Source organism: Arachis stenosperma, chromosome 3 (genome assembly GCF_014773155.1).
Source record: "Arachis stenosperma cultivar V10309 chromosome 3, arast.V10309.gnm1.PFL2, whole genome shotgun sequence".
Lineage (NCBI taxonomy): Eukaryota > Viridiplantae > Streptophyta > Magnoliopsida > Fabales > Fabaceae > Arachis > Arachis stenosperma.
Window position 1 is genome coordinate 18,570,332 of NC_080379.1, and position 64,423 is coordinate 18,634,754.

The 64,423-nt window shown below is 37.2% G+C and overlaps 1 non-coding gene and 1 pseudogene across 1 annotated transcript; both read left to right on the top strand.

Moving 5' to 3' along the window:
* Positions 1 to 26,100: 26,100 nt before the first annotated feature.
* LOC130965630 (ubiquitin-conjugating enzyme E2 20-like) lies at positions 26,101 to 43,758 on the top strand (annotated as a pseudogene).
* On the top strand, positions 34,780 to 34,883 carry LOC130971694 (small nucleolar RNA R71). Its single transcript, XR_009082906.1, has one exon. It is a non-coding gene; the product is annotated as a small nucleolar RNA R71 (small nucleolar RNA).
* Positions 43,759 to 64,423: the final 20,665 nt, after the last annotated feature.

Below are 64,423 nucleotides of genomic sequence, written 5' to 3' on the forward strand. Positions count from 1 at the left end.
TAATAAAAACTAACTAAAACATACTAAAAACATACTAAAAATAATGCCAAAAAGCGTATAAATTATCCGCTCATCAATGCTAAAAAACGTATAAAATGTCCGCTCATCACCTACCAGCCTAATTAAAAATTTCACCATCAAAATTTCGATCACTACAAGAATGTAGGTGAAAATAGCTCTATTGTCCGATCACAAAATATATCTTTCACTTCTAAGCTTTCTCAAACTGACCCAAATAATGCTTAGGTTCATTCTAAGAATCAAATTACACTTTAGGTCTTGGCATATTTCCAAATGTATCAACAATGTCTCATCCTTTCACATTAATCCAAACATCGGATATCTCAAACATCGAGGGTCTTAATACTTCACTCATCCCGAGGGTAATTCCTAATTATTATTCACATCAATAAATCCTACATAATCGATCTAGACTTTGCATTTCAATTTCTCAAGGTCAATAAAAATCCTTATTTATCAATTCGCATAAAATCCTCAAGCATAAAACCATAATCTCAACGTAATAAACAACCAAAAAGTTTCACTGATCATATATAGGAGCAATTGCCAATCAACATCAAACCCAGCCAAATCCAAGCTTAAGTGATACTCACCATTCAAACTCACCAATTCAATTCCAAACTATCTCTAATTCATTCATTACTCTAAATTCAATATAAATTCTCCATTATTGTGGACATAGCCATTAATAAGGTAATTCAACGTAATAATTAATCACTCAACGTCAACAATATCTATCTTTAGCAGTCATCATAAAAAAAAACTTTTGTATAGGTCAATCCATTGTAACATAAATCAGATACTCACAATTTCCTATTTTTCGATCCTTTGTCAACCTGTGAAACAGTCTTATATCACAAAAATCCTTCTTCACCTTATAATAGCTGTAAAGCCAATTAAAATTATCCTTCTTCACCTCTGATTATCTGCTGCTAAGGACTTAATTATTCACCTGCTTCCATCAAAACTTCCTTAAATCTCTTTATCTTGCTAACTAAATGTCATTGACCTTTACTTTAGTTGTACAAGTCCTAGTACCTTAGTTGTTTTCACCGCTAGCTCCATTATTGCCTCCATCACTGTTCCTAATTTGTTGTCCCATCCATTCTACCACTTTGTCAGAAGCAGCAACATTAGCATTTGTGGCAGTCACGTTCCCCATAGTAGCAACGAAAATGGTCAAATAATTTAACGGATCAATTCCCTCACAACCTCTCCGTTCTTATCCTCTACATCGGCTACATCGCCAAGAAGCTATTTGGGTCTTGTCCACAACGAACAATTGATATTAAGGAGATTAGTCACAATATCTCAAGTCTAATGTTTCAAATTTCCAAACATATGCTCATAAACAATTATGCTATATTTGTCAAGCAGACACCCTAAATAGCATATAAACACAACTCAAAGTATGCTTAGAAGCATAGTCAATCCGTCCCTCAGGCTCTCTGGGAACGAACTGCTCTGATACCATAATTTAACACCCTACTACACAAAAATTTACACCTAGGTTGCAAATCAAAGTTAATGAGGTATTACGACCTCTAAAAATTAAAATATTTACATAGTATTTGAAGAAATATATGTTGACTAGGAGATCCTGAAAAGAATAATCAAAATAAGTCCGTATCACTCGCGAAGCATTAAGAGTAAAGGCGTGTAACCAATAAAACAAAAGAGATAAGAATATATATATATATATATAGGATTCAAAATAAATATATATAAGTAGTACTAGTCTCGATCTGCGAAGAAAAGGCCTGCTAGACAAATATATATACAAACCAAAAAGTATGACAATAGTAAACATAAATCCTATTTCTCCAAAATTAAACTCTAAGAGGGATGTACAAGTTAATATATAAAAGTGGAAAAAATATATAATTATAATCTAAGTATAGAATATAAATCCCAAAAGAAATCTTCACTTTCCAAAAGCAGATCCTGCATGCTCAGTGAGGTACGTCAGATTCAGTACCTGTAAAGTAGAAATTCCTAAAACGGGTGAGAATGTCATCCTTTACAGAGTCCTCAACAGGGTAAAAATTCTAAATAGAGACGATGTAAAGACTGCACAAACCCACTAGATCCAACACTAGGGTCCTCTCTAAATCCCGACAGGGTAAACAGAAACTAAATCTCAGCTAATCAATAATCTTATATTTTCAATTTCATTTATTCAACATCCTTTCCTCTCAATACAAGTCATTAATCTTACCATTGATCTTAATTTTTAACTCAGAGCAAGTGGGACAAGGTCACGACCTTTGCGTCTACCTAGGCAACTCAATTTTCATTTAAACTCATTTTCAATTGCCCAATCATTCCATCATTATCATCACATCAATAATCAACCCTCAGCGCCACCACCGTCAGTATGAGGGATCTCTCAGTTATACAATCACAAACAAAACAATACAAGAAATACACATATAGAGATAATAGATAAAGCATTTAGGTTAAGTAGCATATAGATATATTTAATCAAGAAGGCATGCCAAGTACAAGATACACACCAAAACAATATATACATATGCAAATGATGCATGTCTCTCTTATGGCCAATGAGCTCATTTGTCGATTATACAGCCAGACCTGACATGTCCGGTAGCTAACCTGGATATCATCTCTCTATACGAAAGATATCCTCAACCTTCCAAGAGGGAATCCTCAATCTCCTAATAAGAGAGAGACTGTAATATAATGATCGGGAATCCTCAACCTAACTCATTTACACCACAGCCAAAAATAGAATAGAATAGAGTCTTCAACCTTCTCTATTTAATTTCCTGATGTAGCGATAAAGGGAATCCTCAACCCTGCTTGCCCACCGTAACAAGAGAGGGAATCCTCAACCTCAACTTGTTTATTGCTGCAAGTGAGAGAATTCTCAATCTCGAATCACCTTTACAAGAGCGAGACAACGCTACTGTCCTCACAACATAAATCACCATACTTTCTCAATTATAAGCACAATAGGAAAGAAGGGTTCCCTCAACCACAACTCGCCTATTCATTCCGGGATATAGTGCCCATCACACTTTTTAATCATAATCTCATCATAATCCCCATTCATGTATATAACATATAACCCAAAGGGATTTGATGAACGAAATTTTGTATGTCGATATAGAATTTAGTAGTGAATACAATCGTGAGTATAGTCTAATCGACACTCAAATCTCGCATCAAACAATTCTACAATCTATAATCAAGAATATTAATCCCGAGTCGTCCTACCTTGGACTTGCATTAGAGTGCTCATTATTGCTTAGGAAGTCAAAGTCTTTTGTGATTTTTGAGAGTTGGTATGAGAGTGCAAGCTAACAAAGAGTAAACAACAAACAAACAATATTAAAGAACTTGGCCAAGGATGAGCATTGGAAGCTCCATCAACATAGCTTCCTTCAATTATGATAACAATTGAGTCTTGCTTCACTTAGTTGACCCCTAATTATAGTGGAGATTCAAGTGAAAGTAACTAGCTTGAGTCACAAGTCCTAGCTTCACCCTAGGTTATGCTAGCTTTAGTGAACTTCAAGTCAATTAGCAATTCTTAATTCTCAATCAACAATTGACATCTACTATTCAAGTATCTCCAATAGTTCAATTCTTAAGCCAAGTGAAAGAATTTTACTCCATGGCTAGTGTTATCATTTTATCAAACATTTGGTGAGCATTCATAAGAGACATTATAAAATTGAGATGAAAAGTTGAATTCAAGAGATCTAAATCACACAATCATCAACAATTGAACAATTCCAAGTAAATAGATATGAAAATACCTCAATTCACTAGTCCAAATCCAAGTAACAAAGTCAAAGCTAGATCCAAAGTGAGAGGATCAAAAGAACACAAATTGAGAATAGGAGAAGATTAGATCTACTAATTGCATCAAAGTAAAAGTGAATTACAATGGATCTCACCAAGAGAATCAAAGGAGAATTGCAATGGAGAATGAAATCCTAGAGAGAAGTTAGAGGTTCTCTCTCTACCCAAAATGTAACCAACTATAGGAAAATATCTAAGAAAAAGTAAAATGAGTGAATCCCCAAACCCTTCAATCCTTGGCCTTCTTAAGCTTTTCCTGCCAAAGATCTACCCCAAAACAGGGTCTCTAACTGCCTCCACGCTCTGGTCACGTGCTTTCTTAAAAAATCATGTGTGGCCATCGGCGTGTATGCGCACAGTACGCGTACGCGCCCCTGGGATAATCGCAATCCGCGTGCAGGGTAACGTGCGCAGGCGCGTCCATGAGGATCATGGCCTAGCCGCTAAACGCGCCAGCTCGTAGCTTGGCTCTTGGCTTTGGCTCCTAGCGGCGCGAATCTGTGCGGACACGCCATGCGCGAGCGCGCGCCGCTGCTGAAATTTTCAAAGCTCAATTTTTCCATGCTCCTTTCCTTTATGCGTGCTTCCATTCTCTCCTCCAAGTCATCCTTGCCCTATAAACTCTGAAACCACTTAACATACGGATCACGGAATCGAATGATACTAAAGGAGGATTAAAAATATATCTAATTTAGTGCAAAGAAAGCATGTTTTCATCCATGAGGAAAAATTGGGAAAGGAACACAAAATCATGCATTTTCATATGAATAAGTGCGTAGGATCATTGATAAAACCCTCAAAATCTATACAAGATAAACCCTACAAATGGGGTTTATCAGGAATCCTCAACTTTCCCAATCTGTCATCAATTTACCAAGCTTAGATTTACTAATCCCCATCCTTCATCAATTATCAGTAACTTAGACTCATCATTCATTTCTCAAGTTAATTCCATATTCAACTAGTTTATTAATCAAAGCTCTCATCATACCTTACTCATAATTAATCATCGTCATCTATTGATATCATAATCACCCTCATCATACCTTAATCACAATCAATCACGATCATCCTTCAATATCATAATTATCCTCATCATATCTCTCATTAACTCGTGAGGGAATAAGACCACCATCCTTACACCACACCATAACCACGAACAAGCGGGATATCACCCAGCCTTGCCATCTCAGCCAACCTGGCTATACTCAGCCATCGTCAATCTCATCATTATTCATTACTTTAATCCACAATCTCCTCCAATTATTAATTTAATCTAATCCATGCATTCACATTCATTCTCAATCCTAAAAATAAGTTATCGGACCTTAATTAGGGGTTACAGAAATTTACAAGCTTGCCAGAAAAAACAAACAATTAAAAATAGGATTTTAGTGTGAAAACAGGGCATCATGTGTATGCATCACCCTTGTACGCACGCACGCACCCGAGTGGTTTCCCAGCATATGCGTACGTATTACCCCTGTGCGTACGCACAACACAAAAATTTTATGCATGCCCCTCGTATGTACGCACGAAATCTTTTACCCGCTCTATTCTGTGCGCATGCAAAATAGTGTGCATGGGCACATATACTAGAAATTATGATTTGCTGCATAGTCAAATAATTCAGATTTTTAGACCATTTTTCTTTTGTTCATAACTTTCTCTACAATATTCTAATTTCTTTCATGTTTAGATGGTCTTAAAGGCCTTTTAACATGCTTTGATTTAAGATATATTACATATAATTCCAAAATCTGGTCGTCGAGTTACGACTCATCAAAGTTGGCTAAAAATAGGTTTTTGCCAATTTTACCCAAATATTCAATTTCACAAATCTTCATTCCCATCCAAACCTAACTCCTTTCAAAAACCATTTCCACACATTTTCAAATATTCGTTCACCATTTCCTAACCATTCAACACTTAACAAAGTGGTTTCCAATCTACCAATCAATCTAGAAACACATTCATGCATTAACTAATATTTTATTATTGCAATTAATAATTCACTCACATTTACCTCATGGGGGACTTCTCACCCCATTCACGGCCTCTGGCCTAAATTTCACCAATCATCAACATAATCAATATATACCATTTACTTCATAATATCACAAGAATTCTCAATCATACATGCTCATATCTAATTTTAATTCAAAGCACACATACATACATTTATTTACTAATCACAACATCAACCAATGTAATCCACATTTATCCTAGGGTTAATTAACCTAGGAATTCATATAACTCTATATAATACCTACTTGATACTCAAACTCGTACCTTAATGACAGCAGTTTTCAAACCATTGATTTTCTTTCCTTTTTGGCAAACCAAACTCATCCAACACCAACCAAGTCTCAATCAATAGCTCCAAGATCGATCGAAGCTCCTGTGTACCAAATTACCCAACAACTTTGATATTACCAATTTCACACATATATCAACCTGGGATTCATAGAATTGGAAAATCAAAAAGGGTAAAAGCTTCCTTACATTAACCCACTAGAAATTGGGATGGAATCCTCTTAGAATTCATGTTAGAGCACCCTTAAAGAACCAAAATCACAATATCTCAACTTACAAACATAATAAGATCACAAATTTAAAGAGAACAGAGATGTAATTTTAGTATGTGTGTGAGTTAAAATATTGTGATTTTGGTTGTTTAGAGGTGTTTTAGCGTGAATTCCAAGTGGGTTCCATCCCAATCTTTAGTGGGTTAAGGTAAAAAAGCTTTATCTCCTTTTGATTTTCTAATTCTATGAACTTTAGGTTGATATATGTGTGAAATTAGCAATATTAGAGTTGTTGGGTGATTTGGTACACTTTGGGAGCTTGGATTGATCTTGGAACTGTTGATTAAGGCTTGGTTGGTGTTGGATGAGTTTGGGTTAGCCAAAAAGGAAAGGAATTTAAGGGTTTGGAAACTACTGTCCTTAAGATAGAAGTTTAAGTTTCAAGTAGACATTATGTAGAGTAATATGAATGTCTAGGTTAATTGACCCTAGGATAAGTGTGAATTTCATTGGTTGATGTTGTAATTAGTAAATGAATGTATGTATATGTGCTTTGAATTAAAATTTGGATATAAGTATATACGATTAAGATTTGTTGTGATATTATAAAGTAAATGATATATATTGATTATGTTGATGATTGGTGAAATTTGGGCTGGAGGCCTGAATGGGGTTAGAAGTCTCCCATGAGGTAAGTGTGTGTGAATTGTTGATTGGAATAATGAAAAATAAGTTAATGCATGAATGTATTTGTGGATTGATTGGTGGATTGAAAATCGCTTTATTAGGTGTTGAATGGTTAGGAAATGGTGAACGAGTGTTTGGAAATGGTAAAAATAGTTTCGAAAGGCGTTAGGCTTGAAGGGGAATGAAGATTTGTGAAATTAACATTTGGATAAAATTGGTAAAAGTAAATTTTTAGCCAATTTCGACAGGCCGTAACTTGGCGCTCAGAGTTCGGAATTAGATGTAATATGTCTTAAATCAAAGCTCGTTAAAAAATAAGACCATCTAAAGATAAAGGAAATTAGAATTTTCTAGAGAAAGTTATGAATAAAAAAAAGGTCTAAAAGTCTTAATTCTATGATTATGCAGCAAACTAGAATTTTTGGTATGTGCGCCCACTCACATTATGGTGTGTGCGAATGTAACAGAGCGGGTAAAAGTGCTCATGTGTATGCACGAGGGGCATTCGTACGCATGCCCAAGAAATTTTAGAGTTGTGCGTATGCACGGGATCATGTGTATGCACAAGTTGAAAAATCTCTCGGGTGCGTGCGTATGCACAAGGGTAATGCGTACGGATGATGCCATGTTTTCACACTAAAACCCTATTTTTTAACTATTTGGGTTTTTCGGTAAGTTTGTAAACTTTCATAACCCCTAATTAAGGTCTGACAACTTATTTTTATGATTGAGAATGAATGTGAAAGCATGGATTATATTAAATTGATAATAGGAGGAGATTGTGGATTAATGGGATGAATAATAATGAAAGCCTATGAGCAATGAGTTTACTGAATACTAGATTGAGATAAGACATGAATGATGAGATTGACGATGACTGAATATAGCCGGGTTGGTTGAGATGGCAAGGTCTGGGTGATATTCCACTTGTTCATAGTTATGGTGTGGTGTGAAGATAGTGGTCTTATCTTGCTCACAAGATAATAAGAGGTATGATAAGGATAATTATGATATTGAGGGATGATGATGATTGATTATGAGTAAGGCATGATGAGAGCTTATGATTAATGAATTGATTAAATACAGAACTGACTTGAGAAATGAATGATGAGTCTAATTTACTGACAATTGATGAAGGATGGGGATTAGTGAACCTAAGCTTGGTGAATTGATGATAGACTGGGGAGGTTGAGGATTCCCTCTGGGTTATACGTTATATACGTGAATGGGGATTATGACAAGATTATGATTGAAAAATGTGATGGTTACTATATCCCATAATGAATAGGCAAGTTAAGGTTGAGGATTTCCTCTCTCTTATTGTGATTATCATTGAGAAATTATGGTAATTTACGTTGTAAGGATGGTGGCGTTGTCCCACTCACATAAAGGTGAGTCGAGATTGAGGATTCTCTCACTTGCTGTGATAAACAAGTTAAGGTTGAGGATTTTCTCTCTTATTACCATGGGCAAGCGGGTTTGAGGATTCCTTCTCTTGCCACATCGGGGAATTGAATAGAGATGGTTGAGGATTCTCTTCGATTTAATTTCTTGCTATGGTGAAAATGAATTAGATTGAGGATTCCCTATCATTACATTATAGTCTCTCTTTGATTGGGAGTTTGAGGATTTCCTCCTGAAAGGTTGAGGATTCCCTTTTTATAGAGAGACGATATTCGGGTTAGCTACCGAACATGTCGGGTCCGGCTGTATAACCGTCAGATGAGCTCATTGGCCATAGAGCAGACATGCACCATTTTCATATGTATGTATTGTTTTGGTGTGTATCTTGTACTTAGCATGCCTTATTGATTAAATATATCTATATGCTACTTGACCTAAATGTTTTATATGTTATCTCTGTTTGTGTGTTTTTTGTATTGTTTTGTTTGTGATTGTATAACTGAAAGATTTCTGATGCTGACGGTGGTGACGTTGAGGGTCGATTATTGTTGCGATGATACTGATGGAATTAAAATTGAGTTGCTTGTGTAGACATAAGGGTCGTGGTCTTGTCCCACTTGCTCCGGGTTAAGAAGGTGAGATCACTGGTAAGATTAATAACTTGTATTAAGAGGAAATGATGTTGAATAAATGAAACTGAACTATTGTGATACTGAGCAAAGTGTTCTCTTGTATTGAGAGAAAATTGGAAAAGTGAGATTATTATTTAGTTGAGATTTAGTTTTTGTTTAACTTGTGGCGATTTAGAAAGGACCCTAGACTTGGATCTTGTCTGCTGGAGTTTTAGGATTTCCTAGTCGGTTCGTGTAGTTTTTACATCGTCTCTATTTAAAATTTTTACCCTGCTGAGAACCCTATAAAGATGATGTTATCACTTGTTTCAGGAATTTCTACTTTACAGATATGGGACATGACGTACCTCGCTGAGCGTGTAGGATCTGCTCTTGGGAAGCAAAGATTTCTTTTGGAATTTATATATTCTCCACTTTTATATATTAACTTGTACATCCTTCTTAGAGGTTGATTTTGGAAAAATAGGATTTATGTTTATTGTTGTCATACTTTTGAGTTTGTATCTATATATATTCTTATCTCTTTTGTTTTCTCGGTTATTCGCCTTTACTCTCAATGCTTTACGAGTGATACGGACTTATTTTGATTATTACTTTTACTGGCTCCTAGTTAACATATATTTCTTCAAATAATATATATATATTTTTAATTCTTAGAGGTCGTAATGCCTCACCACCTTTGACTTACGACATAGGTGCAAAACTCTGTGTGGTAGGGTGTTACACCTTTTTGTTATTTGAGCCAAGTGTTTTGTCCCTTTTTATTAAGAAGGCAAGCTAATCTTTTTCTTCTTAATTTTTAGCATCTAAGATGTCATCATCAGATTCTTCTTTCATTATCAATTCCTTTTTGTGAATGGACGAGGGTAAATAAGCTAGTTCACAAAGTAAAAGGTAAAGGTCGGAGCGACAGAAGGTTGATATTTGGGACATGGAACATAGGCACTCTAACAGAAAAATCCATGGAGGTGCTGGACACCATGACAAGGAGGAAGATTAACATTATATTCCTACAAGAAATAAAATGGGTTGGTACGAAGGCTAGGGAGTTGGATACTTCCAGATTCAAACTTTGGTATACAGGAAAGGTGAAAAATAGGAATGGAGTTGGTATTATTATGGATAAGTAGTGAAAGAAGGACGTAGTAGATGTCAAGAGGGTAGGAGATCAGATCATCTCTATAAAACTTGTAGTGGAGGAAGGTATTTTTCATGTGATTAGCGCTTATACACCGCAAGTGGGTTCAGACGAACAACACAAGATAAGATTTTTGGAGAATCTAGAGAGTTTGGTCCAAGACATACCTTTGGGAGATAAGATTTTCTTAGAAGGAGATTTAAATGGCCATGTTGGAAGAGAAGTGACTGGGTATGAAAGAATTTATGGAGGCCATGGTTTCGGGGTGATCAATGCCGAGGGTAAAACTATTTTGGACTTTTTCTTAACCTTTGACCTTCTCATTACAAATACATGTTTTAAAAAGAGAGACAACCATCTTATAACCTATAAGAGTGGCATGAGGAGCTCTCAAATCGACTTCTTCTTGTTGAGGAGAGTTGACCAGAAATTTTGCACTAATTGTAAAACTATCCTGGGAGAGAGTTTAACAACACAACATAGGATGCTCGTCATGGATTTTTCGCGTTGAGCAAAAGTTGAGGAAAAGACATCATACGAAGAACCCAAGGACGAGGTGGTGGCTGATGAAAGGTGAGGAACTAAGAAGCTTCCTAAGACGGGTAGGAGAAAAGGCAAAGTGGGATGGGAATGGAATCACGGAAGAGATGTGGAGGGAGATGGCAGAAGTTATTAGAAGAATAACAAATGAAAGTTTTGGTAAATCTAAAGGGATAGGACCAAGAGACAAGGAGTCCTGGTGGTGGAATGCGAGTGTACAAGAAAAGATAAAGATAAAAAGGGAGTGCTTTAAAGAGTGGTATTTATGCCACAATGCAGATAATTGGAAAAAATATAAGGCGGCTAAGAAAGAGACAAAAGTGGCTGTAAGTGAAGCAAGAACAAGAGCATATGAGGGTTTCTACCAGTCTTTGGGCACGAAAGAAGGAGAAAAAAGTATATATAGAATCGCAAAAAGCCTGAAAGAAGAACGAGAGATTTGGATCAGGTTAAGTGCATAAAGGATAAGGATGGAGAGGTGTTGGCTCAAGAGGAGAAGATTAATAAAAGGTGGAAGAGCTACTTCTACGAGTTATTTAATGAAGAACATAAGACTCTTCCGAGCCTTGGTTGGTTATGCACAAGGGAAAAAGATCAAAACTTTGACTACTATCAAAGGATTAGAGACTTCGACGTAAAAGAGGCTCTAAAACAGATGAAAAATGGCAGGGCAGTAGGACCTGATAATATCCCGATTGAGGTTTGGAAGGGCCTTGGAGGAAAAGGCATCAATTGGTTAACCAAGCTTTTTAATGAGATTTAAGGTCAAAGAAGATGCCTGATGAGTAAAGAAAGAGCACCTTGATACCTATCTACAAGAATAAGGGGGATATACAAAGTTGCAGAAACTATAGAGGAATCAAACTCATGAGCCATACCATGAAGTTATGGGAAAGAGTGATAGAACGGAGGTTGAGAAAAGAGACACAAGTAACAGAGAACCAATTTAGATTTATGCCAGGAAGATCCACCATCGAAGCGATATACCTGTAAAAAAGGATGATGGAGAGGTATCGTAGTAATGAAAGGGATCTAGATATGGTATTTATTGATTTAGAAAAAATGTACGATAGGGTTCCAAGGGAGGTTGATGAGCGGATATTTTATACGCTTTTTGGGGTAATTTCATGTAGATTTTAGCATGTTTTAATTAGTTTTTAATAGAATTTTATTAGTTTTTAAGAAAAAATCATATTTCTGGATCTTACTATGAGTTTGTGTGTTTTTCTGCGATTTCAGGTATTTTCTGGCTGAAATTGAGGGAGCTGAGCAAAAATCTAATTTAGGCTGAAAAAGGACTGCTGATGCTGTTGGATTCTGACCTTCCTGCACTCGGAATGGAATTTTTGGAGTTACAGGAGTCCAATTGGCGCGCTCTCAATTGGGTTGGAAAGTAGACATCCAGGGCTTTCCAGAAATATATAATAGTCTATACTTTGCGCGAAGATAGACGAAATAAACTGGCGTTCAACGCCAGTTCCATGTTGTAGTATGGCGTTCAGCGCCAGAAACAGGTTACAAGTTGGAGTTCAATGCCAGAAACAGGTTACAACCTGGCGTTCAACTCCAGAAACAGCCCAGGCACGTGAGAAGCTTAAGTCTCAGCCCCAGCACACACCAAGTGGGCCCCAGAAGTGGATTTTCTGCACCAATTATCTTAGTTTACTCATTTTCTGTAAATCTAGGTTACTAGTTTAGTATTTAAACAACTTTTAGAGACTTATTTTGTACCTCATGACATTTTTAGATCTGAAATTTTTACCTTTTGATAGCATGAGTCTCTAAACTCCATTGTTGGGGTGAGGAGCTCTGCAGCGTCTCGATGAATTAATGCAATTATTTCTGTTTTCCATTCAAACACGCTTGTTCCTATCTAAGATGTTCATTCGTGCTTCACTATGAAGAAGGTGATGATCCGTGACACTCATCACTTCCTTAATCCATGAACGTGTGCCTGACAACCACCTCCATTCTACATCAGATTGAATGAGTATCTCTTAGATTTCTTAATCAGAATCTTCGTGGTATAAGCTAGAATTGATGACGGCATTCATGAGAATCCGGAAAGTATAAACCTTGTCTGTGGTATTCCGAGTAGGATTCAAGGATTGAATGACTGTGACGAGCTTCAAACTCGCGATTGTTGGGCGTGATGACAAACGCAAAAGAATCAATAGATTCTATTCCGACATGATCGAGAACCAACAGATGATTAGTCGTGCTGTGACAGAGCATTTGGACCATTTTCACTGAGAGGATGGGAAGTAGCCATTGACAACAGTGACACCCAACATACAGCTTGCCATGGAAGGAGCCTTGCGTGTGGGAAGAGGAGTACAAGAGAAAAGCTGAAATTCAGATGACAAAGCATCTCCAAAACTCCAACATATTCTCCATTATTGCACAATAAGTATTTATTTTATGCCCTTTTTCCTTTTTCCATTGAACTTGAAAAACACTGTTGTTGGCATCCTGACTAAGAATAATAAGATAAACATAGCTTGCTTCAAACCAACAATCTCCGTGGGATTCGACCCTTACTCACGTAAGGTATTACTTGGACGACCCAGTGCACTTGCTGGTTAGTTGTGCGAGGTTGAGAAGAATTGTGATTTTCAATTTCGTGCACCAGAGGTCTTATTGAAGGTTTTAGAAAAGAAGAGAGTAAGGATCGCATATATTCGTGCAATTAAAGACATGTATGATAGCCCTACAACTAGTATGAAGACTCAAGTGGTGTGATAGAGGAATTTTTTATTTGTATATGATTACTCACAGAGCGCATCCAAGAGCTTGTGCCATGGTGCATGCTTTTTGCCGATGATATCATCCTTATGGGAAAGTCAAGAGAATACCAAAATAAGAAGTTAGACTTATGGAGAGAAGCTCTAGAAGTGTATGGTATGTGCATAAGTCGTAGCAAGATGGAATATATGGAATGTAAGTTCGGTCTGAAAAGGAAAAACCCTATTATAGAGGTGAAAATTGGAGAAAACATCCTACAAAAAGTTAAAAGTTTTAAGTATCTTGGGTGTATCATAGAGGATAATAGAAAGATTGAACAAGATGTAAATCATAGGATCCAAGCAGATTGGTCAAAATGGCGAAGTGCATCTGGTTTTATATGTGACAAAAAAGTGCCTTTAAAAACTTAAAGGTAAATTCTATCTCACTGCTATAAAATCAGCTATGATTTATGGTACAAAGTGTTGGGCTGACAAAGGGGAGCACGAACATAAGCTAAGTGTGGCAGAGATAAAGATGTTGAGATTGATGAGTGGTCATACGCGATTGGATAAATAAGGAACGAAGATATAAGGGAGAGAGTTGGAGTAGCACCCATTGTGGAAAAGATGGTAGAATTGCATCTTAGGTGGTTTAGAAATGTGAGAAGAAGACCGACAGAACACTCAGTCAAGAGGGTGGATGAGATGGAAGATAGATGATGAGCGGATATTACACGCTTTTTGGCATCATTTTCATATAGTTTTTAGTATGTTATGTTTAAGTTTTCTTAAGTTTTCATAGGTTTTAGTGAAAAATTCACATTTTTGGATTCTACTTTGAGTTTGTGAGTTTTCATGCAATTTCAGGTATTTTCTGGCTGAAATCGAGCAGCTGGAGCAAAAGTCTGATTCAGAGGCAGAGAAAGCACTGCAGATGTTGTCTGGATCTGACCTCCTTGCACTCGAAAGAGCATTTCTTGTGCTACAGTAGTCCAAATGGAGCGTTCTTAACGGATATGGAAAGCTAACATCCAGAGCTTTCCAGTAATTTATAATAGTCCATACTTTGCTTCAGAATTGAAGGCCCAAAACTGGCGTCTAACGCAAGCCTTCTGCCTTATTCTGGCGTCCAACACCCAAAGGGGAAGAGACTAGCGTCCAACGCCCATAAAGACCCCGTAGCCAGTGTTCAATGCCCTAGAGGCCTCCTAGCATATAGATCTCAATCAAGCTCAGTCGAAACACTCACCAAGTAGGTCCCAGAAGTAGATTTTAGCACTAAAAGACTGTTTTACCCTTCTTATGTAATCCATAGTTATTAGCCTAGTATTTATTTGAGAACTATTGCATTATTCAAGACTTTTTGACATATTACATGTTTTATGATTTTGTTTTATGTCAGTATGAGTTTCTAAACCTCCTAGGTTGAGGGGATGAGCACTGCTAAGTTTTATGGATTAATAAAAGTATTACTGTTCTATTTCAATCCTTGTTTGATTCTCCATTCTAAGATGTATCATTGTTCTTCATCAATATGAATGCATTGAACTGGCATAAAGTTATCACATTCTACATGGGTTCAGAGTGAGTCTTTCATCGAACAATGATGAACCACCAGTTTGATTATACATCTCTTAGACAGCTTATCCACGACTTCGTTGGAGACTTCTCAAAACATCAGTTCAGCCGAAGTATGGGGAGATTAGAGTCTTTGTGGTAGAGGCTAGAACCAAAGGTGCAGCATCCTCTGATCTGGAAGATTCGACCTTGTCTGTGGCATTTTGTATAGGATCTTTAAGGAGAATGGACTACAGGAGCTTCACCCTCAATCAGAATGGACCACACTAACCCTGGGGTTCAAATCTAGAGGAGCATTGGCAACCTCTCAATCGGCGTTGATCACATACAGCCTACCATAGAAGAAATCATTCACAATTGAAGAAGACAGTAAGACCAGAATTAATCTAGAAGAACAAAGGATCTTCAAAGCTTAACCGTCTTCTTATCATTGTAAACATATCAACCTAGTAAAGTTCTCTTTATTCCTTTTATGCATTTAAACAAATCCAACAACTCTTCTATCCACCTGACTAAGATCTGCAAGATAACCATAGCTTGTTTCAAATCACAATCCTCATGGGATCGACTCTGACTTGCTCAGGTATTACTTGGATGACCCAGTGCACTTCCTGGTTCAGTGTACGAAGTGTGGGGATTCGTGTGCACTAAATTTTTGGCGCCGTTGCCAGGGATTATTCAAGTTTGGACAACTGATGGATTATCTTGTTGCCTAGGTTAAGTATTGTCTTTAATTTTGTTAGAGTTTCTTATTTTATTCTTCTTTTTTTCAAAAAAAAATATCAAAACTTTTTCAAAAACCTCTTTTTTTCGTTATTAATCTTTGTTTTTTGTTTTTGTTTTTGTTGAATTTTTGAATTTCTGAGTCTTTTTCTAAAAATTTTCAAAAATAGTGCCTTTTATTTGAATCTTGTGTCAATCTTTATGTTTAGTGTCTTCTTGTGTCTTTTCTTTAAATTTTCGAAAATTGTGTCTTTAGTTTTTAAAATTTTTAAGTTTGGTGTCCTTTGCATGTTCTTGTTTTCTTTGAATTCTTTGAGTTTTGTTTTTGGTGTTCTTCTTTATCTTCAAAGTGTTCTTGTTTTTCTTCTTGTTTTGATCTTAAAATTTTTAAGCTTGGTATCTCTTTGTGTTTTTCCTTTCAATTTTCAAAAATTTAGTATCTTAGATCTAAAAATTTTAAGTTTGGTGTCTTTTTGTTATTTTTCTCTTTCTTCATTAAATTCAAAAATTAAAAAAAATATTTTCTTATCTTTAATTGCAATTTTCAAAAATTACAACCAATTTTTCAATTTTAATTTCAAAATCATTATCTTATCTTATTTTAGTTTTAAATTTCAAAATTCAAATATTTTCAAAATTAAAATTGTTTTAAAATCATATCTTTTTCAAAATCTTATCTTATCTTTCTATCTTCCTTTAAATTTCAAAAATCTTATCTTACCTTATTTCAAAATCAAATTTCAAAATTCAATTTCAAAATTCAAAATTTCAAATTTCAAATTTCAAAATCAAACCTTTTCAAAAATCAAATCTTTTTCAAATCTTTATCTTATCTTGTTTCAAATTCAAAATTCAAAATTTAAATTTTCAAAATTCAAAATTTAAATTTTCAAAATTTAAAATTTAAAATTCAAGTTTCAAAATTCAAAATTCAATTTCAAAATTCCAAATTTAAATTTCAAATTTCAAATTTTAAATTCAAATCTTTTCTAATCTTCTATCTTATCATGTTTTTAAATCTTTCTTAATTAGTTACTTCTTTTCTCTCTCTTCTTTTTCAATACTTCCTAACTAATTCTTCTCTCTCCTATTTTCAAAAATTCTCTTCTATCTCTCTCTTATATTTTCAAAAATTTATTAATTAATTAACCTTTATACTTAAATATATTTAAATAAATAAAAGAAAAATATTTTAATCATAATCTTATTCCTTAATTATTCTTCTTCTCCTACCTTTTTCATCATGAACCCAAATGAGAATGAAGAGTTCAGAAGAACTCTGGGGTCCTATACAAACCCCACTGCTGACTTCTATGGAAGAAATATTAACATACCTCACATCAGAGCAAGTAGCTTTGAACTAAACCCTCAACTCATTACTTTAGTGCAGCAAAACTGCCAGTATTCTGGACATCCACAGGAAGAACCTACTGAGTTCCTGGTAAATTTCTTAAAGATTACTAACACAGTACATAATGAGGGAGTAGACCAGGATGTCTACAGATTATTACTCTTTCCTTTTGTTGTAAAGGACCAAGCAAAGAGGTAGTTAGATAACCAGCACAAAGCTAGCTTGAAAACTTGGAAACAGTTAGTAGACAAGTTTTTAAATCAATACTTTCCTCTAAGAAAGATGACCCAGCTGAGACTGGACATCCAAGGCTTCAAACAAGGAGATAATGAATCTCTTCATGATGCTTGGAAGAGGTATAGAAGGATGCTAAGAAAATGCCCCACTGAAATATTTTCAGAATGCGTACAGTTAGACATCTTCTACTATGGGCATTCAGACATGGCTAAAATGTCTTTGGGCCACTTTGCTAGTGGTTCCATACATATGAGAAAGACCATTGAAGAGGCTCATGAGCTTATTGAGACAGTTGCCACTAATCAGCATCTGTACTCATCTGTTGAAACTTCTATAAGAGGTGAGGTTAAGGCAATATCTACTGAACCTAACCCTCCAGAACAGGATGACCCATTGGCCCATCAACTACACGCCCTTGCCCAGCAACTACCGGAATTGCAAGAGGCTTTGCGAGAAACTCAGGCTTTTAATACGAATGTAGAAGCCCAGCTGAGTCAAATAAGGCAGCAGTTATCTAAGTAGATAATAGAGGAATGCTAAGCTATTCAACTAAGGAGTGGAAAATTCTTAAACACCCAACCTTAGTGCAGTAGGAAATCAATGGAAGAAAGGCTAAAAGAGGAACACCAAACTGATGTCCAAGACATCTCGGAGGGCATTGAATGCCCAAAGAGGAATGTCATTGGCGTTCAACGCCAAGAAGGGGTGTCTATTCCTGGCGTTGAACACCCAATCAGGGACAACAACAAGGGTGTTGAACACCCAAAAGGGAATAGTATCCCTGGCGTTGAATGCCAGGAAGGGGGAAACAACAAGGGCGTTAAACGCCCAAGCAAAGGAGGCCAGTCACATACTGATAACAACGCTCCTAAGCAAGCTAGTAACCCCCCTTCCAATACACACGGCACTCAGCCTTCATCAACCAAGATTGATGAGTATAAATCTAAGATGTCATTTCCTCAGAAACTCTATCAAGAGGAAAAAGATCAACAGTTTGCCCGCTTTGGGGATTGGTGTACGAATCCCCACACTTCGTACAACTGTTCCAGCAAGTGCACTGGATCGTCCAAGTAATACCTGAGCGAGTCAAGGTCGATCCCACGAGGATTGTGGTTTGAAACAAGCTATGGTTATCTTGCAGATCTTAGTCAGGCGAATAGAAGAGTTGTTGGATTTGTGAGATCTGAACTAGGTTGATATGTTTATAATGATAAGAAGATGGTTAAGGCTTGAAGATTCTATGTCCTTCTAGATTAACTCTGGGCTTACTGTCTTCTTCAATTGTGAATGATTCCTTCTATGGCAGGCTGTATGTGATTGTCGCCGGTTGAGAGGTCACCAATGCTCCTCCAGATCTGAACCCCAGGGTTAGTGCGGATCCATTCTGATTGAGGGTGAAGCTCCTGCAGTCCATTCTCCTTAATGATCCTACTCAAAATGCCACAGACAAGGTCGGATTTTCCAGATTAGAGAATGCTGTGCCTTTGGGTTCTAGCTTCTACCACAGAGATCCTAATCTTCCTATACTTCGGCTGAACTGGTGTCTCGAGAAGTCCCCAATGAAGTCATGGATTAGCCGTCTAAGAGATGTATAATCAAGCTGGTGGTTCACCATTGTTCGATGAAAGGCTCGCTCTGAACCCTTGTAGAATGTGATAACCTTATGCCAGTTCAACGCATTCATATTGATGAAGAATGAAGATACATCTTAGAATAGAGAATAAAACACGAATTGAGAAAGAACAGTAGTACTTTTATTAATCCATAGAACTCAACAAGGCTCCTCCCCTCAACTTAGGAGGTTGAGAAATTTATATTGATGGAAAATACAATCATAAAAATGTGTAAAGTTTCAAAAGTTGGAAGAAGATCCTAAACAAGGTTGATCTTCTCCTTTAAATACTAAACTAATGACTAGTAAGGGTAAAACAGTCTTTTAGTGCTAAAATCCACTTCTGGGGCCTACTTGGTGAGTGTTTGGGCTGAGCTTTGATGAGATCCACGTGCTATGATGCCTCTAGGGTGTTGAACGCTGGCTAGGGGTCCTCTTTAGGCATTTGGATGCTAGTCTCCTCCTTGTGGGCGCTGGATGCCTAGACTAGGGTAGGAGGCTGGCATTGGATGCCAGTTTTGGGCCTTCTATTCTGAAGCAAAGTATGGACTATTATATATTTTTGGAAAGCTCTGGAAGTCAGCTTTCCATAGTCATTGAGAACGCTCAATTTAGACTTCTGTAACCTCAGAAAAGCTCTTTCAAGTGCAGGGAAGTCAAATCCGAACAGCATCTGTAGTGCTTTCTCTGTGTCTGAATCCGACTTTTGCTCCAGCTCCTCAATTTCAGCCAGAAAATACCTGAAATTGCAGAAAAACACAAACTCAAAGTAGAATCCAAAAATGGGAATTTTACGCTAAAACCTATGAAAACTTAATAAAAATTAAACAAAACATGCTAAAACCTATATGAAAATGATGCCAAAAAGCGTATAAAATATCCACTCATCACGGATTATCTCAGAACATTAGAGATCAAGATCCCTTTTGTAGAGGCTCTTGAACAGATACCTTCTTATGCTAAGTTCATGAAGTACATCTTAAGTCATAAGAAAGATTGGAGAGAGACAGAAACAGTCTTCCTCACTGAAGAATACAGTGTAGTCATTCAAAACAACTTACCAGAGAAACTTAAGGATCCGGGAAGTTTTATGATACCATGCACTCTAGGAAATGCTTGCACAAGGACAGCTCTATGTGATCTTGGAGCAAGCATGAACCTAATACCTGCTTCATTAATAAAGAAGCTTTGCTTGACTGATGAAGTCAAACCAACCCGCATATGCCTTCAAATTGCTTATGGTTCTATTAAGATACCATCAGGCGTAGTTGAAGACATGATTGTCAGGGTTGGACCCTTTACTTTTTCCACTGACTTTGTGGTGTTGGATATGGAAGGGCATAAGAATGCATCCCTTATCCTAGGGAGACCCTTCCTAGTTACAGAACGGACCTTTATTAATGTTGAAAGAAGGGAAGTAACCCTGAGAGTCAATGAGGAAAAGTTTGTACTGAATGCTGTCAATGCTATGCAGCATCCAGACACCCCAAAGGAATGCATGAGCATTAACCTCATTGATTCCCTAGTGGAAGAAGTAAATATGGCTGATAGGAAAGGCTGAATGACATCCTTATAGATACCCAGCCTGATTTAAAGGAACCTCTCGAAACTCCTAAGGAAAAAGAGAAGCCTCCAAAGCTTGAGCTCAAGCCATTACCACCTTCCCAGAAATATGCATTTCTGGGAGATAGAGATACTTATCCTGTGATCATAAGCTCTGTCCTAGAACCACATGAAGAAAAAGCACTAATCCAAGTGCTCAAAACACACTAGACCGTCCTTGAGTGGACTATAAGTGATCTTAAGGGCATTAGCCCGACCCGATGCATGCACAAAATCCTACTGGAGGACGATGCCAAACCAGTGGTGCAAGCACAAAGGCAACTGAACCTAGCTATGAAGGAAGTAGTGCAGAAGGAAGTCACTAAGCTCTGGGAGGCTGGGATTATTTATTCTATTTCTGATAGCCCCTGGGTGAGCCTTGTCCAATTTGTTCCCAAGAAGGGAGGCATGACAATGGTTCATGGTTCATAATGAAAAGAATGAACTGATCCCTACAAGGATAGTCACAGGGTGGCATATGTGCATTGACTATAGAAGGCTCAATAATGCCACCAGGAAGGATAATTTTCCTGTACCATTTATTGACCAAATGCTAGAGATACTAGCAGGGCATGCATTTTATTGTTTCCTGGATGGATATTCCGGGTACAATCAAATAGCAGTGGATCCACAAGATTAAGAGAAGACAACATTCACATGCCTATATAGCGTGTTTGCCTACAGGCGAATGCCCTTTGGCTTGTGCAATGCACCTGCCACCTTTCAGAGATGTATGCTATCCATCTTATCTGATATGGTAGAGAAGTTCCTTGAAGTGTTCATAGATGAATTCTCTGTCTTTGGAGACTCATTTGACTCTTGCCTTGATCATTTGGCCCTAGTTCTGAAAAGATGTCAAGAAACAAATCTACTTCTAAACTGGGAAAAATGCCACTTCATGGTGATTGAAGGCATTGTTCTCGGGCATCGAATTTCAAACAAGGGAATAGAAGTAGATCAAGCTAAGGTAGAAGTAATTGAACGATTGCCACCACCAACTAATGTCAAGGCAATCAGAAGTTTTCTAGGACATGCAGGATTTTACAAGAGGGTCATCAAAGATTTTTCTAAAATTGCAAAATCCCTGTGTAATCTCTTGGCCACTGATGTTCCATTTGTCTTTGACCAAGAATGTCTGCATGCCTTTAAAACCTTAAAAGCAAAGCTTGTCACTGCTCCTATCATTTTTGCACCCAATTGGGAATTGCCATTCGAACTGATGTATGATGCCAGTGACCATGCCATTGGCACAGTTCTAGGGCAGAGACATGATAAGCTTCTGCATGTCATTTATTATGCTAGTCGTGTACTAAATGATGCGCAGAAAAACTACACTACTACAGAAAAGGAATTACTTGCAGTGGTGTATGCCATTGACAAGTTCAGATCCTACCTAGAAGGAGCTAAGGTCATTATCTACACTGACCATGCTGCTCTGAGGTATCTACTCACTAAGCAGGATTCGAAGCCCAGGCTCATAAGATGGATATTACTCCTGCAAGAGTTTGATATAGAAATCAGAGACAGAAAAGGTACAGAAAATCAAGTGGCTGACCACTTGTCTCGGATTGAACCAGTGGCAGGGACCTCTCCTCCCTCCACTGACATATTTGAAACCTTTCCAGATGAGCAACTCTTTGCCATCCAAAAAGCACCCTGGTTTGCAGACATTGCAAATTACAAGGCGATAAGGTTCATTCCCAAAAAGTACAACAGGCATCAAGCCCGGGCATGATGCAAAATATTACCCGTGGAATGAGCCATTTCTCTTTAAGAGATGCTCGGATGGAATAATCCGATGCTGTGTGTTTGAAGAAGAGGCATAGAGAATCCTATGGCATTGCCATGGCTCAGACTATGGAGGACACTTTTGAGGTGAGCGGACAGCCACCAAGGTTCTCCAAAGTGGCTTCTACTGGCCCACTCTCTTTAAAGACTCTAGAGAGTTTGTCCGTAACTGTGATAATTGTCGAAGAGCTGGCAATCTCCCTTATGGTCATGGTATGCCTCAGTAAGGAATCCTAGAGATTGAGTTGTTTGACGTATGGGGTATAGATTTCATGGGATCTTTCCCGCCTTCATACTCAAACACCTATATCCTTGTGGCATTAGACTATATGTCTAAATGGGTTGAAGCAATAGCATCACCTACTAATGACACCAGAGTGGTGATGAAGTTCCTCCAAAAGAACATCTTCAGTAGGTTTGGTGTCCCTAGGACACTGATTAGTGATGGAGGTACGCATTTCTGCAACAGACAGCTTGATTCTGTCTTAAACCATTACGGAGTTTGCCAAAAGTGGCAACACCGTATCATCCCCAGACAAATGGGCAAGATGAAGTCTCAAATAGAGAACTAAAGTGAATCCTAGAGAGGACAGTAAGCGTTTCTGATGACATGTCACCATGTCATATTTTTCTATGCTTTTTCATACAAGAAATTGATGATTTGTGCTCAAATATTGCATTCTTTTGTGCTTAAATGGTATATTTCTTTGATATTTTAATTTTATAAATCTTGTAGGAAATAAGAAGAAAAAGAAGCAAAGAAGCATAAAATAAGTTAAAAAGGAGAAAAAAGAGCTTTGGGGCACACTTTGAAGTTGGAGCACACTTTGGAGCCTTAGGCCACGCTTTTAAAAGAGTGGCCCATGACCAAACTAAGGAAGAAAAGCGTGGCCCAAGGGAAGAAAAGCGTGTCTCACAACAAGGAGCAAAGGCACAAAGCTCTTGCCAAGAGCTTTACTTCAAAAAGCAAGGCAAAACTCAAAGCAAAGCTCTTGCCTAAAGCTCTTGCCAAGAGCTTTCTCCAAGAGCTTTTCCGGACTTCTTCAAGGAAAAATCAAGGAAAATGAGCTTGGAAGCAAAATTTTCGCTGAGTTAAAATATGGGCGCTCACAGCATCACCATGCCTCATTCAAAGGGTTATAACTTGAGGTACAGATGTTCGATTGATGTGCTTCCAGTTGCGTTGGAAAACTGGAACGATATATGGAAATCCATATTTGGCATAGAATTGAGGCACGAGTGAAAAGCTTCTTTAAGGGCCAAAAACAAGCAAAAATGAATCAAAGTGCTTCCACCAGGATTCGAAGAGGGATACCAAGGGAAGCAAGGAAGTAGCGCTACCCATGCCAAGGAAAATAGCCAGCAAGTGCTTCACCCAAGACTTGAACCATGGACCTCAAGGACAAGCAAAGCTCTTACCAAGAGCTTAAAGCTCTTGCAAAGAGCTTTGTTCTCTTGTCACAGGAAGGAACATGCGTACACTTTAGCAAGAAAGGGAACCAAAGCTCTTGGCCAAAGCTCTTGCCAAGAGCCGAGCCTTGCCCTGGGAGCAACACCCATGGTCCAAATTCAACCAAAAATCCAATTTAATTTAATTCTTCACCAAATCAAAAAGCCAACCGGATCCACTCTTCAAATAAAAAGCAAGCAAAGCCCATTGACTCAAAGGCAGAATAACAAGCTAGAATTAGGATTTTCATTTAATTGTAATTTCATTTTCATTGGGTAAAGCCTATATAAAGGCATCAATTACATTTTATTAAAGAGGTTGGCTCCACTAGGGAGCATTAGGAGTAGGATAGAGAGCTCTCTCTTAGTTTTCCTTCCTGTTTTAAATCTTGGATTGAGATTGGAGAAATCCTATTTCAATCTCTATCTGAGATCTCTCTGTTTTTATTTTGCTGCATAATTCAAGGAATTGTGATTTGAATCAAAGTCTCTTTACTGTTTTCATTGTTCTTTCTTCTTCAATCTGTTTGCTGTGGGATCAAGGAAGGAATTGAGATCTAGACTTGTTTTCTAGTCTCATTGAGCTCCTGAGATCTTCAACCTCTCATTTTGATTTTGCAATTGAGTTGAATTTAATTTATGTTTGCTTCTTCAAGCAATTTTGCTTTCTGTTTAAAGATTTAAATGCAAGTTACTTCTCTGTTTGATTACTACTTATATTCTCTTGTTTAATTTCTGAATTCCCAGCACCCAATTCCTTTTACTTTTCATGCAATTTAATTCTTATGCAATTGTTCCAAGTTCGGCTTGCTGCTTGCTTTAATCTCCCTGTTCCCATCCCCTTTACATTTGATGCAATTTACATTTCTTGTCATCTAAGTTTCTGCAATTTACATTTCTTGCTATTTAAGTTTCTGTCTCATTTACATTCTGCAATTTTAATTTCCCTTCCATTTTTAATTTCTGTTGCTCAATTTCACCCACTCACTCAATGTTAGCTTGACTAAACTAATCACCCACTAAAGTTTCTTGATCCATCAATCCCTGTGGGATCGACCTCACTCTAAGTGAGTTATTTCTACTTGATGCGACCCGGTACACTTGCCGGTGAGTTTGTGTGTTTGGAATTCGTTTTTCCACAAAAACACCATCAAGTTTTTAGCGCCGTGGCCGGGAATTGATTATATCAACAATGATTAAGTGGGTGAGAAGTCTAGATCAAGCATTTTCTTTGTTTTTGTTCTCTGTTCTAAGTTGAACCCAAGGTGTTTGTGTTTTTGCTTCACTAAGAAGTTCTTCTCTGAGACATGAACTTCAATTTTCATTGGTGTTGTGTTTCACAAAATTCAAATGGAGTTAACCTCATCTTTTAATCAAACAAATTTCATGGGATATTGTCCACCATCACAATATGATTCAAGTCATTATTCTAATGATGATTGGAAATATCACTAAGAAGATACAAATTCTGAGCACTCCAATCCATGGAGATTTGCTTCAGAACCCCAAGATGAGCAAGAGAATCATGAGGGATACCAACCACCACCACAAAATGATTCATATCATTATTCTCATGGTGGATGGGAGTATCAACAAGGAATGAGGGAGTATGAACAATCAAGTAAAATGAACTATTTCCCAGAGCCACAAAGTGACTCATACTACGATGGCACATACACAAATGATGGCTGGGAAAGGAAATGCAATGATTCACATTCTAATTATTTAAGGACATTATCACTTGATTGTGCTGCCAGAGCATACTTAGAAGATTGTTCCCCGTGGCCACAAAATGATCCACACTCTGAGGAATTCCACAATTCTTCAAGTTATGATTAAGAAGATCAAAACTAGAGAGCATTCAATGTGTCATACTCTACTTATCAAGAGCCATCATCACTTGAGCAAACCTTCAATTCACTCATACAAAATTGCCCAACCTCACCTCTCAGTTCCTCATTTGAAGATTGTTCATCACTTGATTATGCCTCAACACAAAGTCTCCTCCAAGATCCATACAATTTATTTCACCAACCACAAAACTTATTTCATAATCCACAAGATTCATCCTATACCACTCAAAACAACTTCACCACAGCACCCACATATCCAGAAACTCATTCTCAACCTTCATCTTTTGAGCTAATAGCTGAGGATCCCCTTCAAAAATCTAGAGAATTATTGAAAAGACAAGAACAACTCATGGAGGAACAACAACAATCCTGGAGAGAAAAAGAAATCCTTCTTCAGAAGATGGATGAGCATTTGGAGAACATAGGGAAACACTCAAAACCACTAAGCAAGAAGAATGAAGATCACTTGGTGGATGTGAAGGAGAAAGTGGAAGAGCAAGACGAGGAGGCTACTGTATCAAGTGAAACTCCAATAGAGAATGAGGTGGTGAAGGTATTTGAAAATGAAACTTCACTTGAGAAGACGAAGGAACATGAACATTCACAACCCTCACAAATTTCCCTTGAATCTGTGATCGAAAAATATGAAGAGGAGATGAAGAAATCTTGGGAAGAACAACAAACCTCCTCCATGAAAGTACTATTAAGTCAAATGTTGAATGTGAAGGAGAAAGTGGAAAAGCAAGAAAGTGAGGAGGACAATCAAGGAAGTCCAAACTCAAGTGAAGCAGAAAATCACATGAAGGAAGGGCTCATGGAACCACCAATTCAAGAGGCTCCTAATCAAGAAATCACTCCAATAATCACACAACCACCAATTCTTGAATTCAAGGAAGTGAAGGCAATTAACAAAAGCACTGAAAAGAGGATTGTGACCAAGATACCAAGGACAACATTCAAGAGGAGGTCAACCACAAGAAATCCAATCCCTGGACCACTAGCAAGCAAGCTCAATCAAGCTATGTACAAAACGAGGCTTGCTGAGAAGAAACCAAGAAAGGGGACAATAGCTGAAACATCTCCCCCTTGAGGTCATTCCTCTTAACAAATTGGAAGAAGAGGAAGAAAGTGAAGAACAGGTAGACAGTAGGTACATTTCTTCTCCTTGCTTTGTTTAAATTCCAATAAATTGGCATATGGTTACATTCTAAGTTTGATGTTGCCCTGTAACAATTTGTTTTCAATCTCTTGGGATGATTGCATCAATTCTACATGGAAGTGACACACTAAGATTCTAGGTTTGGTGTGCCACTTAATTCTCTATGCAATTCATTAAGAAACACCACTTCTGCATAATCATAATGCCTTTGCAGTGTTATTTTTCTTTTTGTTTGACACTTTATTATTCTGTTTACTTTAGTTATTTCTTTGGTTAATGCTTTCACTTATTTTGCTTCTTAACTGTTTTTGTTAATACATCACCAAGAGATCCTTATTCATGACAGATGCTTCACTTGGTGATTGTAGTAAACAAATGACAGTTTCATTTAGTTTTAGTTAAAATAAAATGGACATGTGATTGCATTCTAAGTTTGGTGTTGCTATGTAACAAAATTTGGTTTCAATATCTACTAGATACTTACATCAATTCCAAGTGAAAGTGTCACACTAAGTTTGGTGTGCCACTTATTCTTTTATGCAATGTATCATGTACACCCTCTTATTTTTTGCAACCATAATGTCTCTGTTTCTCTGTGCCTTCATATCTTTAATTTTGCTTGTTTAGAGCACATGTATCACTAACACTTCATTGTGTAAGACACTCATGATCTATCTTAGCCCCATAGCCATTGTTCTAATTGTTGGTTGAGGATGGGAAAGCATTCTGAGTTTGGCAAGGGAAGAGGAAGAATAGAAGGAAAATGACAACAATAGAGAAGATGAATTACAAGGTTGTAAAGTTCCTTTTCCCCTCATTTTGTTTACAATACTTCAAATTGCATGATTGTCTTTATCTTCTCTGTATGCATGTGTGGTATGAATAAGCATAGTTTGAATTTTGATTTGCAATATGTTGCTGTGACATTATGACCACCAACTTGAGTTTTGTGAATTCAACAGCAATAAATTATCATGATCATAAACAAACAAGGAATTAAAGAAGAATTTAGCATGTGCATAAAAGTATTGGAAAGCTAGTATGTTTGATTATTGCTCAATTTCATTAGATTTTATTTAATTGAAGTTTTCATCTAGGACATTTTGTGAAATCTTTTGAAATCATGAAAACATTGAAAAAAGCAAAAAAGGGCAAGAAAAGAAAAAGGGAAAGAATGAGAAAGCTGAAGGCTCTGAGTACCAATGGCAATTTATTTGCTAAGTACTTGTGGTGTTTATGTATCAAGCCAAATGCTTGAAAACAAAACACTTAGAAGTCAAGGCTAGGCTCAAGTGCAAAAGCACTCCCTCAAAGCTCAAGGTTCTGAGCATCAATGATTAGAGAGTCAAGAAAAGAAAAAAATGAGCTTAATGAAGTCCTCTAATTCAAATGCTTGTGGTGCTTGGTGGACGAAATTGTGATCAACAATATTGGCTCTTTGGTATGTGCATTTATTAACTCAACACTTTCTTTCCACAACTCCGTTCAACTAACCAGCAAGTGTACTGGGTCGTCCAAGTAATAAACCTTACGTGAGTAAGGGTCGATCCCACAGAGATTGTTGGTATGAAGCAAGCTATGGTCATCTTGTAAATCTCAGTTAGGCGGATTCAAATGTAATTGGATTAGATATTTAAAAGATAAATAAAATAGGATAGAAATACTTATGTAAATTAATGGTGGAAATTTCAGATAAGCGTACTGTGCCCTTTCTTTTTCTACTTTCCTACTTCTTCCTTCTAGTTTCTCATCACTCCTTTCTATGGCAAGCTGTATGTAGGGCATCACCGTTGTCAATGGCTACATCCCATCCTCTCAGTGAAAAAGGTCTAAATGCTCTGTCACAGCACGGCTAATCATCTGTCGGTTCTCAATCAGGTTGGAATAGAATCCCTTGATTCTTTTGTGTCTGTCACTAACGCCCAGCCTTCAGGAGTTTAAAGCTCGTCACAGTCATTCAATCCCGGAATCCTACTCGGAATACCACATACAAGGTTAGACTTTCTGGATTCCCATGAATGCCGCCATCAATTCTTGCTTATACCACGAAGATTCTGATTAAGGAATCCAAGAGATATGCACCCGGCCTAAGGTAGAACGGAAGTGGTTGTTAATCACGCACGTTCATAGGTGAGAATGATGATGAGTGTCACGGATCATCACATTCATCAAGTTAAAGTGCAATGAATATCTTATAACAGGAATAAATGAAATTTATAGGAAAAGAGTAGTAATTGCATTAAAACTTGAGGTACAGCAGAGCTCCACACCCTTAATCTATGGTGTGTAGAAACTCCACCGTTGAAAATACATAAGTGAAAGGTCCAGGCATGGCCGAATGGCCAGCCCCCATGATCTGAGAACTAATCATCCAAAGATTGAATAATACAATCCCCAGATATCTAATACAATAGTAAACTATCCTATTTATACTAGACTAGCTCTAGGGTTTATAGAAGTAAGTAATTGATGCATAAATTCACTTCCAGGGCCCACTTGGTGTATGTTTAGGCTAAGCTTGATCTATCCACGAGATGAGGCTTCTCTTGGAGTTGAACGTCAAGTTGTAATGTGATTTGGGCATTCAACTCCGGTTCGTGACGTGTTTCTGGCGTTTGACTCCAGACAACAAAATGGAACTGGCGTTGAGTGCCCGTTTACGTCGTCTAATCACGAATAAAGTATGAATTATTATATATTGCTGGAAAGCTCTGGATGTCTACTTTCCAACACCGTTGAGATCGCACGATTTGGAGTTCTGTAGCTCCAGAAAATCCATTTTGAGTGCAGGGAGGTCAGATTCCAACAGCATCAGCAGTCCTTTGTCAGCCTCTTTTCAGAGTTTTGCTCAGGTCCCTCAATTTCAGCCAGAAATTACCTAAAATCACAGAAAAACACACAAACTCATAGTAAAGTTCAAAAATGTGAATTTAGCATAAAAACTAATGAAAACATCCCTAAAAGTAACTAGATTATACTAAAACTATCTAAAAACAATGCCAAAAAGCGTATAAATTATCCGCTCATCACAACCCCAAACTTAAATTGTTGCTTGTTCCCAAGCAACTGAAAATCAATTAGAATAAAAAGAAGAGAATATACTATAAATCCCAAAATATCAATGAATATTAATTCTAATTAGATGAGCGGGACTTGTAGCTTTTTGCTTCTGAACAGTTTTGGCATTTCACTTTTTCCTTTGAAGTTTAGAATGATTGGCTTCTATAGGAACTTAGAATTTCAGATAGTGTTATTGATTCTCCTAGTTAAGTTTGTTGATTCTTGAACACAGCTACTTTTATGAGTCTTGGCCGTGGCCCTCAGCACTTTATTTTCCAGTATTACCACCGGATACATAAATGCCACAGACACATGACTGGGTGAACCTTTTCAGATTGTGACCCAGCTTTGCTAGAGTCCCCAGTTAGAGGTGTCCAGAGCTCTTAAGCACACTCTTTTTGCTTTGGATCACGACTTTAACCACTCAGTCTCAAGCTTTTCACTTGGACCTGCATGCCACAAGCACATGGTTAGGGACAGCTTGATTTAGCCGCTTAGGCCTCGATTTATTTCCTTGGGCGCTCCTATCCATTGATGCTCAAAGCCTTGGATCCTCTTTACCCTTGCCTTTTGGTTTTAAGGGCTATTGGCTTTTTCTACTTGCTTTTTCTCTCTTTTTTTTGCAACTTTTTTTTCGCAAGCTTTTGCTTTTCACTGCTTTTTATTGCTTCAAGAGTCAATTTCATGATTTTTCAGATCATCAATAACATTTTTCTTTGTTCATCATTCTTTCAAGAGCCAACAATTTTAACATTCATAAACAACAAGATCAAAAATATGCACTGTTCAAGCATTCATTCAGAAAACAAAAAGTATTGTCACCACATCAATATAATTGAACTAAATTCACGGATAATTTCGAAATTCATGTACTTCTTGTTCTTTTGAATTAAAAATATTTTTCATTTAAGAGAGGTGAAGGATTAATGGAATTATTCATAGCTTTAAGACATAGTTACTAACTACTAATGATCATGAAGTAGAGACACAAAACATAGATAGACATATAACATAAAAACCGAAAAGTAGAGAAAATAAGAATAAGGAATGAGTCTACCTTAGTGGCGTCTTCTTCTTGAAGGACCAATGATGTCCTTAAGCTCTTCTATGTCCCTTCCTTGCCTTTGTTGCTCCTCCCTCATTGCTCTTTGATCTTCTCTTATTTCATGGAGAATGATGGAGTGCTCTTGATGTTTCACCCTTAATTGATTCACATTGTAACTCAAATCTTCTAAGAAAGTGTTGAGTTGTTCCCAATAGTTGTTGGGAGGAAAGTGCATCCCTTGAGGCATCTCCGGGATTTCTTGGTGATAAGCTTCCTCATGCGTCCCTTGGGCTCCATGAGTGGGCTCTCTTGTTTGCTCCATCTTTTTCTTAGTGATGGGCTTGTCCTCCTCAATGAGGATGTCTCCTTCTATGGTAACTCCAGCTGAGTAACATAGATGGCAAATAAGATGAGGAAAAGCTAGCCTTGCCAAAGTAGAGGACTTATCGGCTATTTTGTAGAATTCATGGGAGATGACTTCATGAACTTCTACTTCCTCTCTAATCATGATGCTATGAATCATGCTAGCCCGATCCACAGTGACTTCAGATTGGTTGCTAGTGGGGATGATGGAGCGTTGAATGAACTCTAACCATCCTCTAGCCACAGGCTTGAGGTCCAATCTTCTTAGTTGAACCGGCTTGCCTTTGGAGTCTCTTTTCCACTGAGCTCCTTCCACACATATGTCCATAAGGACTTGGTCCAACCTTTGATTAAAGTTGACCCTTCTAGTGTAGGGGCGTTCATCTCCTTGCATCATGGGCAAGTGGAATGCTAACCTCAAATTTTCCGGACTAAAATCTAAGTATTTCCCCCGAACCATTGTAAGATAGTTCTTTGGATTCGGGTTCATACTTTGATCATGGTTCCTAGTGATCCATGCATTGGCATAGAACTCTTGAACTTTTAAAATCCCGACTTGTTGAATGGGGTTGGTTAGAACTTCTCAACCTCTTCTTTGGATCTCATGTCGGATCTCCGGATACTCATTTTTCTTGAGCTTGAAAGGGACCTCAGGGATCACCTTCTTCTTGGCCACAACATCATAGAAGTGGTCTTGATGGGCTTTGGAGATGAATCTTTCCATCTCCCTTGACTCGGAGGTTGAAGCTTTTGTCTTCCCTTTTCCTTTTCTAGAGGATTCTCTGGCCTTGGGTGCCATCAATGGCTATGGAAAAACAAAAAGCTTATGCTTTTACCACACCAAACTTAAAATATTGCTCGCCCTCAAGCAAGAGAAAAAAGAAAAAAAGAAGAAGAAGAAGAAGAAAATATGGAGGAGAGGGGGAGAGGTGTATTCGGTCAAGAAGGAGAAGAGAGGTGTTTGTTGTGTGAAAATTAAGGAGAATGGAGGGGTTTATATAGGGAAGTGAGAGAGGGTAGGTTCGGCCATTTAGGGTGGGTTTGGGTGGGAAAGAGTTTTGAATTTTGAAGGTAGGTGGGGTTTATGGGGAAGAGTGGATGGATGTGAGTGGTGAAGGGGGTAATTGGGAAGAGAGATTGAGGTGATTGGTGAAGGGTTTTTGGGGAAGTGTGTTATAGGATTATTAGGAGGTAAGGTGGGAATATGTTATATGGGAATCCTGTGGGGTCCACAGATCCTGAGGTGGCAAGGATTTACATCCCTGCACCAATTAGGCATGTAAAATGCCTTAGCATACCATTCTGGCGTTTAAACGCCGAGGTGATGCACGTTCTGGGCGTTCAACGCCCATGTGTAGCATATTTCTGGCGTTGAACGCCAGTTCCATACTTGTTACTGGCGTTCAGCGCTAGCTTTCCTCAGGGCACATTCCTGGCGTCCAAACGCCAGGATGTTGCTTGTTTCTGGCGTTCATCGCCAGATCCATGCTCTGTTCTGGCGTTGAACGCCAGCCAGATGCACCTTACTGGCGTTTAAACGCCAGTAAGTCCTTCCTCCAGGGTGTGATTTTTCTTCTGCTGTTTTTGATTCTGTTTTTAATTTTTGTATTTTTTTCGTGACTCCACATGATCATGGACCTAATAAAACATAAAAAAACAATAAAATAAAACAAAAATTAGATAAATACAAATTGGGTTGCCTCCCAACAAGCGCTCTTTTAGTGTCACTAGCTTGACAGTGGGCTCTTATGGAGCTTTAGAGAAGTTCAGCGCATGATAAAGGTTTCCCAACACCAAACTTAGAGTTTGAATGTGGGGTCTTCTCAACACCAAACTTAGAGTTTGGTTGTGGCCTCCCAACACCAAACTTAGAGTTTGATTGTGGGGGCTCTTTTGGACTCTGTACTAAGAGAAGCTCTAAATGCTTGCTCTCCTTTGTTACAGAGGGATGGCCGTGTGCCTTAAATACAAGGTAGTCCCCATTCAATTAAAGGACTAATTCTCCTCTGTTAACATCTATTACAGCACCTGCTGTGGCTAGGAAAGGTCTTCCAAGGATGATGCATTCATCATTTTTCTTCTTAGTGTCTAGGATTATGAAATCAGCAGGGATGTAAAGGCCTTCAACCTTTACTAATATGTCCTCTACTAATCCATAAGCTTGTCGTGCTGACTTGTCTGCCAATTGTAATGAGAATAAGGCAAGCTGTACCTCAATGATCCCTAGTTTCTCTATTACAGAGAGTGGCATAAGATTTATGCTTGACCCCAGGTCACATAGAGCTTTTTCAAAGGTCATGGTGCCTATGGTACAGGGTATTAAGAATTTCCCAGGATCTTGTTTCTTTTGTGGTAGAGTTTGCTGAACCCATGTATCAAGTTCACTAATGAGCAAGGGAGGTTCACCTTCCCAAGTCTCATTACCAAACAACTTGGCATTCAGCTTCATGATGGCTCCTAGATATTGAGCAACTTGCTCTCTAGTCATATCTTCATCCTCTTCTGAGGAAGAATAGTCTTCAGAGCTCATGAATGGCAGAAGGAGATTTAATGGAATCTCTATGGTCTCTATATGAGCCTCAGATTCCTTTAGGTCCTCAATAGGGAACTCCTTCTTGTTTGAGAGACGTCCCAGGAGGTCTTTCTCACTAGGATTTTTGTCCTTCTCCTCCCTTGTGCATTCGGCCATATTGATTACATCAATAGCCTTGCACTCTCCTCTTGGATTCTCTTCTGTATTGCTTGGGAGAGTACTGGGAGGAGTTTCAGTGACTTTTTTACTCAGCTGGCCCACTTGTGCCTCCAAATTTCTGATGGAGGACCTTGTTTCACTCATGAAACTTAAAGTGGCCTTAGACATATCAGAGACTAAATTTGCTAAATTAGAGGGGCTCTGCTCAGAATTCTCTGTCTGTTATTGAGAAGATGATGGAAAAGGCTTGTTATTGCTTAGCCTGTTTTTTCCACCATTATTAAAGCCTTGTTGAGGCTTTTGTTGATCCTTCCATGAGAAATTTGGATGATTTCTCCATGATGAATTATAGGTGTTACAATAAGGTTCACCCATGTAATTAACCTCTGCCATTGTAGGATTCCCAGGATCATAAGCTTCTTTAGAAGCTGCCTCTTTAGTACTATTGGATGCATTTTTCCATCCATTCAGACTTTGAGAGATCATGTTGATTTGTTGAGTCAACACTTTATTTTGAGCCAATATGGCATTCAGAGCATCAATTTCAAGAACTCCCTTCCTCTGAGGCATCCCATTATTCACGAAATTCCTCTCAGAAGTGTACATGAATTGGTTATTTGCAACCATGTCAATAAGTTCTTAAGCTTCTGCAGGCATTTTCTTTAGTTGAATGGATCCACCTGCAGAATGGTCCAATGACATCTTGGAAAACTCAGATAGACCATAATAGAATATATCTAATATGGTCCATTCTAAAAACATGTCAGAAGGACACTTTTTGGTCATCTACTTGTATCTTTCCCAAGCTTCATAGAGGGATTCACCATCTTTTTGCTTGAAGGTCTGAACATCCACTCTAAGCTTGCTCAGCTTTTGAGGAGGAAAGAATTTATCCAAGAAGGGAGTGACCAGCTTATCCCAGGAGTCCAGGCTATCTTTAGGTTGTGAGTCCAACCATGTTCTAGCTCTGTCTCTTACAGCAAAAGGGAAAAGCATGAGCCAGTAGACTTCAGGATCTACTCCATTCGTCTTTACAGTCTCACAAATTTGCAAGAACTCAGTTAAAAACTAGTAAAGATCTTCAGATGGAAGTCCATGAAACTTGCAGTTCTGTTGCATTAGAGCAACTAATTGAGGTTTCAGCTCAAAATTGGTTGCTCCAATAGCCGGAATGGAGATGCTTCTTCCATCAAATTTGGAAGTTGGTTTAGTGAAGTCACCAAGCATCCTCCTTGCAATATTGTTGTTAGGTTCGGCTGCCATCTCCTTTTCTTGTTCGAAAATTTCAGAAAGGTTGTCTCTGGATTGTTGTAATTTAGCTTCTCTTAATTACCTCTTCAGAGTCCTTTCAGGTTCAGGGTCAGCTTCAACAAGAATGTCTTTTTTCTTGTTCCTGCTCATATAGGGAAGAAGAGAACAAGAAAAGAAAGAGGAATCCTCTATGTCACAGTATAGAGATTCCTTTATGTTAGTAGAAGAAGAAAGGGAATAGGAGTGAAGAAGAATGAATAGGTAGGGGCAGTGATTTGAAATGAAGAGAGATGAAGAGAAGTGTTAGTAAATAAATAAATAAATAGAAGAAGAGGAGAGATAGAGAATTTCGAAAATAATTTTGAAAAAGTAGTTAGTGATTTTCGAAAATTAAAGATAAGATATAATTAAAATTAAAATTTAAAACAATTAATTAATTAAAAAGAATTTTTGAAAAAGGGATGAGATATTTTCGAAAATTAGAGAGGGAGAAGTGGTTAGGTGGTTTTGAAAAAGATAAGAAACAAACAAAAAGTCAAATAGTTAGTTGAAAAAGATATTAAAATCAAATTTGAAAAGATAAGAAGATAAGAAATTAGATAAAATATTTTGAAATTAAATTTTTGAAAAAGATAAAATTTTTGAAAAAGATATGATATAAAAGATAAGATAAGATAGATTTAATTTTTAAAATTAAAATTAATTACTTAACTAACAAGAAATTAAAAGATAAGATTCTAGAATTTAAAGATTGAACATTTCTTAACAAGAAAGTAACAAACTTCAAATTTTTGAATCAATCATATTAATTGTTAGCATAATTTTCGAAAATTTGAAATAAAATTAAGAAAAAGATTTTTGAAAAAATAATTTTCAAAATTTTCGAAAAATAGAAAAAAAATGAAAAATATATAATTTTTGAAAAAGATTTTGAAAAGATAAGATTTTTAAAATTGAAAATTTGACTTGACTTACAAGAAATAACTAATTTTAAAAATTTTTGACTAAGTCAACTCAAATTTTCGAAATTTTGGAGAGAAATAAGGAAAAGAAAATTTTTTGATTTTTGAATTTTTAATAATGAGAGAGAAAAACACAAAAATGACCCAAAACATGAAAATTTTGGATCAAAACACATGATGCATGCAAAAACATTATGAATGTTAAGATGAACACCAAGAACACTTTGAATATCATGATGAACATCAAGAACATATTTTTGAAAAATTTTTGATGCAAAAAAAACATGCAAGACACCAAACTTAGAAATCTTTATTGCATGGACTCTAACAAACGAAAAATGCATATGAAAAATAACAAACAACACAAAACAAGAAAACATCAAGATCAAACAAGAAGACCTACCAAGAATAACTTGAAGATCATGAAGAACACTATGAATGCATGAATTTTCGAAAAATGCAAGAAAAATTTTAAAATCATGCAATTGATACCAATCTTATAAATTGACTCAAGACTCAAACAAGAAACACAAAATATTTTTGGTTTTTTTTTTATGATTTTATGATTTTTTTTGTATTTTCTTTAATTTTTTTTCGAAATAAATTCTTTTGGAAAAACGAAAAATAAAGAAAAATTTTTGAAAGAATTTTGAAAACTTTTTTTGAAAAGAAAATAAAAGAAAATTACCTAATCCGAGCAACAAGATGAACCGTCAGTTGTCCATACTCAATAATCCCCGGTAACGGCGCCAAAAACTTGATGGAAGAAATTGTGATCAACAATATTGGCTCTTTGGTATGTGCATTTATTAACTCAACACTTTCTTTCCACAACTCAGTTCAACTAACCAGCAAGTGTACTAGGTCGTCCAAGTAATAAACCTTACATGAGTAAGGGTCGATCCCACAGAGATTGTTGGTATGAAGTAAGCTATGGTCAACTTGTAAATCTCAGTCAGGCAGATTCAAATGTAATTGGATTAGATATTTAAAAGATAAATAAAATAGGATAGAAATACTTATGTAAATTAATGGTGGGAATTTCAGATAAGCGTATGGAGATAGTGTGCCCTTTCTTTTTCTACTTTCCTACTTCTTCCTTCTAGTTTCTCATCACTCATTTCTATGGCAAGCTGTATGTAGGGCATCACCGTTGTCAATAGCTACATCCCATCCTCTCAGTGAAAAAGGTCCAAATGCTCTGTCACAGCACGGTTAATCATCTGTCGGTTCTCAATCAGGTTGGAATAGAATCCCTTGATTCTTTTGCGTCTATCACTAACGCCCAGCCTTCAGGAGTTTGAAGCTCGTCACAGTCATTCAATCCCGGAATCCTACTCGGAATACCACAGACAAGGTTAGACTTTCCGGATTCCCATGAATGCCGCCATCAATTCTAGCTTATACCACGAAGATTCTGATTAAGGAATCCAAGAGATATGCGGCCGGCCTAAGGTAGAACGGAAGTGGTTGTCAATCACGCGCGTTCATAGGTGAGAATGATGATGAGTGTCACGGATCATCACATTCATCAAGTTGAAGTGCAACGAATATCTTAGAATAGGAATAAATGAAATTTATAGGAAAAGAGTAGTAATTGCATTAAAACTTGAGGTACAGCAGAGCTCCACACCTTTAATTTATGGTGTGTAGAAACTCCACCGTTGAAAATACATAAGTGAAAGGTCCAGGCATGGCCGAATGGCCAGCCCCCATGATCTGAGAACTAATCGTCCAAAGATTGAATAATACAATCCCCAGATATCTAATACAATAGTAAACTATCCTATTTATACTAGACTAGCTACTAGGGTTTATAGAAGTAAGTAATTGATGCATAAATTCACTTCCAGGGCCCACTTGGTGTATGTTTGGGCTGAGCTTGATCTATCCACGAGCTGATGCTTCTCTTGGAGTTGAACGTCAAGTTGTAACGTGTTTTGGGCGTTCAACTCCGGTTCATGACGTGTTTCTGGCGTTTGACTCCAGACAGCAACATGAAACTGGCGTTGAGCGCCAGTTTACGTCATCTAATCACGAATAAAGTATGGACTATTATATATTGCTGGAAAGCTCTGGATGTCTACTTTCCAAATCCGTTGAGAAAGCGCCATTTAGAGTTCTGTAGCTCCAGAAAATTCATTTCGAGTGCAAGGAGGTCAGATTCCAACAGCATCAGCAGTCCTTTGTCAGCCTCTTTCCAGAGTTTTGCTCAGGTCCCTCAATTTCAGCCAGAAATTACCTGAAATCACAGAAAAACACACAAACTCATAGTAAAGTCTAGAAATATGAATTTAGCATAAAAAATTATGAAAACATCCCTAAAAGTAACAAGATCATACTAAAACTATCTAAAAATAATGCAAAAAAGCGTATAAATTATCCGCTCATCAGTGCTTATGTATCAAGTGGTAATACTTGAAAACAAAACATTTAGAATCGTAGCTTTGTTATCAACTCATGGGGCAAAGCACCCATAAGGAGAAGCTAATAAGAAAATCAAAAGCTTGTTTCAAGGAAAAATTATAAGGAAAAGATTTCATAAATTGAGCTAGATAGAAGCATCAATCATTTATATTTCTTTTGTGATTGTAGCATGCATGGAAAACTAGCTTTCCATGAACATTAACTTGCTATTCTTCTCACCTTGGATTGTCAATCTTTATTGCATGATTCTTTTCTTGCTTGGGGACAAGCAAGGTTTAAGTTTGGTGTTCTGATGACATGTCACCATGTCATATTTTTCTATGCTTTTTCATACAAGAAATTGATGATTTATGCTCAAATATTGCATTCTTTTGTGCTTAAATGGTATATTTCTTTGATATTTTAATTTTATAAATCTTGTAGGAAATAAGAAGAAAAAGAAGCAAAGAAGCACAAAATAAGTTAAAAAGGAGAAAAAAAAAGAGCTTTGGGGCACACTTTGAAGTTGGAGCACACTTTGGAGCCTTAGGCCACGCTTTTAAAAGAGTGGCCCATGACCAAACTAAGGAAGAAAAGCGTGGCCCAAGGGAAGAAAAGCGTGTCTCACAACAAGGAGCAAAGGCACAAAGCTCTTGCCAAGAGCCTAAAGCTCTTGCCAAGAGCTTTACTTCAAAAAGCAAGGCAAAACTCAAAGCAAAGCTCTTGCCTAAAGCTCTTGCCAAGAGCTTTCTCCAACAGCTTTTTCGGACTTCTTCAAGGAAAAATCAAGGAAAATGAGCTTGGAAGCAAAATTTTCGCTAAGTTAAAATCTGGGCGCTCATAACATGACCATGCCTCATTCAAAGGGCTATAACTTGAGGTACAGATGTCCCATTGATGTGCTTTCAGTTGCGTTGGAAAACTGACATTCAGAGCTTTCCAACGATATATGGAAATCTATATTTGGCATAGAATTGAGGTACGAGTGAAAAGCTTCTTTAAGGGCCAAAAACAAGCAAAAATGAATCAAAGTGCTTCCACTAGGATTCGAAGAGGGATACCAAGGGAAGCAAGGAAGTAGCACTACTCATGCCAAGGAAAATGGCCAGCAAGTGCTTCACCCAAGACTTGAACCATGGACCTCAAGGACAAGCAAAGCTCTTGCCAAGAGCTTAAAGCTCTTTGCAAGAGCTTTGTTCTCTTGTCACAAGGAAGGAACGTGCGTACACTTTGGCAAGGAAGGGAACCAAAGCTCTTGGCCAAAGCTCTTGGCCAAAGCTCTTGCCAAGAGCCGAGCCTTGCCCTGGGAGCAACACCCATGGTCCAAATTCAACCAAAAATCCAATTTAATTCAATTCTTCACCAAATCAAAAAGCCAACCGGATCCACTCTTCAAATAAAAAGCAAGCAAAGCCCATTGACTCAAAGGCACAAGAACAAGCTAGAATTAGGATTTTCATTTAATTGTAATTTCATTTTCATTGGGTAAAGCCTATATAAAGGCATCAATTCCATTTTATTAAAGAGGTTGGCTCCACTAGGGAGCATTAGGAGTAGGATAGAGAGCTCTCTCTTAGTTTTCCTTCCTGTTTTAAATCTTGGATTGAGATTGGAGAAATCCTATTTCAATCTCTATCTGAGATCTCTCTGTTTTTATTTTGCTGCATAATTCAAGGAATTGTGATTTGAATCAAAGTCTCTTTACTGTTTTCATTGTTCTTTCTTCTTCAATCTGTTTGCTGTGGGATCAAGAAAGGAATTGAGATCTAGACTTGTTTTCTAGTCTCATTGAGCTCCTGAGATCTTCAACCTCTCATTTTGATTTTGCAATTGAGTTGAATTTAATTTATGTTTGCTTCTTCAAGCAATTTTGCTTTCTGTTTAAAGATTTAAATGCAAGTTATTTCTCTGTTTGATTACTACTTATATTCTCTTGTTTAATTTCTGAATTCCCAGCACCCAATTCCTTTTACTTTTCATGCAATTTAATTCTTATGCAATTGTTCCAAGTTCGGCTTGCTGCTTGCTTTAATCTCCCTGTTCCCATCCCCTTTACATTTGATGCAATTTACATTTCTTGTCATCTAAGTTTCTGCAATTTACATTTCTTGCTATTTATGTTTCTGTCTCATTTACATTCTGCAATTTTAATTTCCCTGCCATTTTTAATTTCTGTTGCTCAATTTCACCCACTCACTCAATGTTAGCTTGACTAAACTAATCACCCACTAAAGTTGCTTGATCCATCAATCCATGTGGGATCAACCTCACTCTAAGTGAGTTATTTCTACTTGATGCGACCCGGTACACTTGCCGGTGAGTTTGTGTGTTTGGAATTCATTTTTCCACAAAAACACCATCAGATTCTAGAAAGGATTGTGCTAGAAAGCTTGATGATACTTTGTGGGCATACAGAATAGCTTTCAAAACCCCTATTGGAACCTCACCACATCAGCTGGTATATTAAAAATCCTGTCATCTGCCAGTGGAACTAGAACACAAGGCTTATTGGGCTACTAGATTCTTTAACCTTGATGCTAAAATAGCAGGAGTGAAACAGCTTCTCCAACTAAATGAGTTGGAAGAATTCCGCTTAGCTGCATTTGAAAATGCAAAGATCTATAAAGAAAAGGCAAAAAAGTGGCATGATAGAAAGATATCTTCTATAGTCTTTAAACCAGGACAAAAGGTCCTGCTTTTCAACTCAAGACTCAAACTATTCCCTAGGAAACTCAAATCCCGTTGGAAGGGACCGTATGTGATTACTAGTGTATCACCTTACGGGCACATAGAACTTCAAGGTAAAGATCCTGACATAAGGTTCACTGTCAATGGACAGAGGGTCAAGCATTACCTTGGAGGAGATATTGAGCCAGGAGGCTTAACGCTGCTACTAAGTTAAGTACAGTAAAGTCCAACTAAAGACATTAAAGAAGCGCTTGTTGGGAGGCAACCCAATGATTAATCGTATATTATTTCCTAATTTTCTAATTATTTCTATATTAATTAGCTTTTCCATATAATAAGTTTTTAATTACGTTGATTTTAATGTTAGTGATCATGAACAATGTTTAAATAGAGACAGAATGATGCAGAACAGAAAGCAGAACACCCTAGAGAAGGGATCTCTCTGGCGTTAAATACCAGAAAAGGGTGGAAATTGGGCATTTAAACGCCCATGGAGGTAGCAAGCCTGGTGTTGAACGCCAGCCAAGGAGCCTGGCTAGGCGTTCAACGCCCATAAGGAGGGCAGCCTGGTTTTGAACGCCAGAATGGGTGCCATTCTGGGTGTTCAATGCCCAGTAAGTAGGGGGCTATTCTGGGCGTTTAATGCCAGCAAGACAGCAAGGGAGGTAATTTCCAAAACCTTATCTTTTCTTCATTCAAACCTATCTTTTTAAATTTCAATTTTGAAATTTCATGACTTTTCAATCAATTCTTTTTCAAAAATTTCAACTTCAAATTAATTTCAATTTTAAAATATTTTCAAATCTTTCCAAATCTTTTCAAAACCTTATATCTTTTTCAACTAGTTTTCAAATCCTTTCCAATCTTCTCTTATCTTTAGTAATTCTTGTTCATATCTTTTGTTAAACTTTAAAATCCTTTTTTACTTCTTATCCTATCTTTTATATCTTTTATATCTTTCTTATTTCTTTCAAAATTTAACAACTTATCTTTTCTATCTTTTAACAAAACTTCCTTATCTTTCTTTTATGATTGAATTTGAAAATCCCTCCCCCCCTCCTTATATATATTCGTGCTCCCCTCTCCCTCTTTCACCACCTCTCCATTCGAATTCTCTTCTTCTCTTCTCTTCTTCTTCACTTTCTTCTTCTTCCTTTCTTACCTTTTGCTCGAGGATGAGAAAACCTCTTAAGTTTAGTGTAAAAGGAGCCCTTTTCTTTCATTGAGATTTGAATCCCATGGCTCCAAAAAGTGGCAAGACCGCTCCAAGAAACAAGAAAGAAGATGGCCCAATAGTTGTTTTTAAACCTGGCAGATTCTACACCAAGCAACGTAAAGAACATTATTACAAAATAATGAGTAAGAGACCAGTGATCCCTGAGGTTAGATTCGAATTAGGAGAAGATGAATACCCTGAGATCCAATAGCAAATTCGAAAGAGAGGATGGGAGATTCTAGCCAATCGTGAGATCATTGTTGGATTCAAAATGATCCATGAATTCTATATAAATCTATGGATGACAGATAAGCAAAAGAAAGATGGAACAGCATTCTATACTTTTCGCACTATGGTCAGGGGGAAGATCATTTATTTTCATCTGGATAGGGTGAGGGAGATCTTTAAATTACCTTTTAAAGATGTATTATTTCATATTTATTACATTATTCTAACAAGAAAGCACGTTCTTTTTTATGGGTTGAGTTTTCACAATGGATTTTTTATTCTTTTGTATTCCTAGTAAAAAAAAATCTTAAAGTACTTGTTTCTTTCTAACTCCTTAATTGTTTTGTGGCCATTGTTATTGAACAGATTGCAATCTGAACTGATGGCGCTAATGGTAAGAAGCTTATATGCCCATTACATATATATATGATCTTTCTTTTGTATTTGGACAAAGATTACTGATTATTGAAGCTTTGTGTTCATGAGAATTTTAGATGAGCGGAGATTCAGGTATATCTGCATTTATTGAGGAGGACAACATATTCTACTGGAAACGGACAATAACAGGAAGTAAAGACCTATGTTTGAAGGAACTGAGTACAAGTTGTCACTTTCGTTTCCCAATGATTACCCTTTTAAGGCTCCAAAGGTGAAATTTGAAAGCACCCGCTTCCATCCAAATGTAGATGTTCATGGTAATATATGCTTGGACATCCTTCAGGTAGTAATTATGTGAAGATTCCTGTCCTTTCTTATTTGATCAACACAAAATACAAAGCTTGGGTATGACAGAATAATTCTTTGTGTCCTCAGCCAACATCTGTCTCTTAACTAGTTTAGATTGTGTGCAGAAGATGTGTGTACAAACACAATATTGAATATATTTCTTGTTGGAACAACATTAACATTTACTTTCTTGTGAAAGGCTTTTTTGAAGCGGGAAGATTGTTCTTATATTCTGGACTGGATAGGAGAGACCCAGAGGTGAAGTAAATGGAGCTTCTCTTTCGGGATTTATCATCAATTAGCCACAAATTGGATAGTTTTAGTGATCTCCTAAGTTCTAATGATAAACTTATTTTGTCCTAATTCAATTATTAGTTGTTATAGAATTGTAATTTTTTAATCATAATTATAGCATGGAAATAATTCATGTAAATCAATAAAAAATCAATTCTTTTATACCTTCTAATTTTCTCCTTTTTTTTAATTTGACAAAGGAATAGGCCACGCTTTAAAAGCGTGGCAAAAGGTTATTTTAATAATAATTAATAATCAATAAAATTATTAGAGATTATTTTACAAGAAATTCAAGGTTAAAACCATTTGATATTTTTGTATTTAATATAATCAAAAGATGTACTATTTTAAAAAATATGTTTGTATTAAAAAAAATATGTATTTAATATAAATCCAAATTAAAATTTTTCTTTTAATACATATTTTTTAATATAAATATTTTTTTTTACATAACACATCTTTTAGTTATATTAAATACAAAAATATCAAATAGTTTTTACCTTGAATTTCTTGTAGAATAATCTCTAATAATATTTTTATTATTATTATTGAATGACTATATATATATATATATATATATATATATATATATATATATATATAATGAATAAATTTATCATTATTTTTCTCCAAAAAATGTAAAAAAATATAGTACAGTATTATTGTACAATTAATAATAATAATAATAATATTTTATTTTATTTTATTTTATTTTTAGACGAAGGACTGTTATGTCTAACAGAGAGAAACGTTGGGGATTGATTTGTACATTAATTTTTCTTGGGGACTAAAATGTCCATTTTAAAATCTCTGGGGATTGATTTGGGTAATTACTTTGCCGAAAAATGAACTGGGACTGATTTGTCTACCGGAGTAAAACCTTGAGGATTGATCTATGTATTAATTTTTCTTGGGGACTAAAATGTCCAAATTTAAAATCCTTATGGACTTATTTGGGTAATTACTCTTATTTTTATTATTTATATTAATTATTAAGGGTAATTTGGTAAAAAAATAAAATCAAAGCAGAAAAGGACGATTTTATAACGTTTTGTAACGTTGAGGATGATTTTAATAACAAAAAAATGTCAGGGACGATTTTGATTTTGGCCTCAGACCTTAGGGACGAAAAAAGTACTTAACCCAAAATTAAAGCACACTTTCATAGATATCTCGATCGCTATTTTAAAGCTTTGAGTAAGACCCTTTTGTGTAGAAAAAGAATTTTATGAAAATATTTCAATTTTTTCCTTTTCCTAATGCCCTTTTGGGCCTTGCTAATCGACTACCTGATCCTCCTAAAGGAGTCTTAGGAGTAGATTATTGATTCTGAAGAAAAGACCTTCGTACTTTGGGCATCACTACCACTGGTGCCATCTATTTTCTAGGCGCCAAGGATAAAATCCATGGTCGAACGAGGATTGCTGGATATCCTCCAAGTAATATGCTTTCCTTGGTACTTAAAAGGAAATTTTAAAGTCCTTACTTTTCCTATGCCTTTTACTTTTCCAACTGCTCGACTGACAACCTTGACTGGCGTTGCTCCTGATTCTAAATCAGTTGATGAAAACTGGGAGTCAGACAAAGAAAATGTTCCTAAGAAATGAAATCAAAGCGGTCGAGGTTGAGGACGGTCAAGTACAAGCGATGCCACCCTTCCTTCAAAGAAACGTGGGGCTGTTGACATTCTTATCGCAGATAAATCCAGAAAAGTGCAAAAGTCTGATCCGACTCCTCCTATCAATGTATTTTCTACACCTTTCATTTTTAATAATCTATTAGAACACTTGCCTACTATAGTAAACTATTATTTCTTTTAGTCAAAGCCTATCACACAAAGCTCGAGGTCTTACGCTGAAGCACAAAGCTACTCGGAGTCAGGTGTCAACCCATCTGGGGTCGAGACTGAAGTTACTTAACCTCCAAAGGTTGCAGTTTCTTTGTCTTTTCTAAGTCCAATTCAACCTATACCTTCAATTACAACCTCCCAGGCTTCTACTGGTTCTCTAATGGTGATCTGCTCTTCTTATTACCCTATATTTTATTTGTATTACATTTTCTTACGTATTGCTTCATCCCTTTTTAGGCAAGCTACATGCCTCTTCTGACCGATGTCGAAACTCATCAAGAGTTTTGGTCTCGTAATGACATTAGCCAAAGTAACTTCGGCTATTCTTCCTTCTAAAAACCTAGCTGATGGCAAACAAAATGAATCTCCTATTAATGTACCTACACCTAAAGCAGAAGATTTGAATTTCGATGATTTTAATTTTGACCTTTCTAACATCCTTTTAGAAGCTTGACAGGTGTACTCTTCCAAAGGGACGAGAGTAGTATCCTCTACTAGCAATCGCTCTATTGCATGTTTTAACAACAATGATTTCGACCCATGAGGAAGAAGTCATTTCTCCTGAACCACAACTTTCACTAAGTCCCGACCCTTTAGTTGTTGACAAGGTCAACAATGTTCTCGAATGCCTTAATCATCCCTTGGAAGACATCAACAATGATGCTAATCTAAAGGCTTGACTATTAACCGCCCTTGAATTTCTAAACCAAAAAATTTCTCCTGATGCCCTGACAGCCTTGGAAACTTTTATTGAAGATGTTTACAATAATATTGCCAAGGCTGAGGCAATCAAGAAAAAATTTAATAAGGAAGTCGAAACTTTGACTTCGCGTGATAAACAACTAAAGAAATGTGAGACAGCCAAATCTTAAGTAGAAGAAGTCCTATCAGAAGGTCAAGTTAAAGAAAAGACTCTGACCACCGAAATTGACAATATTGAAAAAGGATTGGCTGAGTTAGAAGTAAGCCAAACAAAAGTAAAAGATACCAATGCAGACCTTAGTCAACGACTTCAGACAATAAACCAAGTCTATACCTCAAAGATGTTGAGTCATCCTACACTTGTAGAAAATTTCAATCAATCAATCAAGGCCAAAGAGAAAACTATAGAAGCCTCTGCCGCCTTGGGTCGAAAACAAGAAGATCTCAAGCTCAAATTTAGAACTTTGTTTTAAATTCTACTGAAGCTTGAATCTCATTTTTATGAACTTTTCACCTTTTGCTTAATGACCATTATATAACTTTAAATATTTACTGTTTACGTGCCCTACCTATCGAGTAGTAGTTATATCTTTTAATCCATAAGTATTACCTTCAAATAAGTTTTCGACCCTAAAAGGGCCTTCCCATCAGGGAGACCATTTTCCTTTTACTTGTTTGGTCAGTAGAACTAACTTCAACACCAAATTACCAACCATAAATGTTTTTTTAACTCTCTTGTTGTATGATTAGGCAATACTATGTTTTTTCCTCGTGATTCGATTCAGAGTCATCAAATGAGACTGGTCTAATTGATCTAATTCATCAACCATGCTCGATCAATATTGTTCGACTGGTAAATCATTTTGTTTTGCCACTCTAATTGTTTGCAAATTAATTTCAAGTGGTAATACTGCTTTATAGCCATATACTAGTTCACACGGGGTCAAACCCGTATTCTCTCGTGGAGAACACCTATATGCCCACAATACTTGACTCAAAGAATGATGCCAATTTTGAGGTTGTCTTCCTATATGTTTTTTAATTAAACTAATTAGAATTCAATTAACAACTTTGAATGTACAAGTTTAATTCCTCTTGACTCAGTGTACCCTTTAACTTGTCGACCTATAAACATGGTCCCTTGGTCTGTGGTTATAGTTTGAGGAATACTAAATCTATGAATGATTGATTCTTCAATAAAATCAATCACCTTGGCTTGAGCAACCTCTTTCATGGGCACAACTTCCACCCATTTCATGAAATAATCAACCGCTACCAAGATAAACTTATCCCTTAGTCGAGGGAAGATGAATCATTCTTATTAATTCGAGAGCCCATCCTCTAAATGGCCAAGGCTTGATCACAGCATGTAACCCAAAGGTGGAAACCCTTTGTATTGGTACATGCCTTTGGCACTAATCACAACGTCGAGTAAAATTGATACAAGCCTTCATTATCGAAGGCCAATATAGTTCTCATCAATGTAAGATCCAATACATCTTTCAACCCGTTTGATGAGCTCCGCAAATACCTTCATGCACCTCGGCCATAGCCAAATATGCATCTTGATGGCTTAAACATTGGAGTAAAGAACCATCAAGACTCTCCTTGAATAAGTCTTCCCAAACCAATACGAAGTTTAATGCTAAATATTTGACTTTCCGGTCATTTCTTTGATTGGGGTTCTTAAGGAAATCGATGATCCTATATATCCAACCACTTGGATCAAAGGTGTTTACACAACAAACTCCTCTTAGATCTAAAGTAGTGAAATTAGTTTCAATTTCCCTAAATTCATTTATCAACTTGGTAGATATCTTATAGCCAGAAGCCATTTGAGCTAATTCATTGTCATCTTGATTTGATTATCTAAATAAGTGTTTAATAGAAACATAATCAAATTTAGCTAATAGTCGCACAGCTACCATAAAATACTTAGCCAAATTCTGCATAATAACTCTATAATTTCTAACCAACTACTGAATGACTAATTGTGAATCTCCCAATATCTCGACTGTCTTTATTCCTTCTTCAATTAAAATTTCTAGACCAATGATTAAAGCCTCATATTCTGCTTTATTATTTGACAAATTTGACGCTAGTCAAAATATAAATTTGGTTACAACTTCATCAGGGGCAACCAAGACTATTCCAACTCCTACCCCGTTTTGACATTTCGATCAACCAAAAAACAACTTCCAAGGTTTGAGCTCTAGATAGTCAACTGTGGGTTGCTCATGAATTTCGACGCACGGATGATCTGCTAAGTAATCAACAATCACTTGCCCTTTGATAGCCCTGGCTGGGATGTAAAATAACAAATATTCGATTAATCCTAACATCCATTTACCATTTCTTTTCCTTAGTATTGGAAAAGAAAGCATGTATTTAATGACATCAAATTTTGACATAACATAAACATTCTTTCCAATTAAATAACGCTTTAATTTTGTACAAGAGAAGTAAAGGGCTAAACAAAGTTTTTCGACTGCACTATATCTAGTTTCTATGTCAGTCAACATTCGACTCAGATAGTAAACTATTCTTTCATTTCCATCCTCGTCCTTCTGGGCCAGCATGCTCCCTAAAGTTGTATCTGACGCAGCAATATACAATTTAAGTGGTCGACCTTGCTTGACTGGTGTCAAGATTTGTGGTGCAGTTAAATATTGCTTTATTTGGTCGAAAGCCTTTTGATACTCCTCCTGCCTTCTAAGTTCTTCTCCCTACTTTAATTTCAACAACAAAGTAAACACTTTTGTTTTTCCAAATAAATTTGAAATAAAATATCATAGAAAATTAACTTTACCTAAAAAAGATTGTAGCTCTTTCTTATTCTTAGAAGGGGATGAATCAAAAATTGCTTGGTATTTGTGGGTGTCGACAGCCACTCCCTTTTTCTGCACAATAAATCCAAGAAAATTTTTTGCAGATACACCAAAAGCACATTTTAAAAGATTCATTTTGAGTCGATAATATCCCATTCACTCGAAAGCCATTTCTAGGTTATTTATATGAAATGGTTTCAACTCTGACTTAACAACCACATCGTTAATATAAATTTTCATAAACTTACCAATAAAATCATGGAAAATTGAATTCATAGCTCTCTGATAAGTTGCTCTAGCGTTCTTTAACCCAAATGGCATAACCAGCCATTCATGAGTGGCAATGGCTCTAGGACATCAAAAAGTTATTTTCGACATGTCCTCGTGGGATATGAATATTTGATTATATCCTGAATATCCATCCATAAAGCTCAGAAGTTCACTTTCTATGGCAGAATCAATCAACATCTCTGCAATTGTTATGTGATATTCACCTTTTGGGTAGCTTTATTCAAATCCATTAAATCAATATATACTCTTAATTTTCAATTTGTCTTAATAACAGGAATAATATTAGCAATCCTTTCAACATAATTGGCCATGCAAATAAAATCATCTTTCAATAAACGCTCGACCTCTTCATTGATTTTTCATAATTTTTGGGGCGAAACATCTAGGAGCTTGTTTAATTGGTCGAGCATTCTCAATGAGAGGGAGTCTATCCAACCCAGGCATCTCCTCATACTGCTATGTAAAGCAATCTTGATATTTCTTCAAGACTTTAATCAAATCATTTTTGAATCCAAGTTCAAGGCACCGACTAATATACGTCACTCGCCCATGTCCACCAATCTCGATTTCATCGAGAGGATCTTGTACTTTGGCCTTTTGTTGTTCAAATCTTTAGAAATTAAATTTGACGTTTTGAACCCTATGGGATCGAGGTCATATATACAATTTAGTGCACGTTCTCCTGTGCACTTCCGCTTATCAGCCATGTTGGCTAAGAGTCGAACCCAATGGCTCGATATATTCATCTAAGAGGATATATTGGCCAAGTCTTCCTTGGCCAAGTCTTCCCTATAATAAATTTTTTTAGTTGGAAAATGTATCTTTTGCAAAAGATTTTTGTAAAAATGTGTACTAGTGCTTAAGCCATCAGTACTGGCTCTAGTTTGTCCGATACCGTATTTAGAGAAAAATAAGATTTTGAAAATTGAATTTATTATTTCAAAAGGTAAAAAATAATTTAGAATTGAAAACCGGGCGCTAATCTTAAAGGTTTTGGCACAAAGTGGGCCAAACGGACCTAAAATGCTAACGGGTTGGACCGGGTCCAAGGCTCAACATATATATGCTCATTAAATGAGCTTTCAGCTAATTTTCACCACCATAGAGAGAGAGAAATGTGGATTGAGAGAGAAGGGAGAAGAAAAGGGGTGTTGCTATTCATTGTCACCTTCTGGGAGCCATAACTTGAGCTATGGTGCTGCGATTGACAAGCCGTTTGCGGCCACGCAAAGTACTAGTCGAGCCCGTTATTTCTAACTAAGTTTTGTTGGTAAAAAAAGTCTTTCTCTAGCTCCAATTTTCTGCCCTAGCTCAAAACTCAAAAATAGCTTTGAATTTTTTATTTTCTTTGTGATTTTATTTGTTTAGGGGTGATCTAGCACTAGAATATTGTTGGGTCTTGCCCCTAATATCATTGGGTAAGGTAAGTCTCTTCAAACACTTATGGTTTGATATTTTGAGTTATCCCTAGTGATGTTTTTTGTATGTTATATGATGTTAGATTGAGGTTTGGTGTTTGTTGGAGCGAGCTTGATGGTTTTGGAGCTTTAAGATTGAGCTTGCTGTTTTAAGTTGTGTGGGAATCAACCAAGGTATGATTTCGGTTTCTTATATGTAATATGTAATATTTCTGTACACTTAGGCTAGTAGACCTTAAGATAGGATTGAACTAGTTGTTGAAAAGTGTAGATTGATGATGTATGATGATTTTAATGAATGTGATGATTTTGATGATATTATGATGTTATTGTTAATGAATAATATTGAAGATTTATATTGGTGTTGAATGATGTAACTTATGAGGATTGTAGATGTCATAGGATGGATAAGGGTTATGAATGGTTAATATTGATATTTTGATTTGGAAGTTGTGAATTGCGTTGGACTTGTGGTGGGAAGAGTTAGAAGAGAATGAGTGAAATGTGTTGAAATTGATGGAAATAATATGAAATGGTAAGTTGTTGTGCGTGGTAGTGTTTTAGGATATTTGGATATGTTTTGGTTTGGTTTGATTATAAAATTTGGGAATTAGAGAACTTTGATGTTTTTGTGTAAAACTTGATTTTTGGTGAACTTTGGCGGATCATAACTTGAGCCTCGGTTTTCAAAATTAATTGATTTTTATCTCAAATTAAAGATGATTTCAAGAGCTTTAAAATGGTATAAAGTTTGATGAAAATGGTTTTTGTAGAGGAAGTTGTGAACATTTAAAGTTTGAGGTTTAAAACTGATATTTGCAACTTTACAAAATTCTGCAAGTTTGGAGGGGTATGCGTACGCGAATTCTTGTATGCGTACACATGATGGGCCGAAAAGTATGTATGCATACGCAAACTTATGGTATGATGGTGCACAAAAATTACAATCACACTTTGTAATTCCGCACAACTAACCATCAAGTGCACTAGGTTGTCCAAGTAATACCTTACGTGAGTAAGGGTCGATCCCACGGAGATTGCCGACTTGAAGCAAGCTATGGTTATCTTATTATTCTTACTCAAGATATCAATAGTGATTCTTAGTTTTAATTGTGAAAAGTAAAAGAGCATGAAATGAATACTTGTTATGCAGTAATGGAGAATGGGTTGGAGATTTGGAGATGCTCTGTCTTCTGAATCTCTGCTTTCTTACTGTCTTCTTCTTCACGCACGCAAGGCTTCTTCCATGGCAAGCTGTATGTTGGTGGATCACCGTTGTCAATGGCTACCATCCGTCCTCTCAGTGAAAATGGTCCATGTACATGGCTAATCATCTGTCGGTTCTCACTTGTGTTGGAATAGGATCCAGTGATCCCTTTGCGTCTGTCACTACGCCCAACATTCATGAGTTTGAAGCTCGTCACAGTCATTCCTCCCCAGATCCTACTCAGAATACCACAGACAAGGTTTAGACTTTTTGGATCTCAGGAATGCTGCCAATTGATTCTAGCTTATACCACGAAGACTCTGGTCTCACGGATTGAACGCTCTGTTGTCAGGAGAGGCAGTCAAACTCGTGAACCAGGAATCCAAGAGATATACATTCAATCTAAGGTAGAACAAGAGTGGTTGTCAGGCACGCGTTCATAGGTTGAGAATGGTAATGAGTGTCACGGATCATCACATTCATCATGTTGAATTGCGAATGAATATCTTAGAATAGAAACAAGCGTGATTGAATAGAAAACAGAAATAATTGCATTAATTCATCGACACACAGCAGAGCTCCTCACCTCTAACCATGGGGTTTAGAGACTCATGCTGTAGAAGATACAAATTTAGATGTAAAATGTCATAAGGTACAAAATAAGTCTCTAAAAGTCGTTTTTATACTCAACTAGTAACCTAGGTTTTCAGAAAATGAGTAAACTAAGATAGATAGTGGAGAAATCCACTTCCGGGGCCTATTTGGTGTGTGTTGGGGCTGAGCATTGAAGCTTTCACGTGTAGAAGCCTTCTTTGGAGTTGAACGCCAGTTTGTTACTTGTTTCTGGCGTTTGACTCTAGCTTGCAACTTGTTTCTGGAGTTTAACGCCAGAATAGGGCAGAAAGCTGGCGTTAAACGCCAGATTGCATCGTCTAAACTCAGACAAAGTATGGACTATTATATATTGCTGGAAAGCCCTGGATGTCTACTTCCAACACAATTGAGAGTGTGCCATTTGGACTTCTGTAGCTTCAAAAATTCCATTTCAAGTGCAGGGAGGTCAGAATCCAACAGCATCTACAGTCCTTTTTCAGCCTCTAAATCAGATTTTTGCTCAGGTCCCTCAATTTCAGTTAGAAAATACCTGAAATCACAGAAAAACACAAAAACTCATAGTAAAGTCCAGAAATGTGATTTTTGCATAAAAACTAATAAAAATATACTAAAAAGTAGCTAGATCCTACTAAAAACTATATGAAAATACCCCCGAAAAGCGTATAAAATATCCGCTCAACACAACACCAAACTTAAACTGTTGCTTGTCCCCAAGCAACTAGATAAATAAAATAGGATAGAAAGAAAATCAAGAGGCAATTTCAGAGTTTTATATGAAGCTCAAATTCTAATTAGATGAGCGGGACTAGTAGCTTTTTGCTTCTGAACAGTTTTGGCACCTCACTTGATCCTTTGAAGTTTAGAATGATTGGCATCCATAGGAACTCAGAATTCAGATAGTGTTATTAATTCTCCTAGTTTAGTATGTTGATTCTTGAACACAACTACTTTTATGAGTCTTGGTCGTGGCCCTAAGCACTTTGTCTTCCAGTATTACCACCGGATACATAAATGCCACATACACATAACTAGGTGAACCTTTTCAGATTGTGACTCAACTTTGCTAAAGCCCCTAATTATAGGTGTCCAGAGTTCTTAAGCACACTCTTTTGGATCACGACTTTAACCACTCAGTCTCAAGCTTTTCACTTGGACCTGCATGCCACAAGCATATGGTTAGGGACAGCTGGATTTAGCTGCTTAGGCCATGATTTTATTCCTTTAGGCCCTCCTCTCCATTGATGCTCAAAGCCTTGGATCCTTTTTATCCTTGCCTTTTGGTTTTAATGGCTATTGGCTTTTTCTTTTTCTTTTTCGCCATTTTATTTTATTTTATTTTATTTTTGCAGGCTTTGTTCTTCACTACTTTTTCTTGCTTCAAGAATCAATTTCATGATTTTTCAGACAATCAATAACATTTCTCTTGTTCATCATTCTCTCAAGAGCCAACAATTTTAATGTTCATAAACTTCACTATCAGAATTATGCACTATTCAAGCAATAATTCAGAAGACAAAAAGTGTTGCCACCACATATAAATAATTTGAATTTTTCTTATTAAGAACTCGAAAAAAATTGCCTCCTCATTCTAAAAATATCTGCTATTTTATTCATGTTTAATGATGATGAGAAAAATAAATTATAACTTACTTGGAGATGATAAAAATAAAAATACTAATTACTACTACTCATATGACTCCTAAGATAGATTTCTAATAGTAGAAGTTATCACAGAGATAAGATTAGGACTCAACAACCTTTATTTTGGGAGATGGATGCTCCTTCAATCTGTGGGATGTCTGGTCCCTCAAGGGAGAGCCTCTGGCACTTCAGTTCCTGTAGCTCATGCCCTTGCTTTTCTTGTTCTTTAAGCAGCTTGCAGATCATACTATTTTGATTTTGTTGTTCTTCCTTAAGTTGATCCATAGTTTCTTGCAGCTTGGTGACAGATGCTTCTAGGCGGGTCCAGTAGTCAATCTGAGGGATTTTTGGGAGGAACTCCTACACCCTCCTTTTGATGGGGTTTTCTTGTACTTGTTGTCCCTCCATTGACTTCTTGGTGATTGGATGTTCAACTGGGATGAACTCATCTACTCCCATCTTCACCCCAGCCTCTTTACATAGCAGAGAAATCAAGTTTGGGTAAGCCAATTTGGCGTCCTTGGAGTTCTTATTTGCAATTGTGTAGAGCTCACAAGAAATCAGATGATGAATCTCTATTTTGTTTCCTTGCATAATACAATGGATCATCACTGCTCTCTTGATAGTGACTTCGGAGCGGTTGCTGGTAGGCAATATGGAACGCCCAATGAAATCCACTCAGCCCCTAACAACTGGTTTGAGATCCCCTCTCTTGAGTTGGTTTGGAACACCTTTTGTACTGGTTATCCACTTGGCTCCAGAGATGCATATGTCCTCTAGAATTTGGTCTAAGTGCTTATCATCACACACCATTCTCCTATTAAAGGATTCCAGATCATCTTGTAGTTGAGGCAGCTTGAAGACATCTCTTATTTTGTCAAGGTGAAAGTAAATAATCTTCCCTCTGACCATGGTTCAAAAGGTATAGAAAGTGGTTCTAGTCATTCTCTGCCCCTCTGTTTGCCACAGATTTGAGTAGAATTCCTAAACCATATTTCTACCCACCTTTGTCTCAGGATTAGCTAGAATTTCCCAGCCTCTGTTTCGAATCTACTCTTGGATTTCCGGATATTCATCTTCTTTCAAATCGAATTTAACTTCCGGGATCACTGACCTTAGACCCATTATTTTGTGGTAATGGTCCGAATGTTCCTTGGTTAAGAACCTCTCTTGATTCCAAAGTGGTCTTGGATTATTCTCTTTCTTGCCTCTTGAAGTGGTTTTTTTTTCCCTTAGGAGCCATGATCTTAGTGAGTCTTAGCTCAGTGATCACGCAAAACACACCAAACTTAAAGGTTTTCTTGTCCTCAAGCAAAAGAAAGGAAAAGAGAGGAGAAGGAGGAGTGCCAAATTCGAATTCTAGAGGAGAGGGGGCGGCCGAATGTTAATTTAAAAGGTAGGGGTGGGTTCAAAAATTTTTGAAAAAGATATGATAGAAGATATGATTTGTAAAAAGATAATTATGATATGCAAAATATGTAATTTTAAAATTGAAAAGATAAGAGAGAGTTTTGAAAAAGATAAATCTAAATTTGAAAAGATAGTGTGTTGAGTTGAAAAAAAGATTTGAAAAGATATTAGAAAGATATATGAATTTTGAAAAAGATTTCAAAAGAAATTAAAAAGATATATGAATTTTGAAAAAGATTTGAAAAGAAGACAAGATTTTTAGGATTAAGAGTTATTTTTGAAATTTGAAATTGAAAGATGAGGATTTGTAATATGTTTATGCAAGAAATTATGGATGAAAACATAAAAAAATAAAAAAATTGAGTTGGACAACAAAATTACCTCCCCTCCATGTTCCTGGCGTTAAACGCCCAGGAGTTGCTTGTTTTGGGCGTTTAACGCCCATTTGCTGCTTGTTTTGGGCGTTTAACGCCCAGCCAGGTACCCTGGCTGGCGTTAAACGCCAGAAAGTCTTTATCACTGGGCGTTTTTTTAAATGCCCAGGATGCTGCAGTTCTGGCATTAAACACCCAGAATGGCACCCATTCTCGCATTTAACACCCAGAAAGATATCCTTACTGGCGTTAAACGCCCAGAATGGTGCCCATTCTGGCGTTTTAACGCCCAAAAGTGCTCTTACTGGCGTTTTCGTGCCAGTGAGCTTCTTTTCTCTTCTCTCTGCTCTGAATCCTTCTGTAACTCTGTGAACTCCTGTAAATGAGAATTAGTTCTGATGATAATTTATTAAACTTCTATAATTATTATTTAAATAACAAATAAACTACAGTAATGGCTGGGTTGCCTCCCAGCAAGCGCTTCTTTATTGTCTTTAGCTGGACCTTACTGAGCTTTAATCTAGTCTCAGTTTTGAGCATTCTTGCTCAAAATTGCTTTCAAGATAATGTTTGACTCTCTGTCCATTAACAATGAACTTTTTGTCAGAATCAATATCCTGAAGCTCTACATATCCATATGGTGACACACCCGTGATCACATATGGTCCTCTCCATCGGGATTTTAGTTTCCCAGGGAATAGCCTGAGCCTAGAGTTAAACAGCAGAACCTTTTATCCTAGCTCAAAGACTCTGGATGACAAGTTCTTATCATGCCATCTCTTTGCTTTCTCCTTGTAAATTTTGGCATTTTCAAAAGCATTGAGTCTGAATTTCTCTAGCTCATTCAGCTGGAGCAATCTTTTCTCTCCAGCTAATTTGGCATCAAGGTTTAGGAATCTGGTTGCCCAGTAGGCTTTATGCTCCAGTTCCATGGGCAGGTGACAGGAATTCCCATACACAAGCTGGTATGGAGAGGTTCGTATAGGAGTCTTGAATGCTGTCTTGTATGCCCATAGAGCATCATCCAAGCTATTTGCCCAATCCTTTCTACGGGCAATTACAGTCCGTTCCAGGATTTTTTTTAGTTCTCTATTAGAGACTTCAGCTTGTCCATTGGTCTGTGGATGATATGGAGTTGCCACCTTGTGGCTAATTCCATATCGGAACATGGCAGTATAAAGTTGTTTATTGCAGAAATGAGTGCCTCCATCACTGATTAGAGCTCTAGGGACACCAAATCTGCTAAAGATATGTTTCTGGAGGAACTTCAGTACTGTCTTAGTATCGTTAGTGGGTGTTTCAATTGCCTCTACCCATTTAGATACATAGTCTACTGCCACCAGAATGTAACTGTTTAAGTATAATGGTGGGAAAGTCCCCATAAAGTCAATACCCCAGACATCAAACAACTCAATCTCTAAGATCTCTTGTTGAGGCATGGCGTAACCGTGAGGCAGATTACCAGCTCACTGGCAACTGTCACAGTTACGTACAAACTCTCGGGAGTCTCTATAGATTGTAGGCCAGTAGAAGCCACATTGGAGGACTTTGGTGGCTGTTCACTCACCTCCGAAATGTCCTCCATATTGTGATCCATGGCAATGCCATAGGATCTTCTACGCCTCTTCTCTAAGTAACAAAATAAACCGTCAGTTATTCAAACTCGAACAATCACCAGCAACGGCGCCAAAAACTTGGTGCACGAAAATTACAATCACACTTTGTAATTCCGCACAACTAACCAGCAAGTGCACTGGGTCGTCCAAGTAATACCTTACGTGAGTAAGGGTCGATCCCACGGAGATTGCCGGCTTGAAGCAAGCTATGGTTATCTTATTATTTTTAGTCAGGATATCAATAGTGGTTCTTAGTTTTAATTGTGAAAAGTAAAAGAGCATGAAATGAATACTTGTTATGCAGTGATGGAGAATGGGTTGGAGTTTTGCAGATGCTCTGTCTTCTGAATCTCTGCTTTCCTTTTGTCTTCTTCTTCACGCACGCAAGGCTTCTTCCATGGCAAGCTGTATGTTGGTGGATCACCATTGTCAATGGCTACCATCCGTCCTCTCAGTGAAAATGGTCCATGTACATGGCTAATCATCTGTCGATTCTCACTTGTGTTGGAATAGGATCCAGTGATCCTTTTACGTCTGTCACTACGCCCAACATTCATGAGTTTGAAGCTTGTCACAGTCATCCCTTCCCAGATCCTACTTAGAATACCACAGACAATGTTTAGACTTTCTGGATCTCAGGAATGCTGCCAATTGATTCTAGCTTATACCACAAAGACTCTGGTCTCACGGATTGGACGCTCTGTTGTCAGGAGAGGCAGTCAAACTCGTGAACCAGGAATCCAAGAGATATACATTCAATCTAAGGTAGAATGGGAGTGGTTGTCAGGCATGCGTTCATAGGTTGAGAATGGTAATGAGTGTCACAGATCATCACATTCATTATGTTGAAGTGCGAATGAATATCTTAGAATAGAAACAAGCGTGATTGAATAGAAAACATAAATAATTGCATTAATTCATCGAGACACAGTAGAGCTCCTCACTCCCAACCATGGGGTTTAGAGACTCATTCCGTAGAAGATAGAAATTCGGATGTAAAATTTCATGAGGTACAAAATAAGTCTCTAAAAGTCGTTTTTATACTCAACCAGTAACCTAGGTTTTTAGAAAATGAGTAAACTAAGATAGATAATGCAGAAATCCACTTTCGGGGCCCACTTGGTGTGTGTTGGTGCTGAGCATTGAAGCTTTCATGTGTAGAAGCCTTCTTTGGAGTTGAACGCCAGTTTGTAACTTGTTTCTGGCGTTTGACTCTAGCTTGCAACTTGTTTCTAGTGTTTAACGCCAGAATAGGGTAGAAAGCTGGCGTTAAACGCCAATTTGCGTTGTCTAAACTCGAAAACAGTATGGACTATTATATATTGCTGGAAAGCCCTGGATGTCTACTTTCCAACTCAATTGAGAGCGTGCTATTTAGACTTTTGTAGCTCAAAAAATTCCATTTTGAGTGCAGGGAGGTCAGAATCCAATAGCATCTGCAGTCCTTTTTCAACCTCTAAATCATATTTTTGCTCATGTCCCTTAATTTCAGCCAGAAAATACCTGAAATCACAGAAAAATACACAAACTCATAGTAAAGTCCAGAAATATAATTTTTGCATAAAAACTAATAAAATATACTAAAAAGTAGCTAGATCCTAGTAAAAACTATATGAAAACACCCCCAAAAAGCGTATAAAATATCCGCTCATCATATGCGTACGCATACACCCTGTTTTGCTGAAAAATGGTTTTTCTTTACTTTTCAAGGGTTCTCTAGCTTTCCAAACTTCTTTATCCATAGTTTAAGATTGCTAACTAGTAATTAGACCTTAAGATTAATAGATATGGGTTAGTGAATTATATTGGTAATTTTCTATATGAGTTTAAAAGACGAAGACTTAGGTTTTGGAATGTTGTGAACAAAATTAATGTATGTTGAGTTGTGAAGTATGTCCTGGGGAAAATTTGAGAAAGGAGAATGATTATGATGGAAATGAAAAATTGATGATGGTTATGATGAGACTGGAACTTGAGAACCTGGAAAAGGATGATGAATCTATTAGATTAACAAGAGTGTGCAGGGCCTATATCCCTGGCATGGTATTTTTTTGCTGCAAGAGTGTGCCAGGAACTATATCCTTGAAATGATTTACAGTGAGACAGTGGTTGTTGTTTCCTTCTCTGCTGCATGAGTGTGCAGAGTCTATATCCCTAGCATAGCAGACTCCCAGCTGCATAAGTGTGCAGAGCCTATATCCTCGGCATGGCAGATTTTTCTGCTGCATGAGTGTGCAAGGCCTATATTCATGGCCTGGCAGGAAGGCTACATCCAGAAGGATGTGTCGATTGGCATTTATAAACCGACAAGTGATACCACGAGCCAAATAGGATAGACATTCATCATATGTATCTTCTATATGATTGCTTGCTTTGATTACTTGAGTTATGCCTATTTGAATAATATGTCTAAAAGCTAGTTGAATTACTTGTTATATATGTATATTACTTGTGTTTTACTTGTTTGCATTACTTGTGTTTTCTCCGGGGATTAAGGAGGCTCGATAGCCGGTGGCGATGGGATCGCACGAAGATTAGGTTGGCGAAGGCTGTGGGATATAGCAGTGTGATTAGTATTAGTTAGAAATCCCCTAAGATTAGATAGCCCTATTTACAATTTATAGTTTAAGTTATTTATTTCTCTTAAGCTTGAATATCTGTTTTCGAAGTGAAGTTCTAGGATTGTCTTTAGCGTCCTGGAACCTTACATCTTATATATTGGGCACTGTTACCATACAGAGAACCTCTAGTTCTCAAGCCATATATTGTTGTTTTTTTTCAGATGCAGGTCGCAATCCACCCCCGTGGGTTTGTGGATGGTAACAGAGCGGAGGATCTTTTGTTGTATTTGTATTTTGATTATTTGTTGTAGCATTTTCTCTCACATTTTATTTTAGACTTTATGGTCTTAGAGGCTTGAATCGAGAGATAAGTTGTATAAGCTATTTTAATTTTCCAAAACTCTTATGTATTTTAGTTTGATTAGCCGGCCTAAACTTCGCAGACTGTGACTAGTCCTCTTTTCGGTACATCTTACTTATATATATACATCTTGTTTAATTTAATTATTACCCTGTGTATCCTGGAGCTAGCTACAAGGTTCTATATATATTGTTATGTCTTGTTTTGTCCGTGCCTAAGTGTTTTAGTTTTCGTGTGTGAGCGCTTCACGTATTGTAATTCCGCTTTATGCGACTTTGAGCTTTATTCCTTCATCGGGCTTCTAGTATTACTATTTCTTTCTATATATATAATATTATATGAGCCTTAGAACTGTCGTGACACCTTATTATTTTTCGCTTTACGGCGTGAGGTAAGGCATAGGCTAACGGGTGTTACACTCCCAACTTTGACCCTAAGTAGAATCATTCCCAGGGCAGTTGTTGACTTACCATTGAATCCAATGACAACTAAATTTATTTTAATCAAATCTTTGACTTTTTTCTGGAATAATGAGAGCATATTTTTAGGTAACAAATTAATTTTCGCCCCACTATCGACCAAAATGTGATTAATCATCAATCCTTTAACTTTTGCCTTAATGTGCAAAGGTCAAAGATGACTTTTAGTGATCTCATCTTGCCTTTCAAATAAACTTTCCTTAATGATGCCATTTTCATCAAATTGACACTCATCTCCTGGGATTATATATCATCATAATCTTCTTCAAGACAACTCCAAGGTCAAACAGAAGGACGGAGACTGTAACAACATATCCAAAACCGGTTTCTCCAAATATTACATCTAGATCATCCTCAAAATCAAAATCAAAGATCTCAATCAACGTTTCTTCTTCTTTTTTCCCCTTGGGGACTGTTCATACCCTAGGTCGAGCTGTCCGACCCGGGATGCTCTACTGACAAGTCGACCGACCTCTTCAGGTCAGGACAATCCGACCTCTTCTCAAAGAGCTCGATCAAATCACTAGGAAAGCCCAAAAAGGGCCCAAATAGAGGACCACGCCCCAAATCCTAAGGCAGCCTAAAGCCTACAGAGAGAAGGGCGGTTCCTTTGAAGATAAGATGACCTCACTTGAAGATAAGATAAAGATAAGATAACTAACTTATCTTATCTAAAAAGGTCACTCCACACTTCTATAAATACACTAGAGCACCCAAGTATAACTCATACTCTGATTCTACTAAAAACCTATTTAATCCCTTGCTAACTTAAGCATCGGAGTCCCTCGCACGTACCACCACCCTCCGGTGACAAAGGATCAGCAGCATTGGCAGTCCAACAAGTCGGACGCGGCAGCTCCGGCCACCACCTACACGCCGGACACGTCATCTCCAACCAGCACAGAAGATCTCGACCGAGATCGACCTACAGTTTCAGGTAACCCTCGGAACATTGGCGCCGTTGCCGGGAAACCTGGAAGTCATCCCATCACCATGGCAGACGACCATGACAACGACCACGATTCAGATCTAGAGGATAGAACGCCGCACAAAAATGCGGACATTACACCAAAGGATACTCCTCAACTTAACAACGAAAAGAATTCTCCAAATGCAGGAGCCATGAAGGTGCTTCAGGACCGTTTAAAACAAATTGAAGAAGAAGCCCTACGTCAACGAGAGGCTGAGAAAGACCTACAAAGGGAAATAAGGCGACGCCGGGAATTGGAGGACAAACTCCTAAAACTCGAAGCTGGTCTCAAGGCCAAAGCTAATCGATCCTCTCATGAGGATAGCTCCCACAAGGACCAAGATCCATTTACCAAGGAGATCATGAAGACCAAAATTCCAAAAGACTTTAAACTCCCGGATATGACTTTGTACGACGGTACTACAGATCCCAGCCATCATCGCAGCAATTTCAGAAGTAGAATGTACCTTGATGAGCGGATAATTTATACGCTTTTTGGCATTATTTTTAGGTAGTTTTTAGTAAGTTCAAGCTACTTTTAGGGATATTTTCATTAGTTTTTATGTTAAATTCACATTTCTGGACTTTACTATGAGTTTGTGTGTTTTTCTGTGATTTCAGGTAATTTCTGGCTGAAATTGAGGGACTTGAGCAAAACTCTGCCAGGAGGCTGACAAAGGACTGTTGATGCTGTTGGAATCTGACCTCTCTGCACTCGAAATGGATTTTCTGGAGCTACAAAACTCCAAATGGCGCGCTCTCAACGGCGTTAAAAAGTAGACATCTATAGCTTTCCAGCAATATATAATAGTCCATACTTTATTCGGGAATTGATGACGTAAACTAGCGCTCAACGCCAGTTCCATGTTGCTGTCTGGAGTAAAACGCCAAAAACACGTCACGACCCGGAGTTGAACGCCCAAAACACGTTACAACTTGGCATTCAACTCCAAGAGAAGCCTCAGCTCGTGGATAGATCAAGCTCAGCCCAAACATACACCAAGTGGGCCCCGGAAGTGGATTTATGCATCAATTACTTACTCCTGTAAACCCTAGTAGCTAGTCTAGTATAAATAGGATAATTTACTAGTGTATTAGACATCTTTGGTCTCAGTTTTATTTTATTATTCATCTTAGGAGACTATTGATCACATTTTGGGGGCTGGCCATTCGGCCATGCCTGGACCTTTCACTTATGTATTTTCAACGGTGGAGTTTCTACACACCATATATTAAGGGTGTGGAGCTCTGCTGTACCTCAAGTTTCAATGCAATTACTATTATTTTCTATCCAATTCGAATTATTCCTATTCTAAGATATTCGTTGCACTTCAACTTGATGAATGTGATGATCCGTGACACTCATCATTATTCTCACCTATGAACGCGCGTGATTGACAACCACTTCCGTTCTACCCTAGACCGGGCGCATATCTCTTGGATTCCTTAATCAGAATCTTCGTGGTATAAGCTAGAATTGATGGCGGCATTCATGAGAATCCGGAAAGTCTAAACCTTGTCTATGGTATTCCGAGTAGGATTCTGGGATTGAATGACTGTGACGAGCTTCAAACTCCTGAAGGCTGGGCGTTAGTGACAGACGCAAAAGAATCAAGGGATTCTACTCCAACCTGATTGAGAACCGACAGATGATTAGCCGTGCTGTGACAGAGCATTTGGACCTTTTTCACTGAGAGGATGGGATGTAGCCTTGACAACGGTGATGCCCTATACAGCTTGCCATAGAAGAGGGAGTGATAAAATTGGATAAAGCAGTAGGAAAGCAGAGATTCAGGAGGAGCACAGCATCTCCATACGCCTATCTGAAATCCCCATCATTGGATTACATGAGTAACTTTATCTTTATTTTATGTTTTATTTATTATAATTTTGAAAATCCATAATCAATTACTATCCGCCTGACTGAGATTTACAAGATGACCATAGCTTGCTTCATACCAACAATCTCTGTGGAATCGACCCTTACTCAAGGGTTACTTGAACGACCCAGTACACTTGCTGGTTAGTTGAACAGAGTTGTGTCCACACATAGCAAAGAGCCATTATAATTATTCCATACAATAACAAAGAATACAACATGATGCACAATTTCGCCACCAAGTTTTTGGCGCCGTTGCGGGGATTGTTCAAGTTTGGACAACTAACGGTTCATCTTATTGCTCAGATTAGGTAATTTTCTTTTTATTTTCTTTTCAAAAAAAAGTTTCAAAAATCTTTCAATAATTTTCTTTATGTCGTTTTCTTAAAATAATTTTCGAAAAAAAAAAATAAAAATACAAAAATCATAAAA